The sequence below is a fragment of the Fistularia commersonii genome, chromosome 24, assembly GCF_037954325.1.
Source record: "Fistularia commersonii isolate RoL2024-O1a breed Wild chromosome 24, RoL_Fcom_v1.0, whole genome shotgun sequence".
NCBI lineage: Eukaryota > Metazoa > Chordata > Actinopteri > Syngnathiformes > Fistulariidae > Fistularia > Fistularia commersonii.
The window spans coordinates 6313933-6380659 of NC_141307.1; the positions used below are offsets into that span (position 1 = coordinate 6313933).

Here is a 66727-nt window from a genome sequence, read left to right on the forward strand (position 1 = left end):
TAGCATGAGCGTGTATTTGTACACACACACACACACACACACACACACACACACACACACACACACAGCTCTCTTGCATGATGCAGTCACACCTGAACATGTTGTGTTTCTCACTTGGTTACGCAACACCGAGCTCTGAATTGTTTTCGTCCTTCTTGATAGACAGCAACACGCTGACCCTGAACAGAGGAAGCTCACACACTGGACACACACACCCACACACATACTCGCACACACGTGCACACACATAAGTGTTTTGAAGCCTGTGATTGAGAATGCTGCCAAAAGAGAAACACAAACGAGGCGTCTATTCCAACGAGTCCAATTGCTGACTATTTTTCCCGGTCAGCTGTGTTTTGTTTAGCGGTCAGAACACCGGTGACAACAACAACAACAACAGAAAACAGTTCTTGGCGTTCCCGACGCCCCCTGCTATGATTGGAGATAATACCACGGTGGTGTCTAGTGTTTCCACCCTGAATAAGAAAAAAAATGAAAAAAAGAAAAACCAAAAACATACAGTTGACCTTCTGTCTGTGTGCAAGCAGCAGGAGATACAGATTTGTAGCTCATAAAGGTTCGTCCTGGCAGACAGCGTTGTTGTCTTATTCATGGCTTGAATGTCAGTCTGCATGTGTGTGTGTTTCTTTTTTTGTGTCTCGCCATGACCAGATGGCAGGGAATGTTTAGTCAAATGGGATTGGAGATTAGGATTACCTTCAAATTACCTAGACGCACAGTCACCGGATGACACACTACTACAGCAGAGCTTTCCTGTTCGACCCGGAGGCCACGGGAACGTCGGTCCAAAACGCGATCGGGGTTTGTTACGTTTTGACGACCCAGGGAAGGATAAAGAAAAGCCAAGAAAAAAAAGGTGTCAAGTTGTTTCAAACAAAATCATAACAAGGCCTAATTATTCCCACCGTTATCCGGTCGTCAAAGTGTTATTTAATTGCAGGTCTTGCCTGTCACAGCAGGCAAGACTCTTTTTGTGTTCATCTTATTCTAAATTTAGTTTTTCAAGATGACACCTAAGTCATTTCCTTGGGTAGTTTAGGATTTTAACAATTCAAAGTTCTTTGAGTTTATTTTTACTGCCATTTTCAACAAACTGTTATTCCAGATAAGGAGGAATTAAGCTTCTCTGGGGAAACACTTGGCTATTTTGTTTTTTTACACATGCCGTTTCCCTATTTGAGCAGACATTGGGAAATATCTTGAAAGGTCTTTTGAATATACTCTCTCAGCTTTATGAATGTGCAACTTTAAAAAAAAAAAAAAAAGCATAATAATCACACCATGTAACGATAATAGGGATTAAATTAAATCGAACGCCTGAATGATTGATAGCTGAGGTATAAGTGGTTTTCTTTTTTCCACGGGAAATAAATCCAAACACACATACGCACGCACGGCAAGCAAAGGAGCCAAAAATCAGGGCAGCCGGTCCAGACGCAGACAACGAGCATCTATAGGCTGCAGCATGTGTTGCATAAGTCAGCCTGCAGTTCCCCTGCGCGGGCCTCTGGTATAGGACAGCGTGTGCTCCCAACTTCTGGAGCTACTGAGCCTATAAGGCAGGGATGGAGGACACAGCGGATTAATGCACCGACAGTTTGAAGCGCAAATCAAATATTCAACTGGACATAGAACATGAATCCTAGGAGAGAACATTGTTTGTGTGTGTGTGTGTGTGTGTGTGTCTGCGCGGCTCCAGTTGCAGGTTTTCCGAGCCAGTTCGGTGTGTTGATTCTCGGTGTCTCCGGCTAATGAGTTCTCTCAGTGCATGAACGTGTTTGTGTGTCTGTGTGTGTGTGTGTGGCCATTGATGATCCACTGCACCGCCTTGCATAAATCACTAATTAGCCTTGTGACCCTGGATGCAGCCTGAGTTCTTCACATTTGTGTGTGTGTGTGTTCAAAGGGCTGGAGCATTATGTCATTGACTGGCTGTAGCTTCTTCTCTGTGAATGTGGGGAATCAGCGGTGCCTGGAGGAGCCTGGCTCGCTCTAGAGCAGAACAAGGTGTGCAGTTTTCTTGGTGCAACGTGCGTTTTAAGCTCTATCAAATCATCAATGCCAGATTTTTTTTTTTAACCCTCTTTAGATAAAATAGCAGCTCATGATTTCAGAAACATTCAGGCGGCGCAGGAGGAAAAACACCCTTAAGCCAAGACTGAAAGAGTTTGGAAAAAAAGGAAGAATCATCTAAAAGTGATCCAGCTTAGGGGCTTGACTTTTCTAAAGTGAAGTCAAACCGGCGGCGCAGCAGTTAACGCTTCTGCCTCACAGCTGGAAGGTCTCTGGTTGGACAGGTTCTCCCTGTGACGGCGTGGAGTTCCTCCGGGTTCTCCGGTTTCCTCCCACAGTCCAAAAACATGCAGTAAACCCTTGGAGACCCCACACAGCCGGATGTGTGAATGACAGGGTGAACGTTTGGATGTGCCTATGCGTGCAGAAAGAGCAGCACAGATAATGAAGAATGAATGAATTATTAAAACTATTGCGGGATTTTACTCAGTGTCAGACAAAGTTTGATTTCAAGACTGTTTTCCTGCTGTTCGCTGATTTTTCGTGATGTTTACTCTTGATTGCTCGTGGCATTTTCCCATGATCAGGGAAAAGAGAAAAACAAACAAAAAAAAAAATCAAGCAGTTGTTAAACATCTGTACTGAAAAAGGATACAACAGAAGGAAAGGAAAGCACATCAGCCTAACAAATAAGAGTGATAAACGCACCACTTGCACAGTGACCTTTGTTATCAGAGTGACTCCAAACAGTATGGTAAGCCCCCAGGAAGCTCCGGACCTGACCCAGTTTGGAAATGTGGGCCAAACTCTCACGCACACACATTTCCAGCTATTATATGGCTCGAAATATTTTTAGTCATGTGGATGAGGTCAAAGACTGGGAGCCTGCGAACTGACCGAGCGCTCCCCCGACTGGAGACGCCAGGCGAGCTGGGAGCGTCGGAGCTAAGTGACCCGGTGGGGAGTGATGAAAGAGGCCAGGCGTTGGGTCGATGCCAGGTATTGTGTAAGTGTGGGCGCACCTCGCTTTGAGAAGGGGCGACGGGAACCCCGCCGGAAGCCATTGGCAAAACAACCCCCCACACACACACACACACACACACACACACCATCAACACTCCCGTGGGCAGCGGTTATTAACCAAGGGGCCGGAGACATGTGTCTGACAGGGAACACTCCATAAGGGCAACATCCGAGTTTTACTGCAAGCAGAGCAGTACATTAAAAGTTACATTTTAACCGAATCATTACTTTTTCTTCAGTTTTATATCAGTTTTACCAGTTCTTAGTTGTTTTTTTTTTTCAAGGGGGTTTGAATTTATTTTTATTTATGGCACTTTCTCATGATTTGCCTTTTCAGAAATCATGACCTGCTTTCCTAAAATAATCAGGCGAATGACATCCTCCCCTGTCTGACTCAGCTGGAGGATGATGGGATGTTGTTTCCTCTGGCCAGATCTTTTTCTTTTTTGGCTCTTTGAACGGCAGGAGAGAAATCCGGTCCGTTGCCATTGTACTCCGGAGAGGGCAGACCGCTCTGACAGAAACCTCCAACATTCAGCAAGTCAAACAAACAATCTAGATGGATGAAGAGCACCCAACCCAACACAAACATATGAGACATCGATTGGATCACTTTTATTCATGATATTAGAATTTTCTTCTCTCTCACTCGTGTAAAAATAAGGATTCCGATAAATTTTTTAACATTATCATTTTACGAATAAAGGCACGATATCTTCCATGTGCACAAAATGTGCTTGGACGCTGTTTGCTTTACTGAGCTGAGCACGGCAGTTAAGGCAAGAATGAACCTTGGTGCGGAGCAACAGTGGCTGTAAAGCGACAAGGATGATTCACTGAAATGATGGCTCCAACAAAAAGGCCTCTTAAAAAAATAATAAAAAAAAATATATATATATCTTAACCCAAAGCTTTTCTTTCCCACGTCTTTCAAACGTCCCATTCTGGCGTGACGTATTTGAACGCCATGATGATTTTCCGCAGTGTCTTCAGTTTTTTTTTCCACACAAAGCGTGAAAGCAGTAAGTGAACTCCGGATGAGCCCTGCAGCGGATCTTTCCGCAAACAGTGGATCCGTCAGTCTCCGTTCAGCCGCAAAGGAAACAAGAAAGGAGAAGATCCGGATCCCGGTGCTGACAGGAGACGGGAAGAACCTGGAGAGGAAGGTTTACGTCTTCCCGTTATTAACTTCCTGGTTTGCTGTCCGGTTGTCTTCGGAAGACTGAGTGTTGCCCTCGGCGGCGGCGGGAGGGTCCTCGGGGCGGCTTGTCTCTACGGCCTCCTTCGGAGATCCTGATGCCGGATCACACTTCCTCTTCTTCCTCACGTGATAGTGATGCTTCTTGGACTTCAGGTGGGCTACAAGCCAAATGGGACTATTTTACTTTACGGATGTTATTTGTAAAAAATGAATCCAAACATTGACATAGTCGACGATGAATAACACGCATAACAGAGCTGTTCTCAGTCATGAATATGAAGCCTCACCCGTCCACTCCAGGTCGCCGATGATCACCCGGTCGCAAAGGTCGCACGCGTGGCGGCTGCGCTTGTTCCTCTGCTCGGCCCCCTGCGCTCTGATCGGCGCCACCGCTGGATCCTTGTGCTGTGTAAAGTTGATTTAAAAGGCTTGATTTTTGTTGAGCTTGTCATACAGCCTGAATTTCAGCAGCTTTATTAAAATCCTGCTTGAAACGGCTAAAAAAAACTTTTCAAAAGACTAAAACTGTTGTCATTGATTTACAAGAAAAACAGAGTGAAATGATGAATATCACGTTCAAGGCCCAAATCGCCATTTTGATGATTTACAGACACGATATTATCTTTTCCTCCAAGAAAAAGTCACTCATGGAAAGGGGAGCTGAATGGTTTGAGGGGAAAACGTGGCTGGAATGGGGGTGCGGAGGGTGAGCGTAGCGGAGTCGTTGTCATGGGACGAGATGGAAGTTGGATGCAGAGGCCCCACCTGACGGAGCCGGTCCAGTATCTGCAGTGCAGGGTTCAGCACAGTCTCCTCCCACCTCGACACGTCTGTCACATCCAGGCCGTACACCGCTGGTACGTTAACTCCCGGCCCTACACACACAAACACACAAGAAATAGAAAGCATATCACATCGCCCACCAGGGTCGAGGATCAATTTTGCACGTGCCGCATCGTCGAAAACCGCCACGTCAAAGCGTCTCCCTCCGCGTGACGGGAGGCTGACGGCTGCTCCGGCGGAGCTGATGGATGTCTGCGGGAACGCGTTGCATCCTGGGTAATTTAGGAGCCGTGACGTGCCATTGCCGCACCCCGAGGCTCCCGCAACCTGCTGACTCACGGTGGCTCGATAACGCTTCTCCCTCCTCCTTCACTCGCTCCCTCGCCCTCTTGCGCGCCGTCTCTCTTTCGTGCCATCAGTCACGCTTTGGCTCTCACACACTCTCTCTTTCTGACTGTTCCGCCCAGTTGCCTCCGTTTTGCCTCAGTCAGCAGTGTCGGTGCCGGGCCGGGCTCGGCGCTGCACGGCACGGCCCCGGCCGGCGTACCTCCGCGTCCCCCCGCCTCGCCTCTCCCCGCATCCCGACGCCCCCACCCACCCCCCGCACCCACCTGCATCCAAAGTGACCATAAGCTTCAGCAGAGCAGTAACTCGAGCGCGGGTGTTCATTCTGAGCAACCTGGGAGCCTTACCAGGAAATGTAAAATGCAGAGAGCTCTGGAATTGAAAGGGACGGGCCCGAGGTCACTCTCGTGGGTGTAATGATGGAGATTCTCCAGCTTTCAATAATACCGTCGCTGCATTGGCAGCGCAAAACACAAGAAACAATAACAGAATTCCCAATACAGCTTGGGAATGCAAATAGTATTGGGTTTTCATTTTCCTTTTCTGGAACAATGATTGCTAAATTATGACCGCCATCTTTGTCTCTGCTTCACGCCCTACTCCGGGAACCCCGTTTTTAAAGGATTAGGATTAGAAACGGAGCGGGAAATGTGGCGCTTTTTTTCTATTAAATATCAAACTGTGTCTGCATAGACACTCGTGTAAATGAATCCCATTAACCTGTGAGGCACAGTCAGCAAACTCAATTATGGCCTAATCCTTTACACACACACAAACACACACACACTGTGTGGAGGGCAGCGGGCGGCCTTTACACTCTGCTGGGGGACCGTCTGGGACGCCTTCTTTGCAGAGGACAGTAAAAGATGTGGGCGAATGTGAGAAAGTGTATGAGAGTGTGTGTGTGGGTGTGTGCGTGCATGTCAATTTGACGGTGGCCCACAAGCGGTTCATATCCGAGCTTACCTCTTTTTTTGCTAAAACAAAACGGCAGCAAAAAAAACAGCAAAAGGCCCGTTATCTAAAGCTATGTTAGCAGCTCGTTAGCTTAGCATAAGATTAAAAAGAAAAGTGTCTGCAATAGCTAGAGAGGCTCCAAAACACAGGGCGGCCCTGTGGAGCATTTTGAATGTAAAGCAACTCGTATGTTGTTAGTTTTGAGATATTCTTTTTTAGTTGTGATTTCTTTATGGAGTTCATGCTAAGCTACTGGCTTCAGCAGCATTTAAAAAAACTATTAGTGAAAACCGTTTCTGTGGTTACTGATTAGCATATTGTGTGTCTTAGTGATAAGAACGGCCACTTGAATGAACCCCATTAATTTTCCCGTCAAAGCCGGCTGTGCTCGCTTGACTAGCCCACAAAAGGGGGGTTAAAAAAAAAAGGGAAGATCAACACAAACAGCCTTGGTAGGAGAGAGGAAGACACACACACCTGCAACGTCTGGCTGGATGCATGGAGTTCTGTGAACACGACTGATCTTGAAAGGCTGTGTTTATACAGCGGCCTCATCAACCAGGGTGTATGTGTTTTAAAAAAAAAAAACAGTTGTGACTGTTAATCAGAGCCTGGGGTTTTGCTGCCGTGGTTACTGTAGCTCAGAGATGGCGTCTTGTTATTTTGTCGGGGACACAATAGCAGACAGGTGGCGGCGACTGTCACCTGGCGCACCTACAACAGATGCAGAGCTCTGGCTGTAATAAACACTTGTGTGGACTGGAGTTGGGGGTTTTTTCCCTCTCCTTTTATGGAAATAAACATGACTCACTGGATTGGAGGTCTATTGAAGAATGTTGCCTGGTTTGTGACATTCATTTTGCCCCTTATTTTCAATTTTCAATTGTAAAAAAAAAAGTTAAAATAAAAAGAAAATGAAACGATGAGATAATCTATTCAAAACCTCATGGATCCATTTGACGCAAGAAAACAACTAGCTCTGTCATGGCTATCGTTCGTTCCTTCATTCATTCATTCATTCATTCATTCATTCATTTTCCAATGACAGCTGAGACCTCAGCCCCCCTGTGACCCAACTGAAAGCCGAGCTGGACAGGGAATGAATGAATGTGGTGACATTTTTTATGCATATTTATCTATATATATATATGTGTGTACACACACACACACACACACTTTTCATTTTTTTAAATAAAAAAAACAAGGTGACAGTTTTTATACATGCATACATGCACACACATATACATGTATATGTAGACATACATATATATATATATACACACACGCACACACTTTATTATTTTCTTAAATAAAAATATGGTGACACTTTATACACACATACACACATATATACTGTATGTAGACATACAAATATACATATATATATATATACATATATATACACGTATACACATACATGCATTTATACACACAGTATGTATATATTTATTTAAAAAAAACTTAATAAAAAAATTTATGGTGGCATTTTACATTAAGTCTGTGCTGCATCTCCCCCTTTTTGTCATTTCCTCCGCGGCCTCATCAGCCTCCCGCTGAGTCGAGTAAAAGGAGCGATAAATGCACACGGTGTGCATCTACGTGTGCGCACATACACTTACACACACACACAGAAAAGCATAGTGGGGTTGCTGCACGTCGGGACGAATGCCCGCTCCACCGATGCTTGTTTGGGTACTGGTGAAATTTAACTCTGCTAATCCACTCCACGGGAGGGAGGGGGTGATAAGAAATTCTGAAGGGACAAAGAGCGGGGTGGTCGATGTCGGGGCGCACAAACACAACACAAAACTGTGAGTGTTGCCTTTCAGGGACACACAAGGGACGTTGCTTGACGAGTAAAAGAAAAAGGACGACAGGACATCTCCTGTCGCCGGGCAGCTGCTCCCTAGCGCAGAGCGTGTGTTTGTGTGGAAACGGTGTTCCACCTGTCGCAACAAGAGGGCCAGGAGTCATTTGTCGACTCTGCCTTGTGTTTGCGGAGCGGGGATGTGTGTACTGCTGAAAAAACTCAACTCTCAGGTTCGGCGGCTGCTTGCCCCCCACCCCCCCCCCCCCCCCCCAGCCCTGCCTCCACCTCCCAGCGCCGGCCCAGCTGTGCTTCCCTGGCTGTCATCCACCCTGGAACATGACAGCTGCCTCCATTCAGCCAACAGCCGGCTTCCTCTTTCCCTCACCTTCTGCCGCGCCCAGAAGAAACCGAACAAATACTGATCGGAATTCTGCACAAGAGCAGATTTCCAGCTCTCCCTCTCTATCAATGATCTTCCCGGCAAGGGTTCTTTGCTCCACGTCACGGCCCTCCCTGCTGCTCCCCGCTGCTCCCCCGCCTGAGGCCTCATGTCAGCTGTCTGATAAATTCTTTGAAAGCCCAGCTGTATTTTGAGTGAATATGCAGGCTTCCATATTTGCACAACTGGCGGGAACCCCGCCCACTCTCCCCGCCTGAACTCTCTTGCGTGCCTTCCCCCTCATCTACTCCGGTTCTTCTTGTCGTGTAGCTGCGAGATGGAAGGACGTCCGCGGCTCCCCATCACCTCTGCGACTGGCGGTTGATTTTGTCCGTGTGTGCGCACACAAAAGCCTCACACTCGCAAGAAGACAAGGGTGTAAACTCACTCCACACCTGTTGCCCCGGCTGGATCGGATTACCCCCCCCCCCCCCCCCCGCACCCCGCACCACTCTCCATCCAGCCAGCGAGTAACGTGTCACTCAGTCTGCGCGACTGCCCACCAAGAGACACCAACACCGCTGTTACTTAACACTCGCTCAAACTACACCTGAGTGTCCTGGTTACAAGTGGTGTATGTGTGTGTGGTGTGTATTTTACCAAAGTATAGCTGGAGTGAGCTAATGTCTCTGTATCTAAGACATATAAATACAAGTCACCTTGCTGTATACATTATATTTTGAATATCAAGCATGCCGGCACACAAGCCGTGTATGTGAATCAGTTTGCCGGTTTCTGAAAACACCAGTTTGGCGCGTTAGCTGATAGAAATGTGATGTTAACTAACCAATGACTTAGTGCCGAAATAGGCTATTAATATAGACTGACCATTGGAAGGAGCTCTTCTATGATCCCATACGAGCCACGCTTGAATGTCAACGATGTACAAAAATATATATAGTTCATATCAGGATGCTAGGGCGGGGGGGATTTTAACCTGCCCACTAGGTGTGAATGACAGCCTGGACACGAGGTAAGCCCCGCACTCTCCGCCGACTTCGGCCCACGATTGGCCCCGGCCCTACCGCGATTCCAAATCCAAGTGTTATTTGTGCTTTCTGCACAAATAACACTTGTACCTTCATTTCCAGACTATAAGCCGCTACTTTTTTCACACGCTTTGAACGCTGTGGCTTGGCAGCATGATGTGGCTAATTTATGGATTTTTTGGGGCTAAAGAGCTTCATGCTGCCAAAACATTTAGCCTCGTCACATCGGACCAATGAAATTACCGTGAAATTCTGAGGCCGTTCAATGTGGCATCGAAGAAGACAACTTGAATGGTTTTAGCGCGCAGGAGAAAGACAAAGATAGCGATCAGCTGGAGTAGGACAAAGCAGGCTTGGAAAATGGATGGATGGATGGACTTATTTGTGTATTATTAATCTTTTACACCAGTAGTTTTACAGGGGATGTTTGGGGGAAAAAAAGCATTCCCAGTATGTATTTGCGGATGTTACCGATATGTATTTAATTAAAAGTTCAAAAAAAAGTTTTTGTGAAAAAAATTCCCGTTACAACGTGGACACCTGCGGCTAGTGCAGCCTATATATGTACACATATATTTATTTTATATTTATTTTTAGCCAGTGCAGCTTATATTCAGGTGCACTCAATAGTCCGGTCAAAATTACCTGATTATACATTTTGATGACAAGACTACCGCACATGCCATGAAAGGTATCAAACCATCGATTAATATCTGAATTTCATCTGCAAAATATTGGCTCTGGTGCCCAGCACTGGTCGGGTTGGGCCGAAACCTTTAGCCGCAGATCTTGCTGACAACCCAGTGAACTAATCAAACTCCTCACACACCTCTGAGGAGCAGTCGGTTAAACCGTCAGCTGCGAAAAGTGGGCTGAAAATGCGCCTTGGAGGCGCGCTGCTTTGCTTCCTTGGGTGCTTTTACATGCATGATCAGCAGCCGGCCGGTTATTTTAGCTTCTGTAACCTTTCTTCATTGTGTCTGCCCCGGCCGGGGCTCGCTGTCGTTCTCAATTCATCTTCCCTGTGACCCGCTCGTCTGTGTGCTCGGGTTGCTCGGCGTAGCCCCCAATGACCCCGTTGCCCGAGCCTGTGTGGTCGGGGCAAATTCCCGGCAGCTCTGTAATGCTTCAAGAGATTAGCCTGCTCAGCTGAGACCTGCCAGTGTGTGTGTGTGTGTGTGTGAAGGAGGGTGGGGGTGGGGGGCTCAGACAAAACAGAAAAGAGGTCAGTGGTCACGATGGGAAAGAAGGGTGAAAAGAGGAACCGCGGGACAGTGGAGGTGAGATAAACGGCTTTAAGTTAAAGTATGTGGGTAGGGAAAGATACACGGGAGCAAATACTTCCGCGGCTCCGATATGGAAAATCCTGAAATAGGTATCGACGTGGGATTATGAAGTGTGAACATAAACAAAACCTGTAAGGGAGGGGGGTTTTGGAGGGAGCTGCACTCTGACACCGTCAGCGAATCAGAAGGGGGGAGCGCCCGGACTGGAAAAGTCCTCAAAAACAAACACGACCCCGTGAAAGTGGGTCCCGCAAACACGACTTTTTCTGAGCGCCCCGGTGGGTTTTGAGGAGAGCATAACTACGCTGTCCTGTGGCGTCGGCCTTCGAAAAACCCCAGTACACAAATGGCCGGCCGACATACTCAGACATACTGCCGCGTACGTAAAGACTCGACACAGAAACACGCGCGCATGTGATGAAGACCATATGGTGTGCGGCGGGCGGGCAGAAAGAGGGGTATTGAGGTTTAGGGCCTGGCGTAGCCTAAGCCACTTGGGCCTAACAGGATTAGAAGGCTGGGTTATTGGAGGGCATCCTGCTGGTGGGACACGGCGGCCAGGTTTCTGCTTTGGACACGAGAACACACTCGGCCTTTATGCGTTTGAAAATACGCCTGACTGAAACGCCGTTGCGACAAGGGTGGGAAAAAATTACCAACTTGGCAAACTCGAGTTGATTTTGGCACCGGGGAGCGCATTTGTCCGCAATGGGGGTCTCACAGGCGATGGCAGACTTCAAAAAAAAAAAAAAAAAAAAAAGAAGGCACCAAGAGGTACTTGGAGGTGGCAAAAGAGTATTTAAGGGGCTTTGGAAGTCACCATAACCCTGGGAGAGGTCCAAAATACACTCGGAACAAGAGAATAAACTAATCTGATTACACACGTCTCTTCAATAACCGCTCCTTTCACATTCCCTGTTGTTCTAAGAAGCAAAAAAAACAGCTCACCACTTCCAGTGTGGAGGCTTGGGTCATTGGTAAATATGATCTTTTTATCCACTTATTGAATTCATTCACTAATCAAGAGTTAGTCAAGGAAAGGCGCTGCCGTCATCCTACCTGGAGCCCTAAACACGATGCCAACGATGGGGATATTCTGGCCTTGTCAGGACCGGGAGATGTCGAGGTAGGTGGAGAGCAGACAACATACCTCATAGGAGGTTTTTGACTGTTCCCGAAGTTGAAGATTAATAAAAACTTACATCCAGTCTCCAAAATCAAACTACAATACCAACTCAGCTGCATGCTATCTGCAAATGTCCTGCCTTGAATTACACTTGTAATACATGATAACGTAAAATCCTCCTCCAATCATGCGAGGAGATATAATGGGTTAATGACTAGATTTCACCACAAAAGCTACGCTAATCAGCTGTTAGTCGTAGCCTCGCACTTGACATACACCAAATGAGTAAAGATGAGAGCGGCTTGTTGTTTTTGTACAAGCTGGCTTCTGAGGGTGGAAAACAAAACAAACCACCAAGCATAACTAATCCACTCTGAGGTAGAAATGGAAATTAAATCTGCCCCATAAAAACCAACGGATCGGTCGAATAAGTGCTAAAATAAATAAATAAACAAACTGCAAACAAAACGTAAACCAGAAACATGTGCCAGAGTTTCTGATTTGCTGGGAAATTGCACTGAAAATTATTCATGTAATGAGTGCTTTGAAATTGACATCACTCTCAGCCTGCTGTGCTCACATAAATGGACACACACACACACACACACACACACACACACACACACACACACACACACACACACACACACACACACACACACACACACACACACACAACACCCTGGATAAACAACACAATGCGGTGGCTGAGAGGCTTATTGTGTGTCTAATGGGGTTCACGAATCTCATCTTGTTAAAGAGAGTGCTGATTGCTAAGGAACTGAACTGTGGGTGCGCACACACACACACACACACACGCACAGAGGGAGAGGGAAACTTACGTTTAAGGAAACGGTTTCGGACCCATTTATTCTGTTTGCGGGCGTAGCGCCTTGTAGCAATCTTCAGAGCTGCTATACCTGGACAGAGTTAAGGGGAGGCCACTATGGATGGGAGGGAAGACGGAAGAAAAGTCTCTAAAATAGATTGTTCTGGTTGGTCGGCCGAGCAAAGCGGCACATCTCACTTCATCTCCCCAACTTTGATCAGGTGTTTCTCTGACCTTTGTCTCGGAGGGAGTCTCGCTCCTGCTGGGTGCTGCCCTCAGGAACCGTCAGGTAGTCGTGAAACTCCTTAAAACCGATAGACTGGAAAATCCCGTGCTGATAGTCCTGACTGGGGAGTGGAGGGGAGGGGAGCGAAAAGGGAAAGATTAGGAGGCCACGGTGAGATGGAGAGAGGAGAAGCAAAGGAGACGTAGGAGATTTGAAGGACAGGAGATGAGAGGAATAAAACGGGGAGGGGTGAGAGAGAGCGGGGACCAAAAGGAAAGATGGAGGGGCGAACGGAAAGGAAACACAGAGGAAGTGAACGTGGGGAGAAGAGAACGAAGGTAAAGGAGAGGGAAAGGGGAAAGGAAGGGAGGAAGAGGAAACGTTAGACATCAATAAATAAAGTTTGTCTCTGACCTGACATTTGCGAGCAGTCGGTAGTGAGTAATTTCACCTCAGCCCCCCCGCGAGCAGATGCGAGGCCCTCCGGGGGAACCGAGCGACAGAATGACATTACAGAACTGGATGGCGCCGGCGGAGGGGCCACGGCACCCTCCCGATTCGCTAGAGAGCGGGCGTTCCCAGAGAGAGCCCTGACGCCTTTTCCAGTTGGGTGACCCGGGAGGGTCCAGAATGGCAGCCCCCCCCCCCCTTCTCTTTCCTCCGGCGGCACCAAAATATTTATCGAAGGCCTGAAAGGGACACAGGGCCGGCGCCGACAGCGGTGTTTGCCCTGTCACGCTGAGGTCAATGCCCTCTGGGGCAATACCAGACATGTCAACGCAAAAAGTGCTTAAAGAACAATAATGTCCTCAATGTCCGCATTTATATACATAGGAATACACCATGGGGAATAAAATGCCATAAAAAACATTCGTAAAAATCAATGGGGTACGGAGTAAACATTTTCAAGAGGTCTCTTTAGATTCAAAGTAACAACCTCAGCAGGTCCTGCAAGTAGTAGAAGAAAAAAAAAAAAGTCATAAAAATCATAAGTCACAGGATGCAAAGTAGTGGACAGGAAATGAAAAAAAAAATGAAAAAAAAGGAGTCACCATGTTCCTTCTAATTCCAATCAATAAAATTAAATATTTAAAAAGCTTAAGCTTGGCCGTAGCGGTGTCCAGTTTCTTCGGATACAGAAGAGAAGCTTCTGAGAGTAGATTCACCCCTGACCCCGAGGACCCCCAGGACCCCCACGAGTCAAATGAAACCCATTCGGCATATATACACATATATCAGGAGAGGAAAGAAGTGTTTGTCACTAATGTTATGACTGGGGGGACGGGTAATGCACCGTGACATGTTGCGTGTTGACGTTTCCAAAACGGGGTCTGAATCAGGAGGATCCTGATGAGCCTTCGCTCAAGCGTTGCACGTTTCTACTCATTCGATCGAACTCATTACTTCTGCGATTTATTTAATTAAACATTCTCTCCCGGCCCTGCCTCGGAGAATGCGAAGAGACGCGGATATACAACGGAATAAAAGAATAAAACAAGAGCTTGTGGGGTTTAAAAAAAAAAAAAAAAAAAAAAAAAAACGAGGGACGGAAATAGCAAAAACAAATGGCTAGACAGAGGCGGAGAGAGTAATTGGAGAATAGCGGTGGAGCACAGGAAATGTAGAGTCAGTGGACGGAGAGGGAGAAAGGGCAGAGGGAGGAGGGAGGTTTGACCTTGATGTCTGGCTTCAGCAGCCAGCCGGGGATGGAGTCATGGGGGTAAAGGAGAGGAAGACAGAACGGGGAGGGAGGAAGGGGGGGTAAAGTGCTTGTGTGATCAAATTGCTGATAGGGCAATAGTGGCAGAGACGGAGACGGGAGGGTGGGGGGTGATAAAAGAAAGGAGGGATGAAAGAAGGGAATTGGCAGCTTCCTGTTTCACCGATGCATCAGCTCCCTGCAGTCACACACACACACACACACACGCACGCACAATATCAATATCGGCTGTCGAGGGACCCGACGCAGCTGCAAACGTTCACGGACAAGAACATGCACGCACGCTCCAACGGACAGGCGGAAGAATAACCTTGGTGTGTCAGAGGGGGTCGGGGGGTGGGGGTGGGGGGGTGGACTTTGTCTGGGCAACACTAAGACCGGAGCGGGAGGTTTAAAGGGTCGGACTAAGACGAGACAGAAAACAAATAAAGGACTCCGAGGGGCCCGCATGAAACCCTTCAAGTGATTTGAGAGGCAGAAAAAGAAATCAAAGAGTCCTCTTCGTTGAACTTCCTGGACTGGTTCATTATTTTTTCAGGTAATGATGTTTATCAATATCGGCTCATATTATTTTTCCCCTGCCTCGCTTACAACGCGCGGCGTTTAAGATCCGGGATGTCAGAGGAGGACTGGGGGGATGGATTTCTAGCAGACTGACATCTGTTATAGCTCAGGACTTACAGACAGAAGCCTGCGCTCCCATGGGTCGGCTATTGGGGCGACGGATCCAGAGCCGGTGTCGGGCCACCGGCAGCCGGCGAGGAGGCGGCTCATTGCCAAAGTTAAAATGCGGCGTGTATGTGTTTGGTGAAAACGTCGGACGCTCTCCGTCTCGGGGACCTTTTAATCTGAAGATTCTCCACAGGTGTGCGGCGTGGAGAGCTTCTGCATTAACCGCGCAGGAAGTGGAGCGTTATTTTAAATTGCCCTGCGTATCCACCACTGCGGGTGGAAAAACTATTTACTGTAAGCACGTATCCTGTTATTACTCCGGCAGTGAAAGTATCGTTATATGAATGTGTAGAGATGGGGAGTTCAGTGGATGGGTTCACCACTTAGACAAGATAGCCGATTAGCTTAAAGACAGGAACAATAATTCTAAATGACCTGAAGGCTGTTTGTTTGAGGTGAACAACAGTGAAACTAATAATCCCGACCATGCAACTCATCGATTGGTCCCTCCTTGACGATCAACAGCAAAGTTAGCCGCGCAAATACTCGCGCAGCACTGGTATGAACTGTTTGCAGGGCCCAGAATGTGAGAACAAACACAAATCACTGGTGTGCTCCTTTTGATTAACAAAAAGCACCCCCTTGCCGAGTCGGGGCGAGGTTGATCTAAATTCTTCAGAGGGCAGCGAGCATTACGGGCCACGATAACTACACACAATAAAAACCAGCTGACCTTTATTAGGCTGTGAAATGCAGAGTGGCCGCAATGCATCGCTGTTTGGTAATATCCAGGTCCGGGTAGATGAGAAACAAATAACAACGTCACGTAAATTAAATTGTGACCCATGCAAAAATGAGAACGCGGTAGCCCTCAGACGTTTTTTTTTTCTTCATTTTGCCATCCAGACCCGTCAGTGACCCCCAGGTTTTGAAATAATATTTTATGCAGATCCACAAAAAAGGGTGATTATATTTCGGAGGAGGGGAGTCTGCGACTGCGGGTAATTTTCCAGCCGGGCAGGGAAGTATAAACGGTCCTTATAAAGCGACGACGGAGCCGATATCATTCAATGTAGGAAGGGCGTTGTTGGGGAAAAACAATCAGCTGGAATTTGTGTGAGAGCTAAAATGGCATTAATCTCCGCTGATCACATTAAAAGCATCTCCACCGTGGGGATATGACAGGCGCTCGGTTCAGGGACCACCGGAGCGTCCATTTAGGTGGGGTGGGGGAGGTGAGAGCGGAAAAAAGCAACGATCACCAGACTCCCCGGATAGTGTGAATGTCGTAAATATAGCTAAGTCCCGCAATTATCACTTGACATCCTGAAGAAATATCAGGCCCTGGGAGCAGCGCTGGCCGTAATCTAAATTGGTCCGCCAGGCAGCGCTCGGAGTGACCTGTCAGGCTGGAAAGACGAAATAAATAACCGGCGAGTTGGATGGCCGAGTTCCCGTCGCCATGGTTTCGGGGAGGAGAGGATGTAACTCCGGGCCCAGACAGTATGTCTGGATCATTCATTTAGATATGAGGATGAGAATGTGATCTCCCGACCTCAGGCCAACTTGTAATGCTGGACAACGTGGCCCAGGCAGCGGCGCTCATCAGTACATATTCAGCTGGAAATTCTTTTTATTTCTCGTCTTGACATGAATTTTTCATTTGCTCACACAATAAGCTGAGCGCTCCTGAATTCCTGCCCTGAAATGGGCTTCTCCCTTCAGGGGTCGCCACAGCGAATCAACCCTCTCCATTTAACTGTATTCTCTGGATCCTCCTCTCTCACACCAACTTACTTCATATCCGCTCTCACCACATCCATAAATCTTCTCCTTGGTCTTCCTCTAGACCTCCTGCCTGGTAGCTTCAATTCTAGCATCTTCTTCTTTCGGCTTTTCCCTTCAGGGGTCGCCACAGCAAATCAACTTTCTCCACCTAACCCTACTCTCTGTATCCTCCTCTCTCACACCAACTACCTTCATATCCTCTCTCACTACGTCCATAAATCTTCTCTTTGGTCTTCCTTGAGACGTCTTGCCTGGCAGCACCAATTCCAGCATCCATCTACCAATATATTCACTATCCCTCCTTTGTACATGACCAACCATCTCAGTCTGGCTTCTTAGACCTTCTCTCCAAAAGGTCTACCATGTGCCGTGTCTCTGATGGACTCATTCCTGATCCTATCAATCCTGGTCACTCCCAAAGAGAACCTCAACATCATCTCTGCGACCTCAGGCTATGCCTCCTGTCTTCTCCGTCGTCGTCACTGTTTCTCGACCATACAGCATCGCTGGCACTTTTCTCCACCCATCCCAACCTGCTTGAACCTGTTTCTTTTTACCTCTTTTCCACACCCTCCATTGCTCTGGTCTGTTGGCCCAAAGTAATTGACCTTATGGGAGTTACCAAGGGATCTAATTCAAAAAATCCCTCCGTCAGATGCGGTCGGCTGGCAGACGTTCGAGACTCACAGTCCGCACACAAGTGATGGATCATAAAAGCTGTGGCGACAAGTCTAAAAGCGAGATGAGCGTCAGGTAACTGGGTGAAAACGGTCCGACGGAGCAGCTCGGGCTCAGGTGTCCCACCTGTCATTCTGGACCCTCCACCGGTTGAAGCGTTCGTGAAAATCTCGGAGCTCCTTGATCAGGCCGGCAGACAGCATCTCGTCCACGCGGGCGTCTAACCGCTTGTCCAGAGCTGGCGCAGGGGGGAGAGGAAGGTTTGCAATCGCATCAAAACACACACATTTCAGTCAAAATGCAACCGTCGGGAGGAAGAGTGCACGTCGGAGAACTAAAGAAGATAACAAACTGATGGGTTTGTGGGTGGGTTCCACGTGGAAATATGCTCAGGGCCTCATTTTCCAGCACAAACCCTGCTGTCAGGCCGGATCACTCAAATGTTTTTATTTATTTTTCAAGTTGCAGTCTTGACCCTGCGGTCAATCGTGACAGAAAATGACCCGTTGGTCGTTTGCTAAGAAAGCCATGGCTCTTACTTCATATACTCCTTTAAAGACCAACGATATCTATTAACTTTCATCTGACTGAGAAATAGTGGCTTAGCAGCAATATATACCATAATAATACCACTGCAGCTCAAAATAACACTGTAATTATGAAGGACTGCACAAAGACTGCATACATGCAGACACACATATGTGCATAAAGAAGTAACTGTAATGTTAATTCACAGGTCACCACCGAAACAGAGCCTTTCAACAGCCTCCACTGTATAATAATAATAACAAAAAGACATTTTTAAACCAACACAATACACACAATAGAGTAGAAGATTGGTTCCACGTCATGAAAAAATACAAATAAATGTTAGTTTATGTGCAGACAATTCAATTTTGCCTTGGTCTGCAGGTTGAGGAGACACACAAACATAAGCCTCAATAAAATGAAAATTGGAAATTATCTGTTTGGAAAAAAAAAAAAACATGGCGACACATGGGAGAGAAGAATATTGAAAAGGTCGGTGTTGTTTTACCGCGCTCCCACGTGACCGTTGCCATATCGGATTTTGACAAGAGAGACTTTCTGGAAGGACAAGAGTGCCGTGGAATTCCCACTCCTTACCGTCCATGTCGGAGTACAGCCAGAAGATGCAGGGGTCCGGGTACCTCATCGGCCCCCCCAGCCCACCGCCCCCTTCCTGAGCCCTCTGCTCCTCCAGCCATTGGCTGTGAGGGACGCCCGTCTCCTCGTGGATCTGCAGACTCCTGTGGATGGCGAGGACCGATGCCGATCAGGATGTTGTTCTGGAACTTTTGACAATATCACGATTGCAGCCTGTCTCTCAAACCGCAACCGGGCTTCACTTCCACAAACGGGAGGAAAAGATGGTTCCTGTCATCTGCAAGAGCAGGGTAGCCTAACACGCTCGCTAGACACCCAGCGAGCACAAACCTCTTCTTGTCGTGCATGTATGTGCACACGCATGCTAGCAGCGCCTCCCACTTACATTGTTCATGTCGAAGTGATGTGACAGTTGTTTTTCGATGTAACGCGGGGAGTGAAAAAATTCTACTCACAATCTTACAAAACAATATAATGACGCTGCCTTTTTATTGTGCTGACATTTTAGATTGCGTGGCAGTGAAGTTGTACGAGACCGGCACCGACCACGGCGTAGATAGCGTTAGGAGGTGAATCACCTGGCTATTTTGCGTTTGTCGTTTGGGTGCAACATGGCCGCCATTTCGGGGTCCACCTCCAATAGGCGCCTGTGCAACTCCGCTCCGTCCAGTTGCTCCAGCTCCAGCTTCCGGTTTGGAGACGCGTCCCCTCCATCCCCCGGGTCCTCCGTCTGGACAAAGCGACATCGGCGAAAAGTCCAGCACGATCAATAAAACATTTATTTTTTGAACACAATTTTGGGTTCAGTATATCCTATCAGCTTCTGTTAGTGGTGTTGACGTTGGTACTTGTAAGCACGTGCACAGCAGTCTGCTGGCCGCGGGGGATATGACGGCAGGTGTTGACACAACACGGCGAGATTTGGAGGTAATGGTTTCGGTCGGGGGTCTGCGAGCATGTTCGGCTGAGTCTGGGGAAAACAGCCGTGGCACAACATCCTCATCCACGAGTTACGAGAAACCGTTTATGTTTTTTTTTCCACCCCAGGCATGAGTATTACACAAACACACACACACACACACACAGCGGCGGGGTGTGTTGTGAAAGCCATCGTTTAGGGGAAAGGGACGACTTTCATTTCAAGCGGAAAGGATGATAAAGAAATTCAAAACCTGGCTCGATGGGGTTCGACGGGGATTTGATGCTTCTGCCAATAAAAGCATTGAGGCAAACATCAACAATGACACCTGTTATCTTCAAGTTATTCCGACCCGGTTACAAAAGTGCTGATATCAAAAATGACATTCTGGTTCTTTCTCATTTCAATAAACTGAGTCATAATGCGGAAAGTGCTGCTGATTATGAATCAATGTTTTCTTATGCGATCCAGGTTTGGAAAGAACACGGAGGACAAAAGGCTGGAGCCTTGGAACTTGTACTCACCACCGTATCCACTAACACGTGCCACAGCAGGGACTCGATGTAATAGTTTGTTCCCCCGACGACGATGGGCAGCTTGTTTCTGCGGTGCATGTCGTCCATGTTGGGAGTGTGTTAAGGGGAAAAAAAAAAACAAAAGAAAACCAGAAAAGACAGGCACATCAACAACAAAGACCACTGCGTTGAACCCCGTTTGGGGAGAGACTGGGGTTCGACAACACTGCCGAGCTGGGGAGAGCTCGGAAATGCGTCCGGCAATGTTTGGTTTCAAGATGACCCCTCGAACCGCCGCCTGATCTCCGCCATCCCACCTGTTGCTGAGGATGCAAAATCTAGAACTATTATGGGCTGTTTACCAAGATTTGGCTCCTTGGAATATGTCGGTTTTTGATGGTTTTTGCGCAATGTGCATAATTGGCCACTGGGCGTTTCGCCCGGTTTCCTCAGGAGTATTATCCTTGTAAAAATGTTGTAATTTCAAGAGAAGATTGCAAGTTCCGGGAGGAGCGCTGCAAAACTGTCGTGGGATGATGAAGAGTCAACAACATACTTTACATCAGTATCACTTCAAAATGCTGGTGCTGCCCTGATGATGACTGGAAAGTCAGTGTTCGGGCTATAAAAGTAAAAAGCCTCAGTGGCGAACTAAACAAACAAGAGGGATGTCACCGGTGGTCAATATGAGACGGTGCCTTCATAAAGGAGAAGAAAGCAGCAGCATAAAGCCCAGTATCGACCATATTGGATTGCTCCTCCGTGTCAGTGTTTACGGGAAGGAGAGCGGGGCCGGGTGTGTGTGTGTGTGTGTGTGTGTGTGTGTGTGTGTGTGTGTGTGTGTGTGTGTGTGTGTGTGTGTGGGGCGGGGGGTCCCAGATGATTTGCGGTTACCGTGGATATTTCTAATAACTGTACGCGGCAGGCGGGCTGTCGAGCTCTAGATGGAGAACTTCCTGACTACTCAAAGAACCGCGTGTCCCAATCGGAGGATCTCACTAAACGTCCAGAGGTGGGCGCTCAGACATTCAAAAGCCACTCCATGGCTTGCTGGTAGGAGCAAAACGCAGGGCTGGATGACACACACACACTCACACACACATCACTCAATCGGATTACCAAGAGTGTGTGTCCAAGTTCTTGTGAAAGCCTTAAAGATGCACAACCGTTCCCACTCTCATTCACACATCTGGACCACTTAGTGCAGGGGAGGCAACCTTTACCACTCAAAGAGCCATTTGGACCTGTTTCCTCACAGTAAAGAAAACACCGCGAGCCACGCAACCCTTTTGAAATTTAAAAATTGAAAATGAATTAAAAGGGCGTATACCGTCATTTCTGGACTATTGAGCACACTTCAATATGAGCCGCAACTGGCTAGCCGATCGCAATCTTGAGTTTCCTCCTGCACAATAAAACTGTCAAAGTCGTCTTCTTCGGGGTCGGAGTTGAACGGACTCAGAATTTCCCGCGCATTTCATCGGTCCAATGTGACGAGGATAAATGTTTTAGCGGCATGAAGCTCGATAGCCCCCCCCCCCAAAAAAAAAATCCATATATTAGCCACATTGTTGTTTAAGAGAAAAAAGTCGCGGTGTATCGTTTGGAAATTATGGTAACTTTTTTTTTTTTTTTTTTTGCCTTTATGCTATGTATAAACAAAATGTGTTTTTTTTTTGTTTGTTTCTTTTTAAATCAATGAACTGCAGACGAAAAACGAAATTACATTTCTGCACGCAACCAAACATTTTGAACTCCGAAAAAAAAGACGTTGGGTTGAAGGTTACTTTTAAGCAAAATACTCAATGTCTATTTGAGCCTTTCTTGTATTTATGAAAAAAAAAGCCAAACTTAAATGATCCAGCAGCAACGAAATCAAAAATGCGACATGCCGTCGCATATTAAGAACGACAAAAATATTTTAACAAGTCTCATTTAGATGTTAGAAGATCATCATAAAATTCCAATTTAAAGTTACATTTAAAAAAAATTACAAAATGAAAATACATTTTAATCAAATACTAAAAGCAATTATCCAATAATGAAAGCCACGGGGAGCCACATCAGCAGGATCTAGAGCCGCGGGTCGCCAACCCCTGACTTAGGGTCTCCAATGAACGGACCAACCTGGAGGAAACCTGCACAGAGAACATGCAAACTCCAAAAAGAAAATCCAACCAGGGACCTTCTTGCGGTCAGGTGACAGATCTAACCGCTGCTTGCTACTTTACGTTTTTCCCCTATTCGTTTTTCCCATTTCTTCTTTCTTTCTCCTGCCGTAATTCTGCAGGAGTAAAAACCGCCGTACCGCTAAGAGCTGCCGTCGGTTCCTTCGTACTCGGGGAGTCGGTCGGATAATGGAAGGCATTTTTATGGCTAAATAGCCCATCGCTCACGGTTTTAACAAGGACGGCAATCCTGACGATACAACGGCCAAGGCCCGGGACGCGTGACGCGGCCAGGTCCCTCCCCCCCCCCAGCAGCAGCATCATCCGGCGACCGCAGCGCAGTCCATCATGCTTTTATAGCTGGTTGAGCCGCATTGGAGGAAGAGAAAAAAAATAAATTATATGGGCTAATGCTGTTGTACAAGAGTCTGCACCCCCAACCTCCACATCCCATCTCCTCTGCCTCTCCCAACCCCGCCCTCCGCTTTCTCTGCTCTCGGAAAATTAAATAACCACTCAAACAAGATAAAGGCCCATCAGCCGCCGTCGCTCGGCTCCTCTTTGGCCCCGGCATTAACTCACACACACACACACACGGCATTGCTTCATGTGAATGGCATGTTGAGTGAGGGGTTGACAGCCGGTGACGTGTCATTAGGTACGCCGCCTACGTCGCTGAACTTCTCAGGCCTTTTCCGACTATCACACACACAGACACACACACACACACACACAGACACACACACACACACACACACACACACACACACACACACACACACACACACACACACACACACACACACACACACACACACACACACACACACAGCTGAAATCCTCCACATCTGCCTGTCTTTTCTAATCTGTATGCATCTCCGTCCAATTCTCTCCCTCTCGTCGACAGCAGGTGAAAGCGGCTCTGAGCCTATTCGTGGAATTACCGCATCCCCTCGCCACGGCGGTATGCGTGTGTGAGAGGTGTATGGGCATGTGAGTGTGTGTGTTCACATTGCCTTCCTATTCTATTAATACCGACTCAAGTTATCACCTCCTCCCTCCGCATCTGTGTGAGGGCCAGTGTCTGCACCCAGTGGAGGGTGTGACGGTCCAGAGTGTGTGTGTGTGTGTGTGTGTGTATGTGTATGTGTGTGTGTGCAGACTCCTCTATAAATATCACCTCTAGTGGGATTGGCTCTTCTCATTGTCAGTGGAACATCTGCAGTGAGACTCTGACAAAACAAAGACGGCAGATCTTGACATCCATGTACGCCAGCAAGCGCACACCTCTCTCCTCACAGTTATCATGGAATAGGTGTGCGCTTCAGCAGACAGTATTGTTGCTCTCCTGCTGTGTGTCTTGCATGAAGGATATTAGAGCCAGGGCTCTGTTCCTGAAGTCCACCACGGTGTAGTTGCTAACCAACGGGTCCACAAAGCCAATCATGTGATGTACGCACTGGGCGCGCTCCTCAGCCGTCACTTTATTGGTGATGATGTCTAGACCTTCATATACCTGAGACGGAAACAGGAGATGCGATCGATAGCAAGAAAGGAGAGCACATTGCACCAGAACAGAGTCATGAAAAGTGAACGGAACAGACCTTTACCACAAAGAAACGCTCTGTGATTGGTGTTATTACAAAAGGGGAGCGCATACGGAGAAAGTAAAGATGTTCAAACATAGCGGCAATTACGCAGAGGTCTTATTATTCCTCAGAGGTCAACGTCTCACTGGCAGTGGGAACGCAAACTTATAAAGGTCCCTTGCAGGAGGCTACTTCCTGGAACAAGATTTGCGCGGGACATTTGTCCCAAGGTGGGGTTTTGGGAGTGAAAGGGGACAAATAAAGAGGTCCACTTAGTAAAGTCTCAAGGTTTTCACATCTGAGTCCAATAATACCTGATACTGAAAACAAGGTGCCGGCACGTGAGCCGAAAAAACGGCCGGTGGCGTGCACTGCCTGGCGAAAAGGCTGTGCAACAACACCAACGCCCTACCTTGTTTTTTATTTTCCCGCCCCTCATTGCTGCTCCCACATGGTATTTGACAGCCGCATGTTAAAGTCTGCCACGAATTTTCACAATCAAGCTGTCGGGAGCAGAGGCCGGGAGCAAGGCGGTGGGCTGCGACGGCACGACCGGATTGATTTAAAAATCGGCCCCGAAGCCGAATACTCAAGTTATTTTCTTTCACCAAATCAAAAGAATAGGGATGAAAGACAAATATCACGACAACAACTGTTCATTTCACAACATTCATTTGCAAAATAAACACCAGCACCAGATACGACAGAAAAGACCGGGAGTCAGCGACCCTAAAAAAGTCCGGACATGGCCGTGCTTTCAATTTTAGTATCGATTGATGTCGATACTTTGTCAGAGTAATTTATTTATTTCTTAATTTATCTATTTGAGAAAACGAGTGAAAGCGCATCACTGCACAAAGTCCCTTTGCTGCAAGCAAATTGCATGAATTGAATTCATGTTATTAAATGCACCAACAATCACTATTTAGCCTTTGTTTGCAGAGGTTCTCAGTTATCTACTTTACCACATTTTTGATGCCTTTATTGGAATCTGAATTTATTTATTGAATAAAAATTTATTTACCTCCCTTTTGACGGCATTGTTTTATGGGTTTCTTGTGATGGTCCACCTGCACTTTGTTTTGATGTGTTTAAAAAGCGTTTCCTGTTTTGTATGTTATGGTTTTAATGGAATTTGGCGGGTTTGAAACTAGAAACTGTTGGGCTTATCTGGTAGCGGTGCATTTTTTCTTGTTTAAAGCGAGGAAATATGAAGATCGAGCTCAAACACTGTGACACTCATTAGTTTGTGCAACCATACAAAAATATGGAATTCTAAGCACCCATAGCTACACGGACGTACACACGGCTATATTTAGCATTCAGGACAGGCTTGCCTTCCGCCAGGCTCGAGCCTGTCTTGAGCTCTTGTTCCATTCTACGACTACTGGTTGTTAAAAAATAAAGAAATAAAAGGATAAAGGAAAGCAGAACAAAATGAGGTTTATTCTACGAAACACGAGACGATCCGTGCGGCGCTGGGTCGCCGCAAAAAGCACATTCTGAGCGTGTTCTTGTTGTTTTATGATGTCAATTATACTCTCTCTCTCCATACGCACGAGCTGTCGGTGGCGCCCGGCGTGGCGGCGGTGGCGGGATGCGGTGGAAACGGATCGCCGCCGTGTATTTACATACCCATAAACTGGCTACTATGTGCAGCTCTCAGAACGATTGTCGCGCCTGAATAATGCAGGAGCTGCCGCGGTTTAGACTTTTGTGTGTTTGCCGAGGTGTCGGAAATTACGATGATGCCGCGTTCGCGGGGATATTCGACACAAAAGGGGCTGCCTACACTGATAGGCCGCGGGAGGAGCGGGCGATGCGATGCTCACAGGTAGATGTACATTTGAATAACGTGGAAGGGTGAAGACCAGGCGTGCGACGTCGATGTGTGTGATGGGCGCTCACGGTTTCCCTGAACAAGACCTCTATATAGTCCCTTCCACACCGAACGGATCTGGCCAATCCCGGCTCTTGTTTGGGTCCACCCCCACGTCACTCTCCTGTCGATTGCAGGACGTTTTTCACATGTATGCTCGGGAGTGCTGTGATGGAGAATACCTGCAACAACCTTTTCACAACTATTATTTCATAAAGCTCTTTTGTTTTTATTCACAAATGACATTTTGCCTTCATCGTCTTTTCCTTCCAGCTGCTCCCTGCAGGGGTCACCATCTAGCCCTCTGCTCTGTCTCCTCCTCTCTAACTTCATTCTCTTTCACTACATCCATAAATCTCCTCTTGCATCTTCCTCTAGGCCTCCTGCCTGACAGAGCCAGCCTCCGCATCCTTCTACTCAGATCTCCACTATCCCCCCTCTGTGCAAGCATCTTTCGTGTGCTGTCCCTCTGATGGACTCTTCATATTTGCTACCTGCAGCTCTGCTTCCTGTCATTCCCTCAACAGCACAACATGGCCGGTCTCAGCCCCATCTAGTGCACCTACTTGTGACATTTTGCCAAATGTTATAAAAAAAAAGAGGGGAATAACGCGGTGACCTTTAAACTGTGCCAGTTTACGCGTGTGAATTTTGCACGGTTGGAGGGATTGCGCCGCGGGAGAAATGAGCAAACAGAAACTACTGGCGAATTCACAGAGCCTTGTCACAAGGACACTGCGAACACACGGTGATCTGTGTGTGTACGTATACGGTCTGATGAGCACGGTTTTCGATAGAAATGAAGGAAAAAATCCATAAAAACGGCCGACATCAGCAGTTAAGACGGCGTTTGCATTGAACCTAAATAGCCCGACCTTGTCGCTTTCACTTGTTGAGGTAAACACCCATCTACGGGCTGCTGTTTTGCGCAGCATCTATGTGTAGCTACAGTCAGCCATTCACAGCATGGACGCGCACGCACACACACACGCACGCACGCACGCACGCACGCACGCACGCACGCACGCACGCACGCACGCACACGGGTGTCTCAGAAAGTGAATCAACCCAAAGTCGCCAGGAAAAGTTTATGAAACACTTCTGAGTAGAGAATTTCCCAAACGCTTTTTTAACCAGTCGCCTGAAACTCCCGAGTTGTGTTCGACTTTTCTTTTTTTTCCTCCTCTTTTTAAAGACCAGTGAAGCACTCTATTGTTGAAGGGCTCAAAGTAGGAAAATACGGCCTTTAATCATGAGAAGTCAGCGGGTACGGAGACCCGAGCGCACTCCCCAACGAGCACACAAGTATTATTGTTACAGAAAAAAAAAATAGGATGAATGAAGCTACTCTTGACTTAAATTGTGAGGTCATTTTTCCCATCAATGTGGAGGAGTAATTTTTTTCTAGTAGAACATTCAAAAGGTCTAATAAGGAATAAGGTCAACTTTTCAAAAGTGCTTTCAGCATTTAATATCGTATAAGTTAATGATTATAGAGAGAAACGCGCCTTGCGGTTTCCAGGCGCTTTACACTGGATTGCATTCATCCTGAAGGCTGACCAGAACATCAGGAGCTACTTCAGTTTCTTGCCCAGGGACACTTCGGCATGCTGGGAATCAAACCCCCACCCGTTCGATTGGAGTGACGGTCATCCCTAAGGACACGTCCACGCCATGACCAAACGGGCGGATGCAAAAGTCTGCATCCCACGGCTTCTGAGGGAGGCTAAGATAACTAGTGAGGGGTGAGTGCCTCGCTTCCACGCATAAGAGGAAGTTGGCGTATCCCCTTATAATGCAGCATTTTCATTTTAATATAATCTGGGATTGAGAGCACGGTGATTTGCCAAGGGGGATGTGGGTGCAGGCCCTTTTTTTGTTTGTTTTTGGTCCATTCAGAAGAGGGCGGGACACGTTGGGTCAGCATTGTGTTGAAGGCGTATCCCCAGCTACCCTGTCATGACAGGTCTTACATTTCAAAATCAACAAAAACTACAAATGATGCAGCGCAACATACATGTGCGCTGGGAAATCGATTCGTGTTCTTGCAGGGTCATTGATCAGTTTGTGTGTGTGTGTGTGCGTGTCTGTGTTGCATGCACTCTGCCAACTGTTCCTCAGAAAAGCAAAAAAGTGGGGGGAGCACGGCAGGGCAAAGCAACCCAACCTGATAAATTATTCACTGATTCTCTGCACGACACCACTGTCAGCCCAGGGAAGGATGGATGGAGGAGAAGAAGAGCAAACTAAAAAGTGCAAAGGTTAGGAAGGGGAGGGGCGGTTGCTTATTTTCCTTTTTTTGGAAAGAACAAGACAGTTTGAGAGGAAGACAGAAAAAAAAGAGGAGCAGACATAAGGGGAGACTGAAGAGCAGGATGTACTTGTTAGAGAGAACAGGATGATCCTGATCAAATTTCGCACATTATCCATCAACACGCCTCCTTTGCATTCAGTGTTCTTTCTCTCTGTGACACACAAACACACACACACACAAGTGCCAACCTAAGACCGAGCCCTAGCATCTGTCCATCACTTGCCATCGTTCGGTCCATGGCATAATATTTTCCACGCTGTGCGGTTTAGTTTAGTGGTTGTCATGGAGACGCTCTTCGCATCCACCCACCAAACTGGGGGAGAGCTTAATTACAAAAAGATAATGAAGTCATGTTTGTCAAGTTTGGTGATATTCAAATTATATACATGTAAGCTTCATTGATCCCAAGCACAGAAACGAGATTATCTTTTTTATATTTGTTCCTTATGTTACACCATAAAATCTCAAATTTTCTGTAACTTCCTTAAGCTTTTGCACATTTTCAAGCCATTTCTGCCTTATTTTTGTGTCATTTGTTCTTGATTTTTGACTTCTATTTTGACTTTTCAGTAATTTCTTCTTGATTTTCAGATATTTAGTTGTGAGGAAACAAAGACAGATAAAAAAAAAGTTTTTTACAAAGCCAAATTGCTAATCAGACAAGGCTCAGCATGCATCTGCATGTAGATGCTAAATGGCATATATCTAAATAAAATGTTTCAAATGAAACAAAAACTTTTTCCCAACATATATTCGGTGAAAAAGATGGAAGGGCTCAAAGTTAAGCTGCTCGACTGACAGGCTGTCAAAGGCAAACGCTTTACTTCATCTGTAGACAGAACCCCCTCAGTGAGGCTGGAAATTATGGCAATGCAGACCCGCCGTTATGTCATCTTGAGAACACACAGACACACACACACACACACACACACACACACACACACACACACACACACACACACACACACACACACACACACACACACACACACACACACACACGGACAGTTTTAAAGGGGTTTAGGGTTGAGGTAAAACGTCCAGAATGACCCCACTTTCCCCAACATGCCAATCAAACATCGTCTTACTTTGACTTGACGTGGATTTTTGCTTTTTCCATGCCGTGACTTCATCTGCCGCGACCATTTTATTTTTTTGGTTTGTTTCTTTTTGTTAGAGAATGCATTTGCTCATCACTAATCTATAGAGAAGAAAAACACATGCTTGAAATCCGCAAATGGCAACCTAAATATTGGAAACCCGCAAATGAACAAACCGTGTTTTTGTGATAACTCATGGTTTTCCACACCCGAATATTGCAATACATCCAAATCTCTTAAAACCGTCCGCTGAAAAAGACAAAAAAAAAAAGTGTAGTGTGCTGGAAATGTGAACAATTTGCTACAATTTGGCAAAGAATCAAGGATGAAAACCAGGCTTAGTAACTGTGACCAGCAAATTATAGAAAAAAAAAATCAAATTTAAAACAGCAGGCATGAAGAGAAGAAATGAGATATAAGTTGCAGGGGGAGGAAGGGAGAAAGGGAGGGAGCGCAAAAAAACAGATGACTGTTGAGGAAGATGTTGCTCCGTGGCCTGGGGCACCGTCAGACCCACAACGCACTGGACACTGAGCCCATTCTCTATTAACGTGCCATTGAGGAAATGCCAACATTTATCAGATTTATGCACATTTCCTGGCCCCGCGTCTCCAGAGCCAATCACCGAGGGGAGCCGGGGGTCCGCCGTCAGTCTGAGTGAGTCCGGTCAGGGAGCTGATTCATTTCGACCGGTCTTTTTTTTTTTTTCGCATGGATGATGACGAAGGACAGAAAACTGGACGAGGCGTAAATTATGATGGAAAAGGATATTCAAAGACTGAATTAGTCACCTCAGATCCTCCAATTTCAAAGATGCAGGAAGGCAGTGATATCTCAATGGGAGCCAAGCTGCTCGCCACCACCTCGCCATTATAATGGATGTGAATGGATGAGATAGGGTGGCCTCTGTGTGTGAAGTGAAGAGGAATGTGTGTGTGTATGTGTGTGCGCGCGCGCGTGAGACAATGAGCTCAGTGTTTGAGCTCCGCAGCGCCTGCAGCCAGCCCGCCCGGCCAACCTTGCGTCCCGCACGAGACAGCTGTTCCTCTGCCGCATAAATAAGACGGGGGGCATGGTGAGAAGACAGGGAAGGGCGAGGGATATAAAAAAGAAAAAGAAGGAAAGAGAGAGAGGCAGCGCGGACAAACAGTCATTGAGAAATAAAGCAATGTCGGTAGGAAGCCGGGCAGCAACGAAGGGGGATAAAGTACCGTTCACGGCTTGTTACACCGATGATGCGGTCTGACGGTTTTTCGGTCAACGTGACAGGAAGTAGCACCTTGTGGCGCTGCTATCAGGACACGTTGCAAAAACAAAAACAAAAAAAAATATATATATATATATATATATATATATATATATATATATATATGTATAATAATATTACAAAACGCTTTCATGTCACGTCGGATTTCTTTGAAATCACAGGCGACGTCCGCAGTGAGCCGGCGTCAGCTGACACGGATTTGACTCCGGGAAGTTCGGGGCCGGGTTTCAAACTCTCGACGAACAACCGAGGAAACGTTTTAAAAACCCTGTGTGGAATTTGCTAGGAAGAAGAGAAGGTTCAGAGTATTAAGAAGCGAAAAGAGACACCTTGTTCAGAAGAATGCTGGCCTGCTGGCCTTCTGTCTAGCATAGATGGTTCTTCTCCTGCGCCCCTGTTTCAAGGGGCCTTTCTGCGTGGGCTTCGCCTGCCAATGGCGGGGTGAATGATCGTCCGATTGGTGAACGGCATCCCCATCACCTGGACCGCAGGATAGGTGGCGGATATTGAATGAATGCATGATCTTGTGAAAATCTGAGCAGCGACGCTGGGAAACAGCAGGGGACGCAACTTGAGAAACAGACAGAGTAACGTGAAAACATTTGCTATTATGTTTTTTAATTCGTAACAGAAAATCATCCCGCCTTCTGATTGTTGATGATCCCGCTGAAGGCCGGTATGTAAGAAAGAGAAACATCCACAGCCAACACACGCCCTGCTAAGACAAAGCCTGACCCAGAGGTTGGGTGCGCTCCCCTCCCTATTGCTTTGGAAAAAAAAATAAGATTACATTTTTGATTTTGTTTTGGAGATCAAGGCAGTACTTCGTCATGCAAGTGACGTAATTCTAGTGCTTCTATCGACCTCCTGCACCTGGCTAGTCCTGAGAGTAAACTACACAATTACAAATTAAAAAAAAAGACAAACAAACAAGAACTTATGACTTTAACTGTGTAAAAACAGAGTGATCTGCTTCTCCCCAGCTTGTGTACCTGGCAAGAAATGAAACACAGTCAAATATACGTTCAAGCGACGATTCAAGTCTCCAAACTGCTGCTGTTTTTTTGTTTTAGCCCTGCGAGTTATAGTGATATAACCTTTTGTAGTTCTATCATCTTGTATATGCAGCAAACTGTGATTCTTTAAAATTTAGCACAACCAGGAGCAAACCTCTACACTCCATCTTCCCTTCATTTTCAGGGTCAGATGGGGAAAAAAGCTGCTTTGATTGCAAAATACTGCAGATCCCCTGCTCTTCACCCATCCTCAGCTGGAGCCTCCGCGCTTCTACGGGCTTGAGCTTGACCACGCCCACATTTTCCAAATAAACTGCCAGCTAAAATAGATTTTTTCACCCTGCGAGAACAGTTGCAGCAATGATGATCATGCACCAAGCACCTCTGCTACTAAATAAACTTTGTAAGGGGTAATAACAATAAACACCCACTGACATCCCTCTATGGATGCTGCAGATTCCTTCTTGAAAAATCCCTTCAGCTGCATTCTGACAAAATCCACTATTTGCCTGAAGAAAAAAAAAAAAAAAGCGATTTGACATGGAGAGGAAACAAACACCCCTTGTATCCGAGGACCATTTGAGCAGAGCGCTCCTCTTCCAGAATCCTGTTTCCCATAAGACCTCGCTTGTTCTGTTCTGCGTCTTCACCCTACCGCGGAGACATAAGTCGCCACATGCCGTCGCTCGCCGCCATGTCTCCGCGTTGAGGAGGAGTGCGTTGCGAGCGGTTGACCCTTGACCCTGTTACTGTGGCGTGGCTTCTTCAACAACCACAACTCCACCCTGGGTCTATATTTCATAACCCCATGTGTGAGGTCCTTTCCTCTCTATCGCACTCATACCTGCATTACATGCCTATTTTCCCTCCTTTCACCCGTTCTCTCCTTCTCCCTCAAGGTTCCATCCTTCAGCCATTTAATCCCCACATCCTCCTCTTCTCTACCTCGCTCTCTGCGGGGAATGGCCCAGTAATGCCAGACTAATAAATCATTCATGGCGTTGTCCCCCTCCCTCCCCCCGTCCCCTCCCACATCTCCCTCCTCCATCCTCCACTCCCTTGCTGTTTTACTGTAGCGGCGGCCGCACCACCACACCCACCGATTGGCGCACACATGCACGCGCGCACACAAAATACACAGGCGCGCAATAAAAATAAGAGTTAAACAGCTCTTATTTTGGGCCGGCTCCTACACAGGGCTTAGATTACTTGAAGAGATGCATCATAAATCGGATGTGGGCGGCGACAGATCCTGACTTACAATACAAACAGATTCGTCAAAGCCCAGACAGGTCACAGCCACAGCAGACAGGGAGAGAGAGAGACCGTGGGAGGGGGAGCGAGAGATGAACAGAGAGATGGGGGAGGATTGAGTGCTTGCGTATTAGAGGGATATACTCAGCTGCGTGCTTTCTGAGTGTAGGATGTGTTTAATACGTGGATAACCGAATGGTGCGCGTGAGCATCTCTGGATGGTAATAAGCACAATATGAGGGGAAAAGGCCAGCCCGGCTGCATGAGCGTAAATTTACATCCTTTTTACGAGCAAACCGGCCTCTACGCCGGCCGTACTTTTATGGGACTATAAGAGCCGGGGTGACACGTGACATATTTCCAGCACTTAAGGCTGGTTTCTCACATTGAGCAAAAAATGACAAATTATCTCCCTTTGTCAGGATTCCGCTGCTCATGTCGCCCCTTTGAAAGGGACTCCGCTGCACTCCCATTCACGAATGCATAAAGCAATGGGTCAGCGCTCTCCAATGCACCCCTCTGACACACACAAGAGCCGGTGCATGCCTGTGCGTGACCTGGAAAACTAACCTCTCGGACCACCAGAGGTCCTTCACCACAATGACCCGCAACCCTGCCCACACACACACACACACACACACACACACACTGCCACGCCCCGTCGAAATTAAAACCACCCACTCCACGGTGACAATATGTTTTAGTTAACACATTAAACGGGTGAGTACGCGGGCACGTGAGAAATCCGCTCATGTGCGACAATCTGTGTGGAACCTGCGTGGATTTGAACCTTTTCAGGCAGCCCGGATGCCGACGACGGGGGAGTCGCTCCTCTGTTACCGAGGATCAAATCAAGGCAGACCGTTGTTTTTCCATTCATTTCATTCTTTAATTTGAATAAATAAAAAGCCGAGACGAGTTATTCATTCCAGATCCTCTCTGCAGCGTAATGGGATACTCTTGAGGAACTCCATTATCGGAAAATTAAGAAGCGTCTGTGCACAAGGAGCCGCCGCCTCCCTTTTTCTATCCTTTTTGAAAAGGGATACACCTGAGAGCAAAAGCTGACGACAGAAGCCCGTCCCTCGTCTGTGCACCGAAATGGTTCCAGGGTAAAAACGTTGCATAATACCAGAGATGGACAATATGTGACAACCATTAGATCCTCAAAGTACTCAGGGATGGTTACACTCTGCATTTAAGGAAAAGTTGTATGTTTCTGAGGTTTAAATAAAAAAATTTAAAAAAATAAAAACAGAAAAATCCGTGATGGGCAAAAATATATGATGGGGGATCGCTGCTGCTTGGCGCTCCAGTACGTTTACAGCAGCCAAACCTTTATTGGCAGTAATAATAAAAACAAGCTGTCTGTAAGTCACCGCTCTCTCCATTAACAGATCAAATTCCTACTTTGATATCGATTCGATCGTCATCCAGAGCCAATCAAAACAAGATCGAGCTTTTCGGCGCGATTCAACAGGTGTGATTATCCTTATTGTTACGATGCAGTCGAAAAATGTTCAGTCCCGCTGGTCCTGCAGGCAGTCCGGCTCCAGCCGACCACCGCGCAATAAAGAGAGCCTTTTTTTTCTTTTTCTTTCCAAATCCACAAATTTTGAAATGAAATGTGGAAAAACACGACCTCGAGACATATAAACTTGAACGCTTTCATTTGGCGAGGCATTCGCTACGGCCCACCGCTGACCCAGTTCTATCCGAGTGTGACTGTTACGTGATGAATAAGGGGCTATTTTAAGGCCTCTTGGATCTTTCACAGGTGAAGTGGAAGGTGCAGCGAGAGCCGCTCATGCACGCATCCACTTTCTCATATGGACAACCCGCTCCCCCTACGGTCCCTGGACCCCACTTTGGGAACCAGTGGTTTTACACTAGTTGGCAGTGCCTCACTCACTGACAGTACAGCCAAGCGCTTGTGTGTGTGCCATAGATAGCATGTTCATTTAATGAGTGAATAATATCCCCCTGCATGTCCAATGAACTGTGCGTTGGGTGCATGGGCCAGGGGCGGGAGGGGGGTTAGGACAGCACAATAGAAGTGTTAGGGAGTGTGGGAACCAATTCTACACGGGACAATAGGCACTTCCCAGTGGCCACAGCGTGCCCATTCACTATCAGCTGCTGGGCCGGCGTAGCACGGCGCTGAATATGCACCAGCTCAGCACAATGCTGCTTTCTCCCAAACAAGACCAGACTGTTTCCTATCCCAAAGACAACACAGTCCCGGCTCTAGCCGACACACAGCCTCATTCTCACATAAGCACTCTCTCTCTCTTTCTCTCTCTCTCTTTCTCTCGCTCTCTCTCTCTCTCTCTACGTCTGGGTGTCTTTTTTGCTTTCTCTCACTGTCAAACACACACACACACACACACACACACACACACACACACACTGACAGCAGGGTAGCAACAGGGCCAGGGAGTGTGGCGGAAACGGCCTGGCCTGCCGTGCTGTAACTAGGACACTGGTTGCCTCCATCGCCGGAGCTGTTGGTTGGTGGGATATTCTGGGCTGAAATGTTATTAGCATAACCCAGTTTACCCAGAACCAGGTGACTGCTGGAGGAGTGGCTCTCCGCTGGGACACACTCTCTCAAGGACAATGCACACTGAATGGCAGCAATGAGAGGTGGTGATGAAGCGGCGGTAAGATGATGTGTCGGTGGATGCAACGCGGCCGGGCATTTAATCCAGCAGGAAATCACTTTCACAATCAAGCATACGTATGAGAGAGAGTGTGTGTGTGTGTGTGTGTGTGTGTGTGTGTGTGTGTGTGTGTGTGTGTGTTCAGCGTTGGTCTGGCATGAACCGTTCTCAAAACGGTACCCAACTGTCTCTTTGTGAGTGCGCCCTCTGGTTGCTGTAGCAACAGAGCTTGAGAATTGAAAAAAAGAAAAAAAGGAAAAAGGGAGGATGGGCCAGAGAGAAAGCAGAGCACAGCAACACCAGCGTGAGAGTTTTCAGTGTTGCTGCAGTCCTGCACACACACACACACACACACACACACACACGCACACACACACACACTATCCTGCTACATCAGTACAGAAACTCTTAATATACCACTGACATGGAGTTGTTGTATAATCCAGTGTATGGTTATTTACTGTTTGAAGAAATATTAGTGTAACTTCAGAATGAAAACAACACTGGACCCATTCAATCTAGGTCTCATCTAAACACTGCACTCTTTAACACTGTGCTTTCTGTGTTTGGTTCATAGGGGCAATGTCTAAATTAAACAACTTTGTAAATCATCAATCTTAAATTAAACCAGTTGGGACGTTTTAGGTTGGGTCTTGGGAAACTTCCCCGCGTTTGTATCACAGTTCAATGCAACCCTTTGTTGTTGACTTGGGCGTACAAATTTACCAGCAAATCAGCTAAAAAACAAGTGTAGATGAAAAAAACAACTTAAAAGCAGTACAAATAAAACAAAGAAATATGTTTTTTTATTACATAATACAATGAGCAGGTCTTAAAAATATTAGAATTTCAATTGAAAGTGTATGACAACTCTCATGATGTCACAATTAAAGTTACTTCCATATCCATATGTCGCCCATGCGGTTCATTGATGTCTACCAAACAATACACTGGTAAATATTTCATTCAGTGACGATTTATTTTCTCGACAAAGTGCAACTCGGCTTGCCGGAAGCAAACTAATCATCCTGCACGTCAGCGAGAGGAGTTGTGAGCGCTGCAGACACAGCTGATGTCACTCCTGCAAAGGCAGCTCTCTGTTCGGCAGCGATTTTTCTTGTTCAATTATTTACTGTGATTTCCCCTTCGCTCAGTGTGTCATTATTTGTGTGTCAGTGACGTCTGCGTTATAACATGCGCCATTGCTATTGCTCAAAATGTACTTTTCTTTGAGAGAAATTTGTGCACCGATGACACATTCATTTCTTTTTTTCTATCAGCTTCATTTTGATGCATGACTATAAACATTATATGACATTTATAGTCCACTGTCAAGCTCTAAAATCACCCTGCTGTCAAAAAAAAAAATGTATATTTTTTTCCGACCAACAGTCAAAAGCTTCTGTTTTTAAAACCATCTACATTGTCAATGTACTTTATTTTTCCTTCACGAGCAGGAAAAAGAAAAAAGATACAGAGGCGGCTCTGCACAAGCAGAATCTGTGACACAAACAATTCGGAGGCCGATCCCCTCCCAATTAGAGGACAATGCCCAAACGCCCTGGAAACTATCAAGAAGCAGGGGACATCCCTTGACATGCAGTTGATGTTTAGAAATCAAAAATCCAGCAGAAGATGCTTGTGAGGAATTTGCTACTATTTTCTTCAGACTGACAAACCTAAAAGGGTCCGCATTTTCTCTGAAAATATAAATACCTTTGGCTTTCTTTATTTTAGATGACAGCAATTTGAAAGTATTTGGGTTGGGGATGCATGAGGACATCACATTTGACCTGGGGGTGCATTTTATAGAGAGATTAATTAAATTAATAAAGAATTTGGCTGTAAACGGATAATGATAACCAACACCTGCAGCCCCCAGGGAACTCACCACAAAATAACAAAATAACAAAATAAAGAAATCATCTTTTCGTTTACGTCCGAATGGCATCAAGAGACGATACACGACCGTATTTTTGAGACGGTGCCGTGTCGCATTCCTCTCAAGTACAATGAGTCTAATCTGCTTCCTCTGGAGCCGATAAAACTCGGCTGGACGGCAACGCAGGCCTGGTTACTCAATAAAACCCACAGACTTTGTTGTCAGCAGTTTGTTATGGTAAGTTACATGCAGGGAGAAAGTAGTTCCCCATGAAACTGCTGACATCGGGAGTCTTGGGAAACCATGCCATCGTGTAATCTCAGAATCCGCTTTATCGGCCAGTTTGGTTGCACATGCAAGCGATCGGGGAGCCTCAACATCCAACAGACTGCAAGACATCTCACACACACAGTGCAATCATACAATGTGCATTATTGTGCACGGATGCAAAGGCACTAACCGAGCCAATTGGTCGGTGTGACAGTGCAAAGCGTCAAATCTGGATGAATATATCCATAAATATATACATATATATATCACCTCCATGCAGATTTCTCCCCAGCTGATAACCTCCAAAAATATACCAAACTTCTCCGAACGGCTAAAGGTCACTCACGAGCAGGGGGGGCAGGTGTTTGGCGGAAAGCCTGCAGACAGAGTGTGTGTGTGTGTGTGTGTGTGTTTGTGTCTGTCTGTCTGTCGTCGTCCTTCGCCTCTGTTCGGCTGCACAAAGCGGGACACACTTAGGAGACTTATCCGGCTGGAGATGCGTCCGGCGTGCTAACATACAGCTCTTTGTGCAAAAAGTACTCGAAAAAAAATCCCAGTGCTATCTGCGCTAACCACGCTGAACGGGTTTGTTTTGAGTTTGCACTGTTGTTTGTTCTTCGGTCCTCGAATATTGACTCGTCTGGCTGTCAGCTGGAGCGCGATGGCTGCCATGTCAAGGTCTCCCTCCCCTCGTGTTGACACGGATCCTACCTGCATGGAATCGGCGCTGATTATTTCCCCCTGGAGTCGTTTTCCGATTTCGATCGCCAGTTTGGACTTTCCGGTGCCGGTGGCTCCCAGAATAACGACCAAAGACGGGACCACGGCGCTGCTCACGGCGCGCTGCAAGCTGCGAGTGGACGCCGCCATGATTGCTGGTGCCGAGCTGAGCGTTTGGCGGAGCTGCGCATGCGCGCTCAGCGCAGGCAGCCGAGGAGGGCGTTGTTACCAGGCAACGGGCAGCTGTTACCGTGGTAACTATGATTGACGTGCCTGGGAGGATCTTAATCCTTTTACGCCCAAAGACTTGTCATAGTTTTTAAAAATTTCCGTCATCTCGTTTAAAATTACACCCTCAGGACGGTTCCTGCTGCTTCATAATCAGCCGACCGGATTAAATCTGCTTTTCCTGTTCAGATAAATCAGCCAATCAGGCGTCAGTAATCCTTATCACTGCATGTTGCTGCATTTGAAATCGCATCAGATTTATAGTGTTTTCTGTCCAAGAGGAGCCTTTAAAGAGAAAAAGACGAGAAAAAAAATGCTATTGTTGCTATGGAAACTGTTGGAGCTATGAAGCACTGAGATGCTTGTTGCCATGGCAGGGTGGCGAGAATGAGTAGACTTGGAGACTGCTCAGAATAAATGGCGGCAGATGGAGACAGCTATTTGAATTGACTCATACAGGTGCAATTGGGAAAATAATAAGTCACTATAAAATGAATAGGATATGAATCCATCAGATTCAACCTGGAGAGGGCTTTTTTTTTCATCTTCTGCCTGATATTTAACTCGTGATTCAAGGAGAGTCAGCCACAAGAGCCCTCAGATCTTTAAAAGGAGCAAAAAGTGAGCTTAAAAATCAAAAAAGATGCCTGGATTTTCAAACAGCATCTGTTCTGGCAAAACGGGTTAAATACAGCAAAACCTGATGCACCCGATATCAAAGAGCGGATGTTATGAGATATATGGAATTTAATAGAAACTGGGAGTGAGAACAATCTTCATGGCTCTGCCTTACAACGATTCATGCTTTCTATTCCCCCTTTGTAATCTATTTTGATTGGTTTATTGATAGTCCATTCAGAATGCTGGATGAATAACAATAAAAATGTCATGTAAAAAGGGGAAAATATTTACAAATTGATCCGGAGGTTTCATTGAATCATTTTGAGTCTGTGAATTGTGATGAAGACAAACGCGGGAAGTCATTTATGATGTCAAACCATGAAATTTATTAATTTTCTGACTTGCTCTTCATACATAGAGGCTTATGAGGTACAGAATAAAACAAAGTGCTGAGACAAGGCTCCAAAAAAAAAAAAATCACTGTAGTTGAACTCCCAAAGTTAACTTAAGCGACGTCCACTGCTACCATGTGCGCCAACAGCAGAGACCAGCAACAAATACACAATACAAAAAAAAAAAAAGAGAAAGATGGAACAACCCAATGCTGCTGATTCAGCATTTTGAAGAAAAGAAAAATGTCACTGGTGGTTGGGGCTGAATTTATTAGCAGACGTTTTTAAACCAGGACTAATTCTGAGGAGGAAAGTTGAAGATCCCTCTGATTTCTGTTTCCAAGCGTGGCCTCTGAGGTTGCTTACATACAGCTTAGAAGACAAAAATTAAAAAAGCAGGCAGCGGTTTTCCACAAGCACAGCTTAAGGCCAACTGACGAGATATTCTTCCGGAGTTTCCTGAGTGCTGCTGGTAATGGCCGGGCATGCTACTCTGTCAGATTGAGTCGGTTTACAGTACAAGTCAAGGGCTACAGTGTTCTTCTGTGAGGCGTACAGACAGTAGGGAGCACTGGGCTGGAGAGCAACGAGAACGCGGCGACGCAAACCTGGCTAAAGGCGACGCGCAGTCAGAATTTTATCAGCAGATCCTATTAACCCCTCCTCCAACCTCCCTCCTGGCCAGGTTTTAAGATAGCGCCAGAGTGATTGGATTGAATGCCGGAGCTTTGAGGTGCTTTCACGGACCGTGTGTGTGTGTGTGTGTGAGAGTGTGTGTGTGTACATATGCCAATTTTCAGCACATAATCCACCAGTGACATTATGCCAGCAACAACAACAAAAACAGTCATTAAGTCACACAGAAACACAATTTGATAGGAAAATATAGTATAAAACTTTTGTCAACTCTTGTACAAACAAGGAAATTCCAGAAACGAGAGAAAAGTCGTCAACGGTAAAGAAAACAAGAAGGCATTGCAAAAGAAACTGTGTGACAAAGTGGCTAGTGTGATCAATGTTCAGTAAGTGTTTTATTTCTCTTTCATAATCATTTTTATTAACAAAAATAGAAGCTTTGAGTCATCTTTGAAAAGCCAGCAAGCCTAAACCCCTGTTCAGGGAGCGCAGGATTGAAGAAAAAAACAAGGATGAGTATAGTCTGCTTTTGGTTTGGAAGGGACTGTACACAAAAAGTTGCTTTGATACACCGCGTCCAACAGGAGTCTACACACATCCGAAGGCTTCTCTAGGCATGACACCAAATTTAAAACAAAAATAATTCAACAAGATGATAGAAATATACAGTTTGAACCTCCGTACGTTGGCCTTGCCGCTCAAACACTCGGGATCGAAGCCATTCTCATAATAATAACAATAATTATAATAATAATAATGATTCGATTTGGTGAATAAATTGAAGCAGACATTCACTTTTTGGCTGGTCTCCATGGCACAAGAAAGATATAGTTCCATCTCTGCAAATGTTTTTTTTTTCTTTTTTTTTTCTTTTTTAAACGTCGTCACCTTGAAAAAACATAAAAAAGGGAAATCTCAAAACAAATGTTTGAACATATTTTATCCAAATGACGCGTCGAAAACAGGGCTTGTACTGGGAGCACGACTCCAATATCCTAGATGATGGAGGAAAAAGTCAAAGGAGTGAGGGCTTGACATGAGCTCCCGCTGTGGTGTCGCTCATTGCCAACGAACTAAAGACCCATTTGGCAAGGAGGGGCGTAAAATCAGAAAAATAACTTTACCTGACAGAAACAGACCGAGCAGGGAGCCATTTAGAACTTGCAATTTGAGGGGAAGTTTACGGGAAATACATCAAGGGGCCGTGAGCGGACCATGCAACAGTTTCACCGCACTGTAGCTGTTCATTATTTGGAAAGGCGTTCACAGAAGGCCCTCCGTTAGCAAGCGGATATTTTTGTTTCGAAAGGGGGGCGGGAAGGTTCGAGGAGTCCGACGACCTACGGAGTAGCCGAGGACATGTTCGTCTGCCCGTGAGATGCCAAAAAGATCAGATCCTAGCTTGCTGTCCTGACCGGCTCGTGGCCTCGTCTATCACTCAGAAGCTAAATGTGCAAACCACAAAAATAGAAATCAAGAGGGAAAACAAACGAGGAGGAAAAAAAAAAAAAAAAAAAATCCACCCGCACTATTCCAACGTGAACAACTCAAAGTGAATATTAGTGTCCTTCATATAGTCCTATCTGGTTCTACAGGTGTGAGGATCCAGTCGCTCAGGAGCGTTTCAGCAGCGCCAGCCTCTGCTGCAGCTGCACCTGCCGGGCTATGAGCTGCTTTCTCTCCTGAGCCTTTTGCCTCTCGCTGCCGTGCAGCTGCTGCAGGTACTCTGTGGCTCGCATCAGGATGGCCACCTTGGGCGTTTTGGGGCAGTCCGCTAATCCAGGGATCTCGTCCCGCAACGACAGGAACCGCGAGCGCAGGTCGTTCCGTCGCTTACGCTCCAGGAAGTTGTGGGCCTTGCGTCTGTCTGTGTCCTCGCAGTCCGACGACTGCGGGCTGGAGAGGTGGGAGGAGGAGTGGGGCTTCGAGGGCGAGCTCTGGGGATGGGACGAGGACGACGACGAGCAAGGGGGAGATGAAGGCGACGCCGAGGAGGTAGGAGAGGAGGCGCTGAGGTTCGGGGATTCGGACCTGAGCCCGGCCACATGACACCTTCTACTGTCCGGGTTCAGAGGCGCGTGACCTGGTCGAGGCTGGTGGTGATGAGAGTTCTGGTGCGACTGGGCTGTCGGGGTGAGCGCCTCCTGGCGGCCCTTCTTCCGAGGCGGCTCTGCAGACTGGGGAAGAGTGTCCGGGGAGGGTGCGGCGTAGTTATGCTGCTGTTGGTGGATGGAGATGTGGAAATGTTTCATCCCAGGATCCAGGGTGTCCGCTCGCACCGTGACCACCCGCCGAGGTTTGCCCTGCTGCTTGTGCTCCACCGTGACCACATCAATCTCCTCCTCGTCTTCGTCTTTGTCGTCGTCCTCGTCCCCGTCGTCTTCATCGTCTGAAAGCAGAACAGAGGATGACCCGTGTGATCCCCCCCTAAAAAAACCACAAACTACAAATATGGCAGCCACAGACAAGCAAGTGAGTGGAACTGCAAATATGAGCACGCTCACGGGCGCGCACACACACACACACACACACACACACACACACACACACACACACACACACACACACACACACACACACACACACACACACACACACGTTGATACTGTGAATCATCTGTGGATTAGGTCAGCTCCCTGAGAGGAAGTTCCCTCTCTTCATCCATGTAGTGGGAGTGAGGATGAGGGGCAGAGACGGGTTAAGAGGCACTTGCAATCAATCAGCGACTCTCGCCTTTTAAAAAAAAAAAAACGCTAGATAATATGGCACGCTGCATGTTTTTTTAGCAATCATTTGCTCCCCGATTTGATAGCATGGGAGTGGGAGTGGGGAGGGGTGACCGTGAGCGGGGGTCTCATCGACCTGATTCCCACCAAATGACTAGACTCTCGGGGGATTTTTCCCAACGCTGTTGTAAGTTGAAAGACTTTTAAAGTAATTGCACCTCTGCGAATTGGACTGTTTGCAGAGTCGTAATCTCCTTTTGGATAACGGAGTAAATTGGGGAAGGGGCTTGAATGAACAAGGTGGGTGTTAATAATTTCCCTGACAAAAGATGACACATGAGTAGCGCCGCAGGATTAATCTCTCCGGAGACGGCCTATTAACGGCTCACGGATTGCTCTTTTTTCGCCTTGGAACACATATTAGCCTCCGAAAGGGTGCGAAGCAGTGAAAACGCGTGGGGCCCCGGCGACCTCCTAAACAACTAATCTGGGCTCTATTCTCGGCCCGGCCGGCTCCGACCAAATCCGCCCACTGACACAATTGGCCCGGCAGCCCCGCCGGGCGCAGGAATGCAGCAACAAGTCCCCTTTGTGACATTCCACGCACGGCATTATCCACAGCCCGCGTCACATGGCAGGCCTGCATACCGACCCAATCATATGGGGTCAGGGAGTGGAAATGAGGGGGTGGAGGAGCGGGGAGGGGGGGGGCAAAGTAGGTCTCCAGCCATGGGGGAGGGACATTTAGGCCAGACATAATAACTACAAGGGGGTGGTTCTCCTTCCCGCCTCTTCCTCTCCTGGTTACATAAACTCCCAATAATGAGCGCTGTGGAGTTGCTGTGGAAGTGCAGCCCTGCTCTGCAGCGGACGGAAGCTGCGGGAATAAGCGACCCGGGCGCTGGGCGTGTGCCGTGGACGCCCTGGGACTGACCTGAAGAGTCGCTGTGAGACTCCGAGCCGGAGGACACTTGTCTCTTGCAGCCGGTTATCGGGAACGTGAGCACGGCCGCGGGGTCCACGCAGTCCGCCGCCAGGCCCGGCGCGTCCCGCCCCGGGGACGGCGCGGCCGGTCCGGCCGGAGCCTTGGCGCCGGGCCCCGGGCCGGGGCAGGAGGCACGGCGCTCCCCTACTACCCTCTCCAGCTGTTGGCCGGCGGAGAAGCAGCTCCACATGCAGTCCTGGATGATGATGGAGCTCAGGTTCCCGAAGGAGTCCCCGGCCGCGGTCACTTTGCAGGGCGCGTCCTGCGGCTGCTGCTCGTCCTCCTGGCCCAGGAAGTGGGACACCCACTCCAGCTTGTCCCCGAGGGACGGGTGCAGCAGCCCGACCCGGCCGGGGCCCTCCACCGCCCGGACCGGGGAGAGGGGCGGGGTCGGCACCAGCTCGAATTTCTTCCATATGTCCTCGCTGGGCGCCGTGGACTTGAAGAAGTCCTCGTCCGGGTCGTGGTCGTCGTAGAAATAGTGCTGGTAGTGGTCGAGGTGCTCCATGTCCCAGGGCTCATAACGAGCCGCGGCGGCGGCGGAGCTGATGCCCGGCATGGGCTCTGCGAGCGGCGGCGGCGGGGTGGGTCACTCCCGGTTCCGTCTGTCTGCGGAGGCACATGGACGCGCAACGTCAACACACCTCCGAGCGCTGGGAACATTTTGGGCTCCGGTGTGTGTTTGTGCATTTGGACACCGTGCAGAATACAGATATTTACGGTGCAGAACCGTGCATGCAACTTTGAGAAGACGGAGCCGTAATAATGGGGGTTGTGTATCTAACTCGCCGTGCACGTACCTGGATCAGGACACGATGTGCCGACCGGCGGAGGCGGAAACCGGTGAGGGGGAAGGAGGGAAAAAGAAAGCAAGAAAAAGAGGGGAAAAAAAGTTTAAACCCCCTTCTCGCCGCCGGGAAGTTAAAAGTTTCGCAACCGCGTTTCATTACATAACGCTGTTTTTAGTAGTGTACGGTGACACGGGTGGGGGTGGGGAGGGGCGGACGGTCGGCAGCGGGAAAATGGAGAAAAAAACAAAACAAGAAAAAAAAAACGGCGGCGGTGTTGCTTTTCGGTCGTGATTGATTCGCACCGACGAGCGGCTCGTTTGGCAAATGACGCACGGCGGCGGAGGGGGTGGAGACGGAGGCGGGGGCGGCCGTTAACGTCGGGTGAAGTCGCCGTTAACTCGGTCCAAGTCCTCAACCGGATCAAACAATTCAGTCGCGACTGGAGACAGGAGGGGCAACGGGGGGGAAAGTTGGCCCGCCGGCGGCGCCTCCGCCCGCGGGAGACGTGTCGGTGAATACAACGAGCGCATCGACTCGTACCTGCTGTCGGAGGCGGAGGAGCCTGCAGTCCTCATGGATCCGCCGCGCGGAGGCTGGAGTCCGGCGGGGAGCCGCCCCCCCTGGGTGGGTCGGTCGCTCCGGTTGTGTGGAGGTGGGGACGATGAGTGGAACTCGCTCGGTCCCGCTGCACGGGCTGTGGACACTTTCTCCGCACACTGCTGCACTATATGATCCGCGGGCAGGGGAGAGTTGTCTAATATGCATAAAGGCGGGGTGTAGTAGTTGAGCCACGCCCCCGATTAAAGGAGCACTCCCCCCGGTTCTTCCACAATGTTTGTAACATTCGAGCACTGCATCAAAGTAGTATCTCACAAATACATGCGATTCGTTTATTTACATAGCAAATTGTCTCTCTTTTTATAGTTATATTCATATTTATTGATACTATATCCCTAACGCCGCTGCGACAGAAGACTTTCCCCGATGGGGATTAATAACATTTATTTTATCTCAAATTGTGATTCCGACAAACGTGTGATTGTGTGCGTGGAGTTTGCATGTTCTTGCAGAGTCTGTGGCGGTTCCTCCTGGTTCTCTGGATGTGCTCCACTGTCACCTCGACCCTGACCGCAGGATAGGTGGCACGAATTACACGTAAAATAATAGTGATTTCTTTTCACTTTTTGACAATTTCATCCCTTTTTCCTCTGGACTGCTCCCTTGAGGGGTCACCGCAGCCAATCATCTGCCTCTGTCGCACCTTCTTCTCTCACACTAACTAACTTCCTGTCCTCTTTTACTATGGCCGTAAATCCCGTAGACCTCCTGCCTGGCAGCTCAGACCTCAGCATCCATCTACCGCAGTCTCCACCGTCCCTCCTTGGTCCATGTCCGCACCATCTCAGACTGACTTAATCTCCTGAACATGTAACATGTGCTGTCCTCAATCCTGATCCTATCCATCCCTCTCGGCCCCGACGGCGACCCCAACGTCTTCATCTTCACCAACATTTTCATTCGCTCACGATGACGGTGTCTGATTTTAATTTCTAAATCCATCGTGTATATTGTCCCGATATTTCACTTATCCATATTGTCATATTTACAACACACCTTGGTTGAATCTGAGCGAGTTTAGTGTGATGGTTCTTGGACAAAAGAGGCAGATGAGTACTTATTGATCGACGGGCTCGCAAGTCTGCACGGACACATGGCTCCGTCTCAGAGTCTATGCAATCAATATCTAATTAAAACATTTTCTAAAATTAAATTTCTCAAGAGATACTGATTTAGACAGCGAATTGTCGCTATCTCTTAAACACGCATCTCAAAGTAGCACTTATTACAGCGCTCTCTGTATCTTTATCGGGTCGACCTTTCAAGCTGCATGAGCAATGGGTTGAAAATCAGCCAGAAAAAAAACCCCACCCGGCGTAAAATTATTATCGACAAGATTAGCTGCAAAAACCAAGAGCGAATAAATAGAAAATTAAATTAAATTCCAATTTGACGAGCGATTTCAGTAATGCCAATCACTTCCGGTGGTACCATCATCATAAAGAGGCAAGATCTGCTAAAAAAATCAGTCACACATCCAGAAGCTCTGCAAGAGATCAAGCATCAGAGGAATGCGCTTGCAGGATCTTCCTCATTACAGTTAATTTCCAGAGTTTGTATTTTTTCTCTAAAAAAAAAAGGCAAACATCACACGATCCGTAATCAATATCAGGCGTATGATTGAGAGGCCTCCCTCTGAGAGGCCTCATAAGCGATGATGCGTGTCTACCGTGTTGCACACACGCACAGACACACTGCACGGATACTGCTGACACTTGTTTTCTGATGCTCAAGCACGATGGACGTGATGAAGAAACATCCATCACAGCTGTTCGCCTGAAGCCCCGCCTCCCCTGGCTCAGCAGTCGGCGGGGAATCCTCGCGTGTCCAATTCAAACCCTCGTCAAAATCGCCCCCTGAAGTTCCCCAAACTCCATCTCCTGCCACTCATCCCTTTCTTCTCTCTGCGGGTTTCCCCGCTTTTATCCCCAGTCACCCCTGATCAAACAGAACTTGACCTCATATGAAACAGCCAGACATTAGAGGGTTATATCCTCCGTTTCCCAGGAGAGAGCCCACAAAGACAGGGAGCTAACAGCCAGGCGAAACAGAGGCAGAGATCTTTCATGCCCTCCCATCTGCATCGCTTTCTCCCTCCGCTCATCCCCGTTCATGATCCCTTCATTCTCTGGATGCTTTTATCTCTTTGCTCCTCGCCCGTTTCATACTTTGAAATGCTTAATCTGCCTGCGCTCTTTGAATGAACGATCAAAAGTGAATGGATGCAAGTGGCCTCACCACGCGCCTACCGAGTATCTTTCGAAATAAATGAGTGCGCGCAACACCTGCGTGTGCCGCTTTAGAGAATCTGATTGACAGTTCATTCATTCATTTGTATCTACACCGCTTAGCCTGCGCTCTGCCAATTGACAGAGCCAATTTCAGCTGAGAAAAACAGCCATTCACCCTCTCATTCTCACATCTGGGCAATTTAGGGTCGACAAGAAGCTCCTGCATATCTTCGGACAGCAGGAAGAAACTGAAGAAGCTGCCTGTTTGTTTGAATCTGACCGTGACGCCAGGGAGGCAGGTGAGGCAGAGACACCTGTCAAAATGAAAAGAAAAAACAATGATAACGCTAGAAAATATAAACATTTTCCCACTGATTTGACTCACAATTGTATTTTCTGTATGATTCCAATCTTTTTTAAAATGTTATCAAGTACAAATCACTGAACTTGTGCATTTCCTGTGCATCAAATGCAAGCCAAGGTGCGTCAGTCCCTCACAAACTGGGGTGAGTGGGTTGTTTCTGTTTCTCAGCATGTTGTCTATTGAATGTTTGTAGAAAGTTTTACAATGTTACTATAAACACCACGACCTTCTACAAGTGGTGTAATGTCTTAAGCATAAGTGTGTGATACAATTATTCAGGCTGATCGGAAAACAAGCCGCGGAGAAAAGTCATGAGCTGAGGCAGGCAATACTGTGCCTCGCCTGAAGGGGGCGCATTCGAGTTGGCAGGTGCTAGTGACTGCTGTTCCTCTAAAAGCAATATAGGATAAAATAAATAAGATAAATGAAAGAAAACAACAAAGTTGTTGTTTACAACAAAGTAATATTTATTTCTTCATACAGAAATAAAGACCACAAATTGTTTTCATTTTTATATAAAAAAGAGATGAGACCATTGGGAATAAGAAACTCTTGACTTCTTACAATTGTGTCGTTCCAAAGGAAGTCGGCGCCTCACCGACCATGAACCTCACCGCATGCCACTGCTTACCGGGGACCTCTCCCTGCTTTACCGATCCTTGCTAACAGGGCCAACAATTTCTTTTTTGATCGATTTCTTTATTTTACTATTCCTAGAAATTGGATTCAGGGATGGATTCAGGGATGGATTCCGGCGTTGCGTGGCAGCCCCGGGGGAAATAGGTTCATTTACAGCGATTCCCTGTGGACCGGAGGAGCCGGGTTGGCAAGAAAAAACTGGCCGGGTAAATTGTGATGACCGCTCCTCGTTCGATGCGGCGCAGACGTGAGAGCCACGCAGTCAAACGTCATCCCGTCGATCCGATTTTGGCCTCCGTGATGCAGAGGGAAGCTAAAGGTTTCCTCTTAAGATCTGATGGTCTGCGTTTCGGGTTGTTGTAAATGTATGGATATTGTGTGTAGTAATGCTCACATAATGTACAAATTAGATTCCATTCGGTTGTTGGATTGTGCATCCCGCCGTTTTTTGTTGTGCTCAGCAATTTCATCCCTGAGCCGGCCAGACGCTGAATATTCCTCGTGCCATGATTGAAAAAGGGGACGGAGATGACACGGTGTGGTTTCGGGGGGGTGGCGGCGGAGGCTGGCCGTAAACCATTTTCTCGATTAAAGGCACTAACTTCATAACACATTAGACTCATTGGGGGCTCAGAGTGCTGCTTCAAGTCTTTTCGCTAAATTTATTCGACTGGCTGCCAGCTGTAGCCTAATTCTCCAGATATGAGGGTAGCAGCTCATCTGGAAGAAGACAAAAAAAAAGGTATGGGAACCCCCCCCCGATGTAAAAATGCATCATAGCGCAGATGCGGATGTTGGCGGCTCATTATGGAGGAACCATAACAAACCCCTGTTCTGGTAGAACTTCCAATCATCACCCCTGACTTCACTTTCTTTTCTACTGGAAGCACCTCCTTCTGCTTTCCATCTGCCGCTTTTCCTTTACAAATGTGTACAACTCTATTTTTCTCTTCCCGTGATGGCAAATCCCAACATATTACATTTGTTCTTTTTACCTCCGCAGTAAGCCTGTAGATTTTGGTGTGTACGGACGGGGTTTCATTTTAATATAGTTTGGTCACCACTAATCTTTAGATTAGATTAAATGAAGCCATAATGATCCCCATGGGGGCGTTGCAGCAGCAACAGAGGATGTAATGTGGTTTCATAACACAGAGCCCTGCACATGATTCAAACGCAGCAACTGGCGAAGCGCTCAAGCAAACCTGTCAGACATGCATTATACATTTATTTACAGCACATGTTCAGGCAAATCTGAACATGTGCTTCTTGATTATTAGCAGGAGATATCCTCAAGACTCGTTGGGTTTGTTCGTCGCCGCTCCAGAAAATGGGGCGCGAAATGTCCCGGATGGTAGGAAATGAACGCGTGCATAACAGGTGTGAAGTGGATGCGTGCAAAATATTGGTTGCGGAGAAGGAGGAGGCCGAGGAGGACTGACGGGAAGCCAAGCGATGAGGGGTGACCCCCCTCCGGGATCAGCCCACACGTTATTTCTCCAACCGACCCGCTTCAGTGAATTCTGACCTTCCAGACTAATCAATGAACACCTAGTCTGGGACCCTCCCACCAGAGCGTCTGGATGTCTACAGGTTGGGTTGGTGTAATCTAGGAGGGCGCGGTGGAAATGTAACAGCTGGTCCCCATTGGATGGCGTTGACCTCCTGCTGAGACACACATAAACACACACACACACATATGCACGCACGCACAAAGGGAGGGGATTGTCTTTGAGTCCAGATGCTCATCTCATCTACTGCACAAACCATCTATTTTTCTGTCTCGCCCTCCACCTCGGCCCATGCTAATTTTTTTCATCATTCAACTCGCTTAAAGGCCAAGGAGCTTTTTTTTTTTTTTTTTAATATCGCTCACACCGGGGCAGCTGCCGCAGCTTCATTCCATGAGTTTTATCATAAAAACTACATCAATCTAAAACCAGCATTATTTTTTATGCCCGTTCCACTGACTCATTGGCAGGGAATGCTGTCTAGATGTTTTAACTTCAAATATATCTCAGGTGCTTTGGGGGAATAAAATTTTCCCACTCATTTTTGATTGATCACCCACCTCAAACTTTAAATGACTTAAATGACACCTTCCAAATTGACACCGGTCCCCAGTGTTGGATATTAGACCGCGCACTGGAGTGGTAATGTTACGTTCACTGTTTATGTGCAACGCAAGCTCTGGAATAAAGGAAAAAAAACAACTGTCCTCCAATGGGTCCGTTGTTTTGGATACAACTGAAATGACAGGTGATTGGACCAAAACCGGGAGATGGTAAACCTGATTGTAGCTGTCTGGTCGTGGATGCAGAATGCATACGTTTAATTCCAGCAGAAAATTGAAATGGAAACACAATCAGTTTTTTTACTCAACGTCACGGGGAAAGTCGATCGCGTGCTCGGAATGCAAACATTACGTTTTTGAATGGATCGGGTTATTGGCGTGAGGAAAATGTAGATGGTGTGATCAACTTCATAACGAAGTTCAACTGTAAAAACAAATATAACATCTTTGTAACTACAACCCCACCCCACCCTTACTTTTTTTGGGGCACGCAGCAACTCGCTGGCGAGAAATAAGAGAATCGGCCGTGTTTAATCAAATGGGAAATTGATTCTAATCAGATGGCAGAGCGGTTAATAATTAGTACCTACAGAATAAGCAGGAAATCCATGAAGTTAACAGAGGGGGAGCAAACCTCCCTCCTTTCTCACGCAACAAACGCCATGTCTCTATGAGTCAAATTTCCACCTGTGTGTGTGTCCATGCATCGGCCGGCGCTGCTCAGACCAAATCACAAACACTTGCCCATCGTCCGCATTGACAGGCGCGCCGTTGTTACTCAGTTGCCGCCCTTCTTTCTTCGGTGACTTTTATTGCATTGTGGGTAGGAATCAATTCTGGATTAACAGGCTGTCAGCACAGACTGTACCCTGGAAGAAGAGAGAGAAAGAGAGAGAGAGAGAGAGAGAGAGAGAAAGGGTTGGAGTGTGAAAGAGATGCTGGTAATTGTTTTGGAGTCAGAAAGCAGGGGAATAACAAATGCCGGCAAGAAAAGCAGAGAAGGGGGAACTGGAGGGGAAAGATTCAGTACAAAACAATAACGGCTGAGGAGGGGAGGGGGACAGTGAGACGGGCTGTGTGTCATTGGGGGGTGAATTACAGGGGTGTTTGGGAGGTGAAGCGCCAACTGTTAGGAGGAATAGACCGAAGAAAGCGATAGAATTATGTAACTGATATTTGGCAGGATGATGCTTTTCAGCATTCTTCAAGCACTGCACGCACACACACACACTCTACATTCAAAGGAGTACGTACACAAACTGTCGCAGAAAAATGGCTGTAAATACTGATCCCACATTTCCCCCGATAAACTGTCTGTCTTGCCTTTATGTTACATAACCGTCATCCTGGGAATTTTGTGAGAGGCAACTCAGCGGATGATTTCAACTCTGCAGAGCGAGGCCGCGCCGCACCGAGGCTCCACAAGTCGTTTTACTGGAAGTTGCCCGGTTTCAACTTACCAGCTGATTGAAAGAGCAACGGTTTGGAACTTCATCTCCTGGCTACACAACTGGATCTCCGGGCTGTATTTCTAAATTCATTTGGGCAAATAGTCCTTCCCACGCCGCATGCGTTCAAGTCTTCTAAACTAAACAGCGAAAGATGGTCAGCGAAAAATATCAATGATCAATATGTTTTTCAAATCTGCCCCTGAAAACAATTTAAAAAAACGATCAAATTTCTGTCATATCAGCGTTTGCTGTGATTGAAAAACACAAGCTGCCAATCAATCACAAGGCCGATACAGAGACAATCAAACATTAACTCTCTCATTTGCACATCTGGTCAATTTAGGGTCTCCAATGAACCTCCTCTATGACTGAACAGAAAGCGCTCCCTGCTGGAACCAGGGACCTTTTTTTTTGCAAAAAACACACCACCAGGTGTGCAGTTTGTTTCGACATCTGAGTACAAGATGTGCTTTGCCCATGTGAATTGTCCATCATTCAGAAGGGAAGAGGACGACAGACTGTGCAAAGTAGAATGGGAGCTGGGAATGTAAACAGTGGTCAACTGTGCCCAAGTAGCTGCTTTACTTCTCTGGGGGAGCTGTAGACCTCTCCTCTCCCATGCCGTTCAACAACTGATTCCTGTGAATTCATGAATCTACACACCAGAGGTGCCCAAACTTTTTGCAAAAAAGGCCATATTTGGTGAAGTGAAAATGTGAGGGTCGACCACCCTCCAGACATTTTCTGACATTCAATGCAAATGAACTATAACATTAATTTCTTATTGCAAAGTGCATACTTTTCAATGGCAGACTTAACACAGAACACAAATTTAACGTTTTCACTTAAATCACTCATGTCTTTCATATTTGAATGCCACATAAAATGAGGAAAAAGTCTGTCCGGAAAAAAAAAAACTTCCAGAAAGATTAAACATATCTAGGTTCGTTAGTCACTATCCAATGCTCACGATGCACTTCAATATTCAAAACATGTGACCAGGAAAATAACACTAACAGTGACATTGTCGTGTTTTAGTCAGGGAAACACCTATGTGATGATAAAATGTCTGTTTAATGAACAATAGCTGTTATTGGCCACAGCCACGCCGCACAAGCCTAAAATAAAACTAACCGTTCCCGCTCAATTCCAGGTAAAAAAAAACAAAAAAAAAAAACAGAATTCACTGCACCCTAAACCACACCCACAGAATTCCCAGCAACCCCAAAATCACATAGAAAACAAGCATCAACGTAAACCCCAACAATTGGACTCGCGACAATATTATTCAGAAGCACAAAACATTGAGGGCTGTATGAATCCTTGTATTAATCCTTATCAAAAAGGAGGAAAGCAGTGTTTTCATTATTTCAAATTTAGACCCAGATCAAAAATAAAGAAATAGAAACCAAATCCGTGCCAAGTCAGAGTTTATTCACGATTGTATGACAGCGGCCGCGGGCCGGTGTAAATTTGAAGACGGGACGCATTTGGTCCACGGCCTGGACTTTGAACATGCCTGCCATACACCTATGAAAATCCTTCTGGTCTAACTTAACACTGAATCTTTTTGGGGATTCGGGAGGTGCCGCCATCGCTCGGATCGAGTGAGGAAATTGAACATGTTAGGCATGGCCTTCTCCCCTGGATTCTGATATCATGTGCAGCCTGCGTTCGCTCTGCATCATTCCTTTACCCACTGCGGCAGACGGACAACACTCCACCCCTGCTGCTCTGCAGGGAGACATCTAGTGGCCAGGGGCCCTAACAGGCAGCGGCCTCCTGGATGGCGGGGAAAACACAGATTTTCACTTTGCGAAACACGACATTCTCTGCGTACATGCCACCGCTTGGTATTTTTTTGACAAAAACAACGCAGGAGCTCTGCCGCCGCAACTGTGAGGATTTTTTCCGTGCCTTTTGGAACACAGTGACGGTATAACCTTGACAAACTGATAACAGTCTGCGTCGCAGAGGGGGAGAGGAGTCCAAACAGAAAAAACAACAACTTTTAAATCGAAGCCATGCCGTGGTTCCTTCCGTGTTGAATAAAAGGCAGGGGGGACTCATAACCTGACTCCGACCAGCACAGATGAAAAACCTCCCCGTCAAGCCACAATTTGGGAATTGTCCTTTGACCTGAAGGTGGAAAGGACTCGTGTTTCCTGAGACAACCTAAAGTCACAGCATGGGCTGCCTTGTCGTGTTTGCCACCGGGATTCGAGCCGGCGACAAGGAATGGCAATAAGGAGTGCCATTCGTACACTGATCTGGAATATATCCAGGGACAAGGATGAGATATTATTCCCCGACTTGCTTTCAAATTCCTGCCGCTAACTGTGGCTTGAGCCTGACTAAATCTGGATTTTTAAAACCAGTATGATCTAATGACAAAGAACCCACGTATCCGTTCATCTTTTGAACGTTTCCGAGTTATAAAGTGTACGTGAACTCTGAATATATCATTATAAAAAGTGCTGGCAAAGCAAAATTTGCCACTTAGCACTTCAAGTATTATTTACTTTATCTGACTCTATTGAGCTAATTTAACACATGATTCTGTTAATGGTCTGCAACAACTGGCAAGGACACAAAGCAAACTGACAGATTGGACATTTTGACTGAAAACACAAACAAAAAAGAAATAGACCAGGTTTAATTTAGAATCCACTGCTGGTATTAAACCAACTAGATATCAATATCAAAAGATTTTGAAAGTTCACATGAATATTTGGATGGCTGAACATCGGATGCTGGATATTGCTGAGTTCACAGCAGAGCTGTAACACAAACACATGTCAGTATCTGAATCAAATAGTTGATATTGTTGGATCAGAGAACTTAAATTCAACCAAACACCAACATCTGAAGAATGTCCTGCTTGGAGCGCAATGGGAGAAAACACACCAGGATTATCACCTTGGCGACAAATGACCAGCTGTTATTTTTCTGCATAATGTGTTTTAAACTGGGAGTAGGATTCCCTTAATTTAGAGGGAGCTGATATTTCTGCAGCCCCGAGGAAGAAGACACAGCAGGGCGCGCACACACACACACACACACACACACACACACACACACACACACACACACACACACACACACACAAACACAAACACACACCCCTGCAGAGAGATCAAAGGGGGAGTGTGGCTCTGGCTTGTCAGCGGCGAAGACGGATAGATGGAGGCATCTGCAGTCACTTCATGCAAAACAGGCTCGGTGTTTCCGAAGAGGTCGGGAAGGACGGCATCCAAGCGTGCGCTGTTGCTGACAACCGTCGGCATGCGCGTTTTTCCACAGATGGACCCACACGGGCCTGTTCCGCCGGACCTCTTTGTCAGTCGGATGAGGCGAGCATCTGTTCTCCTCCTATCTACGGGCCTGGTCAGGGATGGTCAAACTCTAAGCAGATTTGCCGGCGCTCACAAGAGGGGGATAAGAGGTCAGAGGAACCTGGGGAGACCACCTCCCCTCGCAATTATTCCTCATTAAGATCAATTGTCTCTTGGAGAGCTGTGGTAATTGCCTTTGGCTTTCTGAATGAGTTTTCCCACCTGAGTCTTTCAAGGCAAATCGCCATGGCAGCCCCGCTTGCGTCGTCTAAGGGTCAACCGTCCCGTTCAGTTCACTCTTAGGTTTCCGCCTTATCGAGGGTTCGGCGTTCGGTTCGGATCCATCCGACGTGTCGACAGAGGTCGAACACGCTAATATGTTTCGGTCCGCTCGAAGGGTATGAGAAAGAAGCGTACAAGAAATCTGACAATGATTAACTACGTCCGATCCATCAAGAAACCCTACGAAATCAAATATACAAAAGAGAAGATATATGGGATTTTATAATCTTTTATGCATCACACTGTCTGACTCAATTTACCGTTTTTTTTTGTGTTCTTTCAGATGTTAGCTTCATAATAAGGGGAGCTTTAGAGAGAAAACGTGGAAGTACTTTTCCAGGAAAATATGTACTCTTTTTTTTCCCAACTTATATTTTCCACACCTGGAAATAAGCCAGCAATTTTCCAGGTTTTCCACGACATGTGGGAATCGCTGAATGAGCCCTAAACACATCCATAAAGTAGCCAAACATACGGAACGAGCCGCGTACACGACTGCATCGGAAAAATCTGTTTTTGAATTTTAATAACGCTCACACGACCTCTTGGTAAAAGGTGCTCTTCATTCCAGCAGTCCCCGCCTTCCTTTTCCTCTGGCTTCTCCAGCGGCCCCGCTGCACGGCTCCGATTTGCTCCCGTCCTGCTTCCAGTCACAACCGGACAAACCCACTCTGAACATCGAGCTCCGTCTCAAAATCCAAGACGGGAGAATTTAGGCATCTCTATGATTGACGTACCTGACTTGAAGCATTTTCCCTGATGATCAGAAAAGATCAATACCACTGAATAATTAAAGGAATCCTAAAGCCAGTTTAAAAACCGCTGAGTGTGAAAAAAAGGCTATTTTCTTATAGTCTTATTCCTGAAAAAGTAAACAGCGGTGTTACGCTCCTGAATATAAATTAAATGTCATCAAATTTTCACATGAAGTAAATGATAAAGGGGTAATAGTAATGAAACGCTCTTCCTTTTATTATTATATAATACAGGAAGACTTTAGCATCTATTGTCACCATAGGACGTTGCATTTCGATGACGGTAGAGTTGGAAAATTAGCAGAAAAATAAATATTCCACCAGGCACGCCAGCATCTTACAAAATGTTCAAAAAAATATATTTGAAAACATTTAACTAAGTAAACAGTTTTGGGAAGGCCTTGTACTCTGAGATGCAGTTCAAGTGTTTATTAAGTTACATACAAAAAACAAGAGCGGGAATATTTCATGAAACATTCAAAGCAAATAATCACAAAATAACGTGCCTGTTGTTGGAATAATGTATTTATGTTTTAAAATAGTTATCTTACAAACATCCCTCTTGAAATATAGCACTTGTGCTCTCATTAAATTGCAACTCTTAATGAAATAATGTACTTCTATTGAAAATACCAAACCACTGTTTTCATGGCATCCGGACAAAATGTGACTTTGTGTGTTTTATCCTCTCAGGGATCGCTTTGAAAAATGACTGTCTGTGTCTGTGTGTGTTTGAGTGTGTGTGTGTGTGTGTGTGTGTGTGTGTGCGTGCGTGCGTGCGCGTGCGTGCGCGTGTGCGTGTGTGCGCGTGAGCTTCTTTTCATTGTCCGGCCCTGGATGTAAGCTGTCTTCTGGATGACACTCCACGCCAACATGCAATCTGTTTCACAAGACCATAAATTCATGAGAATAAATGGGGTCCTAAAGAAGTGCTGATGTCCCCTTGGTCCTCACAAACCCCACACCTCCTCGGAAACAACAGAAACTCCCCGCAATTGTCCTTTACCCCCCCACTGGTGAAGAAAACACAATGGTCAGCTTGAACAATGAGTGGCCAACAGAGGCTGGCAAGTGTGTGTATATCTTCTCATTTTGTGTGTGTAGCATATGGCCCTCTGGCAAGACAGCCAGAAGGTCACCGGCTGAAGGCATTCAAGTCATTCCGGGAATCTCTGTCTCTGTTTCTCTGCGAGACACTTTGCCATGCGGTGCGATGCCTGAGGGAGCTTGCGAGGTGCAATAATAACACAAACTATCCCCTTAAATCATAGATAAATTAAGTGCCAGCAAGGCGAATTTCAGCTTTTCTAAATTGTCGCTGTAACTTGTTTACATGTTCACATTTTGCTCTTGATTTTTTTTATGGCATAAAAGAATCCTTGAAACACTCAAATTGGCACACATACGCAGAATGAGGGGACGATGAAACAGCTGACTGAGTGTTCATGGCACGGAGCGAGAATCCTTGTTATCTAAATATCCTCCCTAAACTTATTTTGGCTCGTTCCACTTTGATCCATTAAGGCACAGCACGAACTCGGACTGGTTGCTGTGAATTTGTGCAAACCCGCTCTGAACCATGAGCAAAGGGATTGAGCGCCTTTTTATTTTCTGGCTGTTAACTGCCGCTGTTAATTTTTCACTTACACCAACAACAAATTGCTCAGAAACACAAAAAGAAAAAAAAACTCCTGCGTTGTGAAGTAGGCTACACGGTTCTATTGGCTGGCGGTAGTGCAATACTTGGTCGATGGATGACCAATCACGACCAAGTATTGCAAGGTCACGGCAAATTCTTGTCCAAATCTTCTTGTCGTAGCAACTGGACTTGAATTTCTTGACTTGAAGAAGAATCAGATGAGCAGTGAAACGTCTTCAAGTGAAGAAATTCCACGACAGTTCCACGACAAGAAGATTTGGACTAGAACTCATTGGATGTATGAGAAGGTGAAGATGAGGACAGAATTTGCTGATGATGTAACGCCTTCAGTCGAGAACTAAGCTTTTCAAACTCGTGTATTCACTGGATCGTTGAATGTGAGAAGGTGAATCTTGGGGCGCGGATGCAGCCTGGTCTCTGTCCTCATTTGTGGCATAAATACCTCATCCAGGTCGTTAAACCGCCGATGGTGGTCGTCAGCTTTTGTTTACAAGAAATGCCGCTGCGGAGTGGGGCATCTGCATTCCACGGAAATTACAGGTCCGTCCTCCTCTACTCTCTGGATGGAGCTTGACTTCCAGGGCATCTGATCACTTCGTGCGAGATTATTGGGATACATTGATCCGCACCGCTTGCAAATCGGATTTGCGGGTTTTCATGGAAAAAGGGGCTTTATTCATCTTTGGCCACTAACCAGCCCAATTTGCATCGTGCTTATTAAAAGCATGTTGGGATTAATTGCAAGGAAACTTTCTCCTTCCTCTCTATCTTCTATTTGAAGTCAGAACTTGAACATTTTGATTATCTTTTCTCCTTTTCATCCAGCACTCTAACATTGCCGCCGCTCCCATGAAGAAGTCGGCGCTTCTCAAAAGCTATTTGTGTAATCAACAATTGTCTGCTGGATTCACTCAACGGGTCAAATGAAATCGACATATTGATATTCGTCAAACTTCTTTTAAACATCGGAAGGTCCACATTTACATTGCGAACACGCACCATTTACATAGCTGGCACTTACACACCCACACACACACACACACACACACACACACACACACACACACACACGCTGTAATCAGAAGCAGATATCATTAAGGGGCATCTAGTTACATCTTAACAGCGAGGAGGGAGGCTTGAGGAGCACACTGGTCCTATTGTAATGCTGATAACTTGGGGGGAAGGGATGAAGGGAAACGGTGGGGGTGGAATGAAGTTAGGAAAATGCAAATGTTTCTATAAACCAGTAAACAAAGGGCGTTAAGGGAAAGAGGAAGAAAAGGTAGAGAAGCACGATCTAAGAATTATGGTGATTAGAAGAAGCGGAAACAAATAAATTGACTGAAGCTTCAAGAAGAGATGGAGCCTTGTCCCGAGGTTCGATGAATGTTAGAGTTAGAGGCTGAATATAAAGCCTTTATCAACTGGCAGTTGCCATAATATCATCTCTATACTTTATTTTTTTATTATAGATTACCATACTGTGATCGGGGAAACGTGTTTCTGTGTTCACCCAAAGGTCATCAACCCATCATTTCGACAATCGCCGAAAGTCTGCGATCTCTGCGTGCAAACTCATCCAACGGGAACGTCTCTTACTTTTATCGCCCATTTATGACGGTATGTTGGACCTCTTTGAACATGTGTCGAGGTTGGGGAAAGTGGCGAGTCAAAAACGGCGGGCTTTGTGTGGGTGCGGGGGAAGATGCGATCGGACCCCAGGGAACAGGCCGCGATGGTGAGCTCTGGTCTCTCAGGTGGTGGCCCCCAGCCTCGGGGGGTCTGCAGCATGCTGACTAAAGTGACAGATGTCTCTCTGTCAGAAAGAGCACTAACTCACCACTAATCACCAGATGATACTGTAACTGAGAAGGATGGGCTTAAACAAGAGGTAGGAGACAAAGGACTGCATTGTGGGGGCATCCCTAAATATTCTTATCGCTTCTTGGTAAACGCAATACAGGGCTTTTTCATCGTATCTGGTAGCATTTTTTTGTTTCGGCGGTTTTGAATCCAACACTGAACAGCTCTATGTCCCTGAATGTTACAAGATGTAGCCCATGATGAAAGTGTGTCCCTGACATGAATAGATGTTAACTATCAAAGTATGATGTGTGTGTGTGTGTGTGTGTGTGTGTGTGTGTGTGTGTGTGTGTGTGTGTGTGTGTGTGTGTGTGTGTCAATCAAGTCAGAGCATCCATCTGCATTCAGGGGGTCATTATGGAACCTGTGTCTGGGTGTATTTCTGTCATACGGACACATTGTAAAAGGGTGGCTTGGGAGAGAACCGGCCCAGATGGGTGAATAATGAATCTGCGTTTCAATGTTTTTTTGTTTTTTGGTATATGTTCGGGCGTGTGACTCTGTGCAACGCTTCCATGTGCGCGGATGTCTGGATTAAAATCGTATCCAGAGATGCTGATCCTCCGGGCCAGTCTGTCAATCACTGTGATTGATCAGACTCCGGTCCCTCCCTTAGTCATTCTAGCCCGATCCCCCTCACCCCATCTCCTCCCACACCGAACCCTCTGGTGATTAATCACTCACTCAGTCGGACGGGTCGCGGTGACATCATCCCAGACACCCCCACACCGCTAAAATGGAACGCACCAAGGTTTACGATGACAGCGGGCCAGACAAAATCTTCCCCTGTGACCCCGTCAGTCCCTGAAGTAATCATATTTACATTCCCTCACGCTTACACATCAGCGTACAAGCTGTCCAACCGACAGGAACTCTGTTCTCTGCGCTTTTCTTCGGTTTTGATGATGAATACGCATTTAAGATTAGAACTATCCACCCAAATCTGCAGGTGGAGGAGGTGGAGAACAGCATCGACTTTTGCCTTCTCCGCATTTGAAACTAGCCGGTGTTTGTAGAGCTGCGGGCAGAGGCGATACGTGTGGTGTGTGTCGAGCACAATAAAAGATTAGATCACGAAAAAGCGCCAAAAATCACGATCACAATGGTGTCAATATCAACAGTTATCAGGAAATCACTGTGAAAATGAAACTGCGATCAAGATGTTATTTAGAATCAGCAAACACTTTCCTCCCCTCGTTTTTTATCAACAAGTCATATCAGCGATGGATTGTGGGCAAATAATGCAGCAAAAGGCAGCGCTCCATTTTTTTTAAACAAATAGGGGTCCTTTCTGGTCGGGGTCCTGAAGCGCCAATCCGAATCTCTTGACGGTTCACAACACACGCTTTTTGCCTATTTTGTTAAACTACTATCAAAACGTCCATTTTCAAATCCTTATTTTAATTTGAATCGTGCGAAAACGGCAGGGACTCTGATGAGAAGTAAGAGTTGGGCTTCAAGAGGAGTAAAGGCCTTGGTCTGTTCTACCGTACTTGAGAATCAAAAACATGACTTCCACTCAAGGACTCAGTTAGAAGAGGAATTCTGTCTATGTGGATGTGAGGAACACTGTGTGCATGTGCCAAGGTCCACTGCAAAACGGGGCTGAGGGTGTTGCCACAATTTGCAAGGACTTCTTGTCACGTTCAAAAGAGAATTACACTAAGGTGTACTCAGGGGCCACTGAGCTCTGACTAGGACTCATAAAGTCAGTTCCTGCTGCTTTGCGATGCATCCTGATTGCTTGGTTATGTGCAGGTTTTGTTTACGTCGTCAGGGTCTCCGGGGCTTCGTTGACCTTTTGCTGATGTCTTGAGTTCACAACTACAGGAAAAAGAAAAAAAAATCTTTGAGATATACAGCTTTAATATGAGAAGAAAAATACCTGCTGAATAACTGCAGTGCACATGAATGAGCACATCCCTGGTTACCATGGCGAGTGCATTGACTTTGACTGCTCCCTGCTGGGCATATTGGATTCTTGCATATGTGATCATGTCCTCTAGGTTCCCATTATTCATATGTAGCTCTGGCTGAAGCTCTGGCAGGGTTAATAACGGCAGTGGCCAACAAGTGAAAAGGGTAACTTCCAGGAAAGAAAAAAGTAGTTGTAGTTTCCATCGTATTTTAGTGTACAGAATTCACAAAAATGCAACAACAAAAATAAACACCCCTGAGAATCAAATCACAAAACGGTAATCTGTAAGTGACCAGAAAACAGTCTGTGAAATAAAAGAAACAAGGTAGCAGCGGAACAGGAGGAGTTTGATAAATATATACACACACAAGTATTTGATACTGATTTTTCAGCTTTTCCCATTTACAAAGCATGTAGATGTGACAAATACTTGCAATGTCATACAATAAAATGTGAATGAATTACTTCAAAATCTTACAGTGTAATTTTCTCGATTTTTGTTTTAGATTGCGTCACTCAAAGTTGAAGAGTATATATGATAGAAATGACAGATCTCTACATTCTCTGTAAGTAGGAAAAGCTGAAAAATCAGCAGTGTATCAAATAGTTATTCTCCCCTCTGGATAACGTTCACACATTTTTTTTTTTACAAAAGGAGGTATATGAGGTACCGAGTCTTCTTCTTCTTCTTCTTCTTCTTTTCCTTTGGGCTTTTCCCTTCAGGGGTCGCCACAGCAAATCAACCCTCTCCATCTAACCCTATTCTCTGTATCCTCCTCTTTCACACCAACTAACTTCCTATCCTCTCTCACTACATCCATAAATCTTCTCTATGGTCTTCCTCTAGAACTCCTGCCCGGCAGCTCAAATTTCAGTATCCGTCTACCAATATAGATTCAAGATTCAAAGCACTTATTGTCACATGTACAACGTAGAAACGAGTTTTCATGTACGGTGGAATTCCTACTTTACTTTCTGCAGTGCATTGGGATATGTGCTGGTAGAAGACTGGTAGAAGATTGTTATAAATATAATTATAGATATGAATGTGAACATTGCAATAGAACAGTGAGTAGAATATAGTGCAATAAGATGTTTGAGTGCAGCTTGGTGTGCGAAGATGAGTGCTATTTGAGTGCAAATTAAGTGGCAGGAGACTTTACATGTGCAGGGAGACGAATGAGCATCGGCTGTTTAAGTTTCTGATCGCACTTAAACTATTCACTGTCCCTCCTCTGTGCATGACCCAACCATCTCAGTCTAGCTTCTCCGAGCTTCTCTCCAAAACATCTAACATGTGCTGTTCCTCTGACAGACTCATTCCTGATCCTATCCATCCTGGTTACTCCCAAAGAGAACTTCAACGTCTTCATCTCTGCGATCTCCAGCTCTGCCTCCTGTCTTTTTGTCATTGCCACTGTTTCTAGTCCATACAGCATCGCTGGTCTCACCACTGTCTTGTCCACCTTTACTTTCATTCTGGCTGATAGTCTTCTATATCATGTTACCCCTGACACTTTTCTCCCCCCACTCCAACCTGTGTTCTTCTTTCCCTCTTTTCCACACTCTCCATTGCTCTGGGCTGTTGACGCCAACTACTTGAAATCCTCCAACTTCACCACTCCCTGTAGCTTCACCGTTCAACCCGTGTTCCAATCATTCACTCACACATATCCTGCCTCGCTGCCACTAACCTTCATCCCTCTCCTCTCCAGCGCACATCTCCACCACTCTGGATTTTCCATTTTAGGAGATGTCTAATTTCACATGCAACATGCATTTGGATAAGAAGTTGAATATTTCAGTTTTCATCACCAAAGTGAGGGGTGCTTATATATGTCGTAACAATATGGGTTTATAAGGAAATAATCTCACACGAGTTATCGAACGTCAAAATCATAATCTGTAATTCCACAGGATGTCCAGTAGGTAGCAGCAGCTGTGCACAAATCCAATATGAACCTCAGTGAAGGAAACCACATCCGCTTCAACTGTGGACCTCAGAAGAATATTGGTTTCCTTAGCAAAAGCAGAACATATCACATTACATATTCCGGTAAAAAAAAAAAAAAAAGGCAAATTACAATCAAGATATGCGTGAACAGGATGGACTTTTTTTTAGCCCTCTGATCTTAAACCCTTAATCCGAGCAGCTATAAATTATACTGTTATAAAGAAATGCAATTGACCTCACAGCGGCCAGTTTGATATTCACAACCTTCTCCCTCTCCTGAAATGATTCTTAATCTGGCTCACATGGCTGGATTCTTCCCATGGAACCCCGCCTGAATATTTCTTTCATTGTTTACAAGGAATACACCTGAGTGTTGACGAGATCCACAGTGAATGAGGCCCCTCGACAAAAATTCACAGAAAATATACCTAAGGGGAAATAAATGCAGGCATCTCTATAGGTTAGTCGGCAGTCTGTTAGTGGAAAGGAAATGTATCTGTTTGGGTTCTCTGTTAGAGTGTGTTTTAAGCAGCAAAGCCTTGGTTGTCGCTATCATATATACTGAAAGAATGTGAAAATGAGGAAGTAGACAGTTGAAATGGCATTATCTGGAGACAAGTCATAAAGATAATTAATTTATATCTTTGGTTGACTCATAAGCTGTGGGCATTTGGGAGGAACAGGGGAAGAACACACTGACTTACTGGCAGTGAATATTGATATGAAATGAAACAGCTAAATAGAAAGAGAGTGACCCCAAAATACTTAAGAATCATTTCAAATATATTCCAAATAAATATCTTCCCTGTTGATGCAAGTCAGGAAGGCATGATCATGTCAGTACTGTCACGTCATCCATTGCCTCCATTCCTCCAAGTATCTCTACTCTACTCTAGCTTTTTGAGTAATTTACTTTTGAATATTATTCATTTGATGAAATATTCTGGCACTTTTTCAGATTGAATATTTGTCTGGTCTTCATCACCTCTCCTTTGTTGCCATCTGTGTTCAAAATGTTCTCAGCTGCACGCTGAGAACATTTTGCACATGCTCACCAAGGTGCACTCAATGTTTTACATTTGCACTGCCAACACTGCTCATATTCACAACAATGAATAACTATCTATTTATTAAGAATACAACCCAAATCCACTGCGGGTGGCCAAGTAAGAACATCCTTGTACACGTTTCCACACTGTACACATGACAATAAACAATTTGAATATTTGAATGCTGCTACCCACCTGTCACTTTCATTGGAAGAGATGGTTTCCCGGTGGACTGTGCCACCTCAGAAGGACACACATTTATTCAAGGTAAAAAAAAGGAGCACGGAGGAATTTGATCTCAGAACCGTCCCGTGATGAACTTCTTAACACCAATTCAGTTAACAGCCTCATGAATTTGCTCTCGGCGAGCAGAGCCAGACATACCAATGGTCTGATGCATTCATGAACGTCCACACATACAACAAGCGGCATCAAACAGCGGCACATGCACTTTCTTACACACGTCACAGTTTCCATTCTAAAGATAAATAAATCCTGAGCCCCTCCTGAGTGCATAACCGTACACTGTCAGCTGTATGTCTATTGTGATACCCCAGCTGCTCGTGTTCACATGCTACAGGGTCAGATGATGTGTGAGCTAGTAGCTGCTTCATACATTGACAGCTGTAGCTCCCATGTTAAAAAACCAAGAGACCAGTGGAAAAATGCTTGTTGACATTTCCATGTCAAAAAAAAAAAAGAGCTCGAAAGTCAAAATGTCCTTCAGCAGCCAGCGTTTGACCTCCAATGCAATCATTACATACAAACCATAAACACTGGTGTGTCTGCACGTGGCACAGATTGCATGATAATAGCAATAAGAGATCATTCTCTTGCTATTAAAGTTGTTATCATTGAGCTGGAAAGGCTCCTTTATCTTGCACCTAATGGCCCTCTTGAAGTTCAAGTCAGCGGGTTGACTGTATGTTGCAGAAGAAGACCAGAATGAAATTTTTTCAATCTAAACCTGGACTTTGGTTTATGATGACCCATGGGCATAAAAAGACGGTCGGGACCTGACCCAGTCACAGCATCAATCATAATGTCAGGTTAGCCATATTTTTTAAATCCCTGTTGCAATTTTATATCACAGTTTGAACAAGAGCAGAACCACAAGGAATGCACTTTTTCCACTTCACTGCGCATGTCTGAATTTGTATGTAACACTAGAAAATCAATCCATAAAAGTACATTGATTATTCATCGCCCCGAATTGACCGATTGAAGCCGTATATTAAGTTAAAAACAAGGCGAGCTGAAGAGGATGTGACAAATTGTAAACTGAATCCTGAAATCTGTCCTCTGATCTGACGGCTGACTCGTCTATGTCTCCAAACATCAGGCTGCCTCTTTTGATAAAAATATGCTCTTTGCTTCAAGAAGCAATGACGAACAGCCGCCATCCCCTCCAAGGGCGATTTGAGCTGAAGAGCTGTTTCATTCGCTCATGGTTTTGTGGTCTTCCCTCTCGTTGTGTCTGTTTTTGTGCAGAAACCAGATGACCTGATTTCTGCTTTTCACAAACCTGCATCCGATCAACCTGCTTCTCAGGTCGTAGCCTATTGCTT

At 46.3% G+C, this 66727-nt stretch overlaps 2 protein-coding genes across 3 annotated transcripts; both read right to left on the reverse strand.

Moving 5' to 3' along the window:
* Positions 1–3657: 3657 nt before the first annotated feature.
* On the reverse strand, positions 3658–38890 carry trit1 (tRNA isopentenyltransferase 1). The gene is made up of 11 exons (XM_086171499.1): positions 38579–38890; positions 24007–24149; positions 20475–20571; positions 19610–19761; positions 19032–19174; positions 18033–18144; positions 13057–13169; positions 12836–12913; positions 5024–5133; positions 4546–4663; positions 3658–4416 (listed from the first exon to the last, which is right to left on the reverse strand). Exons 1-11 carry the CDS (start codon positions 38735–38737, stop codon positions 4226–4228), a joined length of 1416 nt encoding a protein of 471 aa, XP_086027625.1. The 5' UTR covers positions 38738–38890; the 3' UTR covers positions 3658–4225.
* A 2424-nt stretch (positions 38891–41314) lies between these two features.
* Positions 41315–45670, reverse strand: myclb (MYCL proto-oncogene, bHLH transcription factor b). 2 transcript variants are annotated; one of them, XM_086171500.1, is made up of 3 exons: positions 45507–45670; positions 44125–44784; positions 41315–42853 (listed from the first exon to the last, which is right to left on the reverse strand). In XM_086171500.1, the coding sequence occupies exons 2-3, from the start codon at positions 44732–44734 to the stop codon at positions 42078–42080; spliced, it is 1386 nt and encodes a 461-aa protein (XP_086027626.1). In that variant the 5' UTR covers positions 44735–44784; positions 45507–45670; the 3' UTR covers positions 41315–42077. The 2 variants fall into 2 exon arrangements, with proteins under 2 accessions (XP_086027626.1, XP_086027627.1); XM_086171501.1 differs by lacking the exon at positions 45507–45670 and adding an exon at positions 44976–45292.
* Between the last annotated feature and the right edge of the window lie 21057 nt (positions 45671–66727).

Excerpts from the sequence above, each read along its gene's own strand:
- myclb (XM_086171500.1), bottom strand. The coding sequence starts at position 44,734 with ATGCCGGGCATCAGCTCCGCCGCCGCCGCGGCTCGTTATGAGCCCTGG. Across the intron at positions 42,854-44,124 it reads GTCTCACAGCGACTCTTCAG|ACGATGAAGACGACGGGGAC; the intron begins GTCAGTCCCAGG and ends TTCTGCTTTCAG.
- trit1 (XM_086171499.1), bottom strand. The coding sequence starts at position 38,737 with ATGGCGGCGTCCACTCGCAGCTTGCAGCGCGCCGTGAGCAGCGCCGTG. Across the intron at positions 24,150-38,578 it reads TCAGCGCCGATTCCATGCAG|GTATATGAAGGTCTAGACAT; the intron begins GTAGGATCCGTG and ends TTTCCGTCTCAG. Across the intron at positions 18,145-19,031 it reads GCTGTACTCCGACATGGACG|CTCTGGACAAGCGGTTAGAC; the intron begins GTAAGGAGTGGG and ends CCCCTGCGCCAG.